The following is a 72,089-nucleotide window of genomic DNA, read 5'->3' as shown; positions in this document are numbered from 1 at the left end:
GTCAAGCTACTAGTCCATACCCCCTTAATAGTACGGCCAAAGGAAAAACAAAGTTCTAAACTACTCTAAGTGTCTCTTCAACACCAACCAACACTCAAAACTAGTCCATCCTTAACCTCGCCGTCCATCCTTTGAAAACCAAAATGATTTCCATTGTAGGGGCATAACAACCATGATTGCCCAATCAATTGCCATTACTATGACCTAACTTAATTGCCTCTGCAAAACACACGTTAGTCATAGTAATCTCGTATTGTTATTAATCACCAAAACCCAACTAGGGGCCTAGATGCTTTCAATATGCAATGCATTTATGTCTTAATGCTTCATGATTATGCATGATGATGAATATGATCAATGTTTTAATTGCTTTTTAACATCTAGGATGTTACAGTAGGCCCAGCAACCCGCTACCCCATGCCAACGCGATTACAACACCGCACAAACAGCAAGCCACCGGATCGAGGGCCTGGTCACCTTGGCCTGTGCCCCATGGTTCTCTAGAGTCCTTCCACCCTCGAAGAAGCAGTCGCCTGGCGGACAACACCAAGCTCACTCGAAGGGAAGCGTCGCACTTCATCGCCACCGCCATCACCGCTGAAGAAGATGGATCTAAGGAAGTAGAAGAGAGGGGGCCAGAGGAAGGGATTGAAGACGCCATGTCCCCTAGGGGCCCCATTTATAGTTAAAGGCAGTGCGCTGTGAGCGGCTTCGGGCCCTTCGAATAGCCATCAGCGGCTACAAAGGACCCTGGGGAACCGGCTAGGTGTCCCTTCAATCCCCGCAGCATGCCTCCGAGTGGTTGCGTGATGACGGCTGTGCAATAAAGGTGGAGTTAGGGAACCGCTGGCAACAAGTCTAGTCCTGGCTCCACTTTCCCCTGCGCACGCCGCACACTCCACGCACGCCACCTTGGAGGACTTAGGGGGATCCGCCTACCCTAGGCCCACCGGCTATCATCGACGGCTTGGATCCATGTGCACCAAGTGTCACGGCTCCTCCTCCACTAGATATGCTCCACATGGCCCTAACGTCCCATCTCCTAGATGAGACAGGATGGCATGGGGGCATGCACGCGCGTCATAACCCATCCACCAGGCACGATGGCCTAGACACCATCAATCGCCTGCGCAAGGCTTCAGCGGGCGGGACGTGCCTAGAAGCTGCCCCTTCGCTGGCAAGGAGGCACCATAGTGCCCTCGGGGGCTGCACTGGCTCCCCAGACAGAGCAGCCCGACGCCCTGATCAATGGGTGCTCAGGTGACGCATCCCCCAAAAAACTAATCGACTCCCTGGAGTTGGGTCAGGAGCCGCTGAGCTGTGGGCCCAACGAGGGCCTCCGTCCAAGCCTTGGCACGCTCCCACTTCCCTGATCTATGGCTGTAGAGGGCCGGCCCTAGAAGGCTGGCTTGAGAGGACTAGGACCTATTATCATAGCCCTCAGAAGGGCGTGGAGATCCAGATGATCAGATGGTCTCTAACCAGAGCCCAGCGCTCTTGATCACCCGGCCCACAGCAAGCTTCGATCAGAAAGGAGGGGGCCTTGGGCCTATAGTTGGTGACTCCTAGACGAGTCCACTGAGCTCTCGCTCAAGTCAAAGACCCATGCGACATAGATTCATGAAGAGATTGACATCATCTTCACTCAGCCTCGACAGTCGAGCACCATCCATCACACCGGAGAAGAAGGCCCCAAGCTAGGCACATCACTCTCGCCAGCGGAAGCCATCCTCCCCAAGGAGGGTTCGGTCACTAGAAGATCGAATTTAGCCCTGCATCACCATCACGCCAGGTGAGGCCACAAAGGGCTCGAGGGCTCCTAATGAGATCCTAACCTTACTGATGTTGACCGGACGCTGGCACCCAGAGTTCGGTCACTTTGTTGTTCAGCATCCGGTCAGTAACTGGAACCTTACCAGCGTCCGGTCAGCCCTGACCGGACGCGTTCGATCAGGATTCTCCCTCTCTAGAACCTTACTAGAGTTGACCAGAGTCTGGCACCCAGCGTCCGGTCACATTTCACTCAACGTTTGGTCGCAACCAGACAACTTCTGCTTGATCAAATGAACTGATCGGTCTCTACTGCCAGCGCCTGGTCACAACCGGATCAGCGTCCGGTCAACATTTGACCCTCCATTCACTTCCAACTCAAAATCATATGTGAATGAAGTTTGCTCCAATTGATCTTAGGGCTACTTCGGAGCAACCTAGTGCTAGATTTGACAAGTGTGCACCACACCTAACCCACTAGACTCACCTAGGTCAAGCTACTAGGCCATACCCCCCTTAATAGTATGGCCAAAGGAAAAACAAAGTCCTAAACTACTCTAAGTGTCTCTTCAACACCAAACAACACTCAAAACTAGTCCATCCTTAACCTTGTCGTCCATCCTTTGAAAACTGAAACGATTTCCATCGTAGGGGCATGACAACCATGATTGCCCAATCAATTACCATTGCTATGACCTAACTTAATTGCCTCTGCAAAACACACGTTAGTCATAGTAATATCGTATTATCATTAATCACCGAAACCCAACTAGGGGCCTAGATGCTTCAATCTCCCCCTTTTTGGTGATTGATGACAATACAACCTCGAGTATGTGAAAGATATGAGGTTTTCAACATGCTTGGTTCATATAAGCTTTTAACAATAAGAGCAAAGAAGTTAGACAAGCTTATATGATCCAAGCCAACATGACGTACTCAATAGATATGAAATAAGCATGAGTATAAGAAATAAAGCTCATTTAAATCGGAGTAAAATGCGAAAGCAAACCAAATGAGCATAATGAAGTGACATGACATATATAAAGATCAAAGTAGAGAGCACACATGTCACATATCACATAAGTATCACACATATCACATAAATATCACAATCACACGTATGTACTTCAATGCATGAAAGTAAACATGAATATGAATGCATAGTAATGTATCACACATATAAAAAGCCAAATATAACAAATATGCTCCCCCTAGATATAACACTCCACGTAGATCTAACATACTCGATCCCTCTCCCCCTTTGGCGTCAAGCACCAAAACCTAAGGGTCTATCAGTGGGGCAGGAGCAGACGAGTCAGGCGCTGAGGTGCGGTGAGCGATCTAAAACTACGTAGCATCATCCTCTGATCTGAAGCTCTGAGCTGTCTGACCCTCTGTCGCTGGAAGTGAAGCTAAAGCGGTTTGGGTCAGATCTGGGAGTGGTGCGGCCTGTGACTCTGTAGGTATCACTGAAACAGGCAGCTCTGATGATGCAACAGATGATGGGAGCATCTATGTAGTCCCAGTGACTGGAGCAACAGTGGTAGGTACAGGGACATGTAGCTCTAGTGGTGTAGGTTGCCCTGTAAGCTCACGGAATGTCACACCAAGGCTCCTAGAAACTAGGGTATCAGTCACAAGCACTGAGGAGCTCTGAGCTAGTGTGAAGCCTGTAACAATAGGTGTGAAGTGCAGGGCTATCACTGGCAAAGCAAACCACTAGGACACCTGCTCTGTCGGTGCAGCAAACTATGTAGCTGGCTATCCCTGACTCTAAAGCCCACTAGGCTATAAAGCTAGAGTCACTGAAGTGGTGATAGGCTGGCTGAGCTGAGGTGTAGACGGTGGCGGTGCAACCCCAATAGTAGTGACAACATGCTGCATAAATCCAAGTAACTACTGCTGCATGAGGAGCAGCTGCTGCTGCATGGCCTACTACTGCTGCTGTATAGCCTGCTGCTGTCTCTAAACTCATCCTATCTGGCCTGAACCTATGCAAGGGCAGTTGCGGTCTCCTAGGCCCGGCGAGCCTGATCCTGCCTCATCCGCTCAAGAATAGTAAGAAGAGTGGGGTCTGTCTGTGGTGGCTAGGGTGGAGCTGAGCTAGAGCCATCGGCCTCACTATCATGTCATGGAGAAGGCATCTGAGGGATATCCTGGTAGTCATCATTAGAACTGTCACTAGGGTTGCTCTCGACCATACCCTCCTGCTGAGCATCTAGCTCCTCCTCCTCTATCGCTGCAACGCCCCTGATGATCTCATCTTGCTGGGTTGTAGTCTCTGGCACCTCTGGGCGATGACGTGGCTGACTAGGTGTCCTTGCACTGCTGTGACAAAGCATCTAGGTCATGTTGTATAGAGGAAACTTAGTAGTAGCACCAGTATACTCTGCCATAGTCTCTGGGGACTTCACTGTAACTGCCTTGCGAATCAAGAATGTGATCCAATGAGCATAGGGCTGTTGTCTATGACCTCTGAACCCCTCTACAAGAGTGTCCTCCATCTCTGATAGAATGACATCCTAGATATCAAAAGCTGTCTGTTGGATCAGAGAGTTCACCAACCATAACTAAATGCGAGTCAATCCCTTGTGATAGCCCATCCTCGGAAGCAGGGTCCTCCTCATGATAGCATCAAGCAGCCTAGCTGTAGGAGTAAGATCCCTAGGTGTCCTGCTTGACCCCTCACCAAAAGGCTCTATGAAGCAGGGTCTGACCAAGTCTGTGGGTGGCACAAGACCACTGTGAGGGTGTCTAGGAGGCTCTGTCTGACCATAGCAAACCTTATGCTGGCAAATGGGTGCCTCTAGAATCCTAAGAATCTCTCTGACCCTGTAGCTCATCAACCTATAGTCACAGCCTCTGAATGCAAAGTGAATGAATCTATAGCCTGGGTCAATCCAAAGTGAAGCGTAGAACTCATGGACCCATGATGGAACATAACGGCCAGTCCATCCAAGTAAGTTTGTCAGCCCTGGTAGATAAGATAGGTCAGGGTGGATCTGCTCTCCTGTTGCTGCAATAACTGACTCAATGGAGCGAACTTGCTGATATCTAAATGCAACCCCATTGTTAAGATATGCATTATAAAAATCCTCCTACAGTGGTGTATAGAATCCCTCTGAAGCACGCTCATCCAGCCTCGGTGGAAACTAGTCCTCGAACTACACGAACCTAAGCTGCTACACCTGCTTGGCTGTGGCTGCCCTCAAGTCAAGGTGAGTCACTGGAGGTAGACCCTGTGGTCTGGGAGGCAGACAAGAACCCCTCTGCTATGTCTCTGGCCTCGGTGTCACCTGAGCACGAGTACGACTAGAGCATCATAACTATGGCTGAGGTGCCTGCTCTATCTCCTTGGTCTGCTCTGCCTCCTGAGTCTACTCTATCTACTGGGTGCCCTCTGACTACTCTGCTGGCTATATATGTTGTTGTGGCTCCCCCTAAGGCTGACTCTCCTCTAAAGTGACCCATCGTCCTTCAAGCATGACAGTCCCAGCTAGACTATCATGACGACGCTCAACCTGCTTGATGGCGGCCCTTTGAGCTAGTGAAAGCTGGTCTGCAATGCGAACACCACTCTGAGCTCCTCCTCTCTCTACACGCTCTACGGTGGCTGCAACTGCTACTGCTCTCTCAGTGTCAGCATATGCAAACTTGCGCTTCTTTGTCGTAAGCTTCTTCGCCTTGCCTTTCACCTCAGCAGACAGGCGAGGTGGAGGCCTCAGATCCTCATCACCAGGACCACCTTTGGCATTCTTGACATGTGCCATTACTGGAGCTAAGACGAACTGCTATCATGGACAAGAATCAACTACCTCTGACACTCATGAGGCTTGGCCTCGATCCATCCTCATAGGCTTGGCCCCGAGTTGACTAACAACTGACAAAGTGACCTCAAAGACACCAACTCGCTGCACAATAGAATAGATCGGATATATGAATAATTACAATATATATCTAGAGATACGAAACCCTAAGAAGAAAGCAGTAGATATGAAATTAGAATCGAGGGCTTGCTACCTGATGAACCGGCGAACCAAAGAGAAGAGGAATGAATCACGGGGAACCACTGGATTGGCAATTGGACGTCTAGGGTTAGGGTTGCGATGCGATGGCCGATCAATGCAAGGTAGGCGTGGTGGATTGGAGATTGGTGTGTGGGCGTGGCAGAATCATGGTGGAGGAGGCACAGGTGGCGGCGCTGGTATGCTACGGCTCGGGTGCGGTCAGGCGGCGCTGCTGCGGTGCTTAGCGGCGCTGCTACAGTGCGGGCATGATGGCACGGGGTGCGGTGGTGTGGCGGCGTGATGGCGCGGTGGCACGGCGGAGCACTGCTGCACGACTAGGGCATGGGTGCAAGGCGAGCGCAAGCGGCTGAGGTGTGGTGACTTGGGTGAGCGGCGGCGAAGTCGACGTGGGTTGATGCGGGATTAGGTCAAAGTCGCGGCGCGGTTATATGGTGGCCCCCAACATGACGGATAAGGAAAGGAGAAAGAGTTCTAGATCCACACGATTTCAACTGACCAGACGCTCCGATGGCAACGACCGAACGCTGTCACCCAGAGTCTGGTCAACTACAGAGAGGTCCAAATCCCCTCGAGTCACGACCAAATGCGTCTGGTTAACCCTGACCGGACGCAGCCAGAGTCCAGTCAATCCTATATTCATCTCCTTTGCTTGACTGGACGTAGGACCATAGTTTGACCAGACATAGGATGAACCCTGTTTCAGCGTCTAGTCACTCCTTTGCACTTCTGTTCACATCCTATGAACTGTCCGGACGCTGGAATCCAGAGTCTGGTGCAGCGTCCGATCGCCCTTTTTCAGCAAATCTTCAACGTTCCTTCGCGCTGCCTATTTCCAATCATGTCCCAACTTTAATAAGATCCAAATAAACACCAATTGGGACTAATGTGAGTGACCTCTCTCAAACCCTCAAAATTTTCAAAATATTTTGCCTTAGGCTATACTTCTTTTTAAGAAAATAGGCAATAAAAGGGTAATCGAAAGGAAATAACAAAACAACACTCATGCATATGCAATGCAATACTTGAAATTAATTCTAGTTGCTTGTCAAGTTTGATCCAAGGTTAAGCTTCTTCACACGCTTTTCGGCTATTATCTTAACCATGTTAGACAAGCTCTAAATGCATTACCAAAATTAAACATGTTGTATATTACAATGCAATGCAAGGGACAACACAAGCTCATTTTCTAGTGAAGTTACTAAAATCAAGCACATTGAGCTCATTCCTCAACCGACAAAATGTAGCCTCATCTAGCGGTTTAGTGAAGATATCCGCCAATTGATCCTTGGTGCTTACACCTTCTAATGAAATATCATTTTTAGCAACATGATCTCTAAGAAAGTGATGGCGGATATCTATGTGCTTGGTGCGAGAGTGTTGAACCGGATTGTTAGCAAGCTTTACCGCACTCATTGTCACACAAAAGAGGTATCTTTTCTAGAACTACACCATAGTCTAGCAAAGTTTGCTTTATGTAAAGTATTTGTGCACAACAAGCACCCGCGGCAATGTATTCCGCTTCGGCGGTGGACAAAGCCACACTATTTTGCTTCTTGGAGGACCAAGACACAAGTGATCTACCTAGCAAATGGTACCCTCCGGATGTGCTTTTCCTATCAACTTTGCAACCAGCATAATTTGAATCGGAATAGCCAACTAATTCAAATCAAGCTCCTCTGGGATACCAAAGGCCAATGCTTGGTGTGTGCTTAAGGTACCTAAGGATTCTTTTAACGGCAATCAAATGAGCTTCCTTAGGATTAGCTTGAAATCTAGCACACATACACACACTAAACATGATGTCAGGCCTAGATGCAGTTAAATATAACAAGCTACCAATCATAGAGCGGTAGAGAGTTTGATCAACCATTTTACCTCCCTCATCTAGGTCGAGATGTCCATTAGATGGCATTGGTGTCTTGATTGGATTACATTCATCCATGTTTAACTTCTTGAGAAGATCCTTGGTATACTTTTCTTGAGAGATGAAAATCCCTTCTCTCATTTGCTTGACTTGAAAACCAAGAAAGAATGTAAGCTCTCCAATCATTGACATCTCGAACTCCTTCGGCATCAATTCACCAAACTCTTTGCAATAATCTTCATTTGATGATCCAAAGATGATATCATCAACATATACTTGACAAATGAAGATTTCTCCATCAAGCTTCTTGGTGAATAGTGTGGTGTCGACCTTCCCAATGGTGAAGCCCTTCTCAATGAGGAAGTCTCGAAGGCACTCATACCATGCTCTTGGGGCTTGCTTAAGCCCATATAGCACCTTAGACAACCTATAAACATGATTAGGATATCTAGGGTCTTTAAACCTAGGAGGTTGATCAACATAGACTTTTTCATTTATGAAGCCATTTAAAAATGCACTTTTAACATCCATTTGATATAATTTCATTTCATGATGCGATACATATGCAAGGAGGATACGAATGGCTTCAAGTCTTGCAACCGGTGCAAAGGTCTCTCCAAAATCCAACCCTTCAACTTGAGAGAACCCCTTTGCTACTAGTCTTGCCTTGTTCCTCACTACAATGCCTTGATTATCTTGCTTGTTGCGGAACACCCACTTTGTCTCTAATGACTCTTGCACCTTGTGGTCGCTCTTCAAGAGTCCAAACTTCATTGCGAGTGAAGTTATTCAACTCTTCATGCATGCATTTATCCAACCCGAATCTTGAAGAGCTTCTTCCACATTCTTAGGTTCAACACAAGAGACAAAAGAGTGATGTTTAATAAATGAAGTAAGTTTTTGAGAGCGAGTCATTACACCCTTTGAAGGACTCCCTATGATGAGATCTTGTGGATGAGCTTGTAGTAGAGGTGAATTTCTTCTATCAACCACTTGAGGGGGAGGTTGTGGAGCATCAACATCTGAGCTTGTGCCATCATTTGATCATGGGAGATATGAGCATCTTCATTTTCTACTATCCCATATTTATCACCATCTTGTGGCACATTTGATGAAGAAGGTGAATCAATCACTTGTATATCATCTTCATCATCTTTAGGCTTGATGTCTCCAACCAGAATGTTCTTCATGACCTCCCTCAATGGTTCATCACCCACATCATCAAGATTCTCATGTGCTCCTTGGGAGCCATTAGATTCATCAAATTCCACATCATATGTTTCTTCAACCAAGTTGGTGGCATGATTAAATACTCGATATGCTTTGGTCTTTGATGAGTAATCAACAAGAAAGCCAATATCACAACGTCTTTGAAACTTCCCTAGGTGTTGCCGCTTCTTATAGATGTAGTATTTACAATCAAACACCCAAAAGAATGAGACGTCCGGCTTCTTCCCATTGATCAACACATAAGGTGTCTTGCCAAGAAACTTTTGAAGGAATAGGTGGTTGGATGCATAGCATGCGGTGTTGATAGCTTCCGCCCATAGAGCTTTGGGTGTGTTATACTCATCAAGCATTGTTCTTGCTAGAGTGATAAGTGTCCGGTTCTTTCTCTCAACTACACCATTTTGTTGAGAAGTGTATGTTGTGGAGACCTCATGCTCGATCCCAACTTCATCACAATAAGCTTCAATATTTATGTTGTCAAACTCTTTTCCATTATCACTTCTTATCTTCTTGAGCTTCACTTTAAACTCATTTTGTGCTCTCTTGGCAAACTTCTTGAAACATGATGCAACTTCGGTCTTGTCATGAAGGAATAACACCCATGTATATCTAGAGTAGTCATCAACAATCATAAGACAATAAAGATTTCCTTCCAAACTCTTGTAAGTTGTTGGTCCAAATAAGTCCATGTGAAGGAGCTCTAGCACTCTTGTTGTTGACATGAAAGCTTTTGTAGGATGAGTGTTTGCAACTTGTTTGTTGGCTTGACATGCACAACAAAGCTTGTCCTTCTCAAATTTCACATCCTTCAACCCTCTCACCAATTCATTCTTCATAAGCTTATTGAGTGAACTCATCCCAACATGAGCAAGTCTTCTATGCCATAGCCACCCAAGTGATGTTTTGGTGAATAGGCATGTCTTCAAGTTAGCATCTTTGGAAGTGAAATCTACTAGATATAGGTTGTTGTATCTAAATACCTTGAATATAACTTGATCATCATCTTTCTTAGATACAACCACTTCCTTCTTGGTAAACAAGCATTGGAAGTCAAGATCGCACAATTGTCCAATGGATAGCAAGTTGAAGCTCAATGAAGCAACATATATGACATTTGAGATTGAATGATCATTTGATATTGCCACTTTGCCCAATCCTTTGACTTTGCCCTTTGAGTTATCACCAAATGTTATCCTTTCTTGGCCATCAACTTCTTCATCTAGTGAGGTGAACATACGAGGATCACCGATCATATGTTGAGTGCAACCACTATCAATTACCCAATGACTTCCACCGGTCTTGTAGTTCACCTATACACAAGAGATCAAGCTTGTTTAGGGACCCAAACTTGTTGAGGGCCCTTGACTTTCTCAACAAGTGACTTTGCAACCCAAATTTTCTTAGGCCTATTCTTGTTGGGAGGTCCTAAGAACATGACTTTCATTTTACCACTAGAATCTTTTCTAAGCATGTAATGAGCATTGAACGCAAAGGGTCTAGCATGCTTGGGCAAGGGTTGTGGTGGTGGAGTTTGACACTCATGGGCAAAGTGACCTTCTTGTCCACACTCAAAACACCTCTTTGGCTTTGGCTTTGACTTGTGTTATTGTTGGTGTTGAGCTTTAGCCTTCTTCTCTTGATGTGACAAGTATCCAATTCCACTTCTATCCATCTTCATGATGGTGTTCATGAGTAGCTCACTTTGAAGATGTTGACCTCTTGTGAATTTGCTCAACCCGGTCTTGAGATGTTCTTTTTCTAGCTTGAGCTTCTTGTTCTCTTCTTTGAGCTCATCATGATTTTTCTCCTTCTTGAGTCTCCTGTTCTCTTCTTTGAGCTTCTCATTCTCAAGAATTAGATCACTATCATGGTCAAGGTTCTCTATCACAATAGTGTTGGTGGTTGATAGCTTTTCAAGATCTTTCTTAAGCTTCTCATTCTCATTCTTGATCTTGACATACTCATCATAGTTGTCAGACTCAACCACTTGCTTGCCTTTGCTACTAGAACCTTGCTCAATGCTCTCAATGATCAAATCATCACATGATGTAGCTATATCAATCTTAACAACATGGTTAGTAGCATCATGTGGCTCATTGGATAATAGCTCATTAGAGACAACACGATTATCATGATTGATCTTGAGATTTGTATATTCTTCTTTTAGCATGTTGTAGCTAGTGATGAGCTCTTTATGCACCCCCTCAAGTTTATCATGTTTTTCTTTAAGCTCTTTCTTAGAAGATTTGAGCTCCTTGAGTTTGGATGACATAGCATCATTTGCTTCTCTAAGCTCAACACTAGCTTTTTCCGCTATGTCACATTTAGCTAAAAGAGAGTCATTCTTAAGTTCTAGCTTTTCATTCTTAGCTCTTGACTTTATAATGATCTTAGTGTATTGATTTAGCAATTTAACAAGATCATCATATGAAGGTGATTCAAATTCATCATCATCACTATCACTATCATCATTGCTAGCATGTTCATCACCACTACTTTCATCATCATTTGATACCTTTCGTTCACCTTTGGCTATAAGGCATAGGTGTGTAGAGGATGATGGCGGTGGTGTCGGTGAAGATGATGAGGAGTCAATCACAATAGCGGACACCTTCTCATTCTCACTATCATCATCGGATGAGCAACTTGATGAATCAATATCCGTGAGCCAATCACCGACGATGTATGCCTTGCCATTTTTCTTCTTCTTATGGAAATCCTTCTTCTTGCCATCCTTCTTCTTGTATGGCTTGTTTTTCTTCTTCTCATCATTATCTTCATCACTTCAGTCATCTTTCTTGCCCTTGTACTTCTTTTTGTACTAGTTTTTCTTGGGCTTGGGGCATTGATGAGCTAGATGATTAAGTTCTCCACAATTGTAGCAATCCATCTCTGAGATTGGCTTCCTTCTATTGCTAGTGAAGAACTTATTTTTCTTGCCATCAAACTTGACACCATTCTTGTTGAGCTTCTTTAGCATCTTGACGGTTCTTCTCACCATGAGAGCAAGACTTGCATCATCAATTTCATCATCACTTGAGCCCTCATACTCAACTCTTGCTTTGCCCTTCTCTTGGCTAGCCTTGAATGTCAAGTCTTTGTCTTTCTTCTTGGTAGAAGAAGAGCCATCTTGTGGTGTGATGTGCATATACATCTCATGAGCATTGATCTTTCCCAAGATTTGAGTTGGTGTAGTGGTGGAAAGATCATCTTTATGTAGCACGGTCACAATGTGTCCATATTTGTCAATGGGGAGGACACTCAAGATCTTTCTTACAACATTGGATGGTTGCATTTGTGTAAGTCCGAGCCCATTGACTTCCTCTACAAGAACATTTAAGCGTGAGTACATCTCATTAGCACTTTCTTTAGGAAGCATCTCAAAAGAATTAAGCTTTTTCATGATGAGATGATAGCATTCCTCATGCTCACTCTTTGTTCCCTCATGGAGCGCACAAATGTCTGACCATAGTGCATGGGCATCCTTGTGGTTCCGCACAAGGTTAAACACATCTTTGCAAAGGCCTCTAAAGATGGCATTTCTAACCTTTGCACTCCATTTCTCATAATTGACCTCATCGCCTTGAAGATGTGCGGGATCCCTAGGTTTTGGGAAGCCTTGAGAGGCGGCTCTAAGAATTCCAACATCTAGAACTTCTAAGTAAGCCTCCATGTGGATTTTCCAATAAGAAAAATCATCTTCCTCAAAGATAGGAGGAGGTCCATCCCCATGGGATATCTTTCTCTAGGCGGTTAAGCCTAAATATGTGAGCACGAGGCTCTGATACCAATTGAAAGGATCAAGATGCCCAAGAGGGGGGGGTGAATTGGGCTAATTCTAAAATTCTTTGCAATAATTAAACCCTACACTTAGCCCACTTTACCCCTTGTGCCTAGAATATGATTCTAATGATCTACCGCATAAAAGGTTAGCACCCTAAGTTCCAATCCTACTTTAGCATGGCAATTCTAAGAATGAAAAGACAAGAATTGAATAGCTCAAAAGTAAATGCTCAAAGTAAAGAGAGGAGAAGGAATGCGGCGATGTTTTGTCGAGGTATCGGAGAGTCGCCACTCCCCACTAGTCCTCGTTGGAGCACCCGCACAAGGGTGTGGCTCCCCCTTGATCCGCGCAAGGATCAAGTGCTCTCTATGGGTTGATTCTTCGACACTCCATCGCGGTGAATCACCCACAACTGCTCACAACTTGAGTTGGGTCATCCACAAGCTCCGCCGGATGATCACCAAACTCCCAATCACCACCAAGCCGTCTAGGTGATGGCGATCACCAAGAGTAACAAGCACAAACTCTCACTTGACGACAACAAGCCTAATGAGAAGGGTGGATGCACACTTGCTACTCTCTTTGCACTAATGAGGCCTTAATCTTGGATTCTCAAATCTCAATCACCCACTAGGCTCTTGCTCTCCAAAGCACTCTCAAGGGTGTTTCTCAGCTGATAAAATGGGCAAGAGACCTCTCTTGGATGAATAGAGGAAGTATTTATACCCCCTCATTCAAAACGAACCGTTAGGAGGTTGCGTCAGCATTCTGCGGGGTGATCGGACGCTCTGGTCAAGGTGACTGGATGCTTCGATCAGTTATCCCTGCCATAGAGACGTTAAGTTGTGACCAGACTCTAACCTATGTCCGACTGTCTAGTCAGCACTGATCGGACATGTTCGGTCACGAAAACTGCTCTCTAGAACCTTACTGATATTGACCAAACGCTAGCACCCAGAGTCCGATCACTTTGTTGTTCAGCATCCGGTCAGTAATCGGAACCTGACCAGTGTCCGGTCAGCACTGACTAGACGCGTCTGGTCAGGATTCTCCCTCTCTAGAACCTTACTAGAGTTGACCGAACTCTGGCACCCAGCGTCCGGTCACATTTCACTCAGTGTCTGGTCACAACCAGATGACTTCTGCTTGATCAAATGAATTGATCGGACTCTACTACCAGCGTCCAGTCAGCATTTGACCCTCCATTCACTTCCAACTCAAAATTATATGTGAATGAAGTTTGCTCCAATTGATCTTAGGGCTACTTCGGAGCAACCTAGTGCTAGATTTGACAAGTGTGCACCACACCTAACCCACTAGACTCACCTAGGTCAAGCTACTAGTCCATACCCCCCTTAATAGTATGACCAAACAAAAAACAAAGTCCTAAACTACTCTAAGTGTCTCTTCAACACCAAACAACACTTAAAACTAGTCCATCCTTAATCTCATCGTCCATCCTTTGAAAACCAAAACGATTTCCATCGTAGGGGCATGACAACCATGATTGCCCAATCAATTGCCATTACTATGACCTAACTTAATTGTCTCTGCAAAACACACGTTAGTCATAGTAATCTCGTATTGTCATTAATCACCGAAACCTAACTAGGGGCCTAGATGCTTTCAATATGCAATGCATTTATGTCTTAATGCTTCATGATTATGCATGATGATGAATATGATCAAGGTTTTAATTGCTTTTTAACATCTAGGATGTTACAGTAGGCCCAGTAGCCCGCTACCCCATGCCGACATGGTTACAACGCCACACAAACAGCAAGCCACCGGATTGAGGGCGTGGTCGCCTTGGTCTATGCCCCATGGTTCTCTGGAGTCCTTCCACCCTCGAAGAAGCAGTCGCTCGGTGGACAACACCAAGCTCACTCGGAGGGAAGCGTCGCACTTCATCGCCACCGCCATCACCGCTGAAGAAGATGGATCTAAGGAAGAAGAAGAGAGGGGGCTAGAGGAAGGGATTGAAGATGCCGTGTCCCCAAGGGGCCCCCTTTATAGCCAAAGGCGGTGCGTTGTGAGCGGCTTCGGGCCCTCTGAACAGCCATCAGCGGCTACAAAGGACCCTGGGGAACCGGCTAGGCGTCCCTTTAATCCCCACAGCATGCCTTCGGGTGGTTGCGTGATGATGGCTGTGCAGTAAAGGTGGAGTTAGGGAACCGCTGGCAACAAGTCTAGTCCTGGCTCCACTTTCCCCTACGTGCGCCACCCACTCCACGCACGCCACCTCATAGGACTTGGGGGGATCCGCCTACCCTAGGCCCACCGGCTATCATCGACGGCTTGGATCCACGTGCACCAAGTGTCGCGGCTCCTCCTCCACTTGATCTGCTCCACGTGGCCCTAACATCCCATCTCCTAGATGAGACGGTATGGCACGGGGGCATGCACGCGCGCGACATAACCCATCCACCAGGCACGACGGCCTAGACACCATCAACCGCTTGTGCAAGGCTTTAGCGGGCGGGACGTGCCCAGAAGCTGCCCCCTTCGCCGACAAGGAGGCACCACAATGGCCTTGGGGGCTGCACTGGCTCCCCAGACCGAGTAGCCCAACCGCCCGATCAATGGGTGCTCGGGTGACGCATCCCCAAAAAAACCAACTAACTCCCCGGAGTTGGGTCAGGAGCCGCTGAGTAGTGGGCCCACAGCAAGCTATAGAGGGTTAGCCCTAGAAGGCTGGCTTGAGAGGACCGGGACCTGTTATCGTAGCCCTCTGAAGGGCATGGAGATCCAGATGATCATATGGTCTCTAACCAGAGCCCAGCGCTCTTGATCACCCAGCCCACAGCAAGCTTCGATCAGAAAGGAGGGGGCCCTGGGCCTATAGTCGGTGACTCCCAGACGAGTCTGCTGAGCTCTCGCTCAAGTCAAAGACCCATGCGACATAGATTCACGAAGGGATTGACATCATCTTTACTCAACCTCAATAGCCGAGCACCATCCATCACACCGAAGAAGAAGGCCCCAAGCTAGGCACAGCACTCTCGCCAGCGGAAGCCATCCTCGCCAAGGAGGGTTCGGTCACCAGAAGATCGAATTCAGCCCTACATCACCATCACGCCAGGTGAGGCCACGAAGGGCTCGGGGGCTCCTGATGAGATCCTAACATATAGGTATGTTAAGCCTCAGGTCCAATGGTTCCCAAACAAAGAAGACCCTCCGATCGACCCCTTCAGGATCGCCTAGGGGCTCGAGGGCTATGTCTATCGGGCATGCTCGCGCGCACCCTTTGGCAAAGAGACATGGCCAAGCCTGACTCGACCGCAGCTTCTGCCTAGGTCTCAGGGCTTCCCCGAGCCTTGGGCTCTTGATCTACGACATCTCTAGGCTCGGCCCTTGGCTCCTGCTCGGCTAACGATGCCAACCAAGGCCTGGGCACAAGAAGACAAGCCCTAGGCTATCGATGCCTAGGGGCTCCCTAGCACTGCTCCCTAGGCATGCCCCTGCCAACTGCTCCTCCGATAGGGTCACATCCGGGCGTGACATAAGAAGACAAAGCTTCTGGCGGCCTTCGGGGGCTCAGGGACTTCTAGGCCCGCACATCAGCCCCTAGAGCTGACCTCCTTTGCCACCAAGAAGACTCCAGAAGGTCTCACCCAAGGGAGGCCGGTCGAAGCTGACACCCTCTAACACGTAGAGTGTCAGAACAGAGTAGCCAGATGATGCCCATGCTTCTTCAGCTCCAAGACACCTCGACGGTCCACGACGCACCACTGCAAGCCCCTCCTGGACTCCGACGCACGTAGACCAAAGACTAGAACCCTCAAATTGCCTTGTACCTGACCTATCTCATTATACAAGGGATAAGGTCGGATCTATAGGGGAGAGGATCCTAATTCGATCACCAGACACTCCATTACATTCCATCTATCTCTGCTCTACACCAAGAGCAAGGCAACCCAGAGAGGGGCACCGAGAGCCCCTCCTCCACCGCATCCCACCGTCCCCTTCCTCTCCAACGAGGGGGAGACTCCACCAGTGGTGAGGCAATCTTAGGATTAGCACCGAGCTAACCCACTACCCTAGACCAGTTTTTTCCCCACGGTGCGGAGCACTCCCCTCGGCTCTGAACCTCCCGTCATGGACGCTAGACCTTCCCTCGCGTGCACAGCAACCCGAGGCGGAAGAAGGCTGTACTGTCAGGGATGTCCTGTGGACCCTAGAACCAAACCGGCGCCCCCGAAAAGCAAGATTGGCGCGCTCCAATCTTGGGCATGGCCCACGTGTAAGAGAGAGTGAGCGAAAAGAAGGGCGCAGGGTCGCGCGGGTGGGAGGCGCATGTAGCTCGCGAGGCTAGAAAAAATCTCCCCATCCTTATCCTGTCAACTGCTCACCTCCCAGATTCGTCTCCCCATTCTCCTTCCCTTTCTCTCTCTCCCTCTCAGATCTCGGCAGCCGGCGGCGGAGCACGGCCAAACACAGGTAAGGCCGCCACCATTAGGCGTCCCTGTGATAAGCTGAGTTGAGGTTCCCTCTCTCTTCTCATAGCTTCTCCCTCTCGTTCCTTCTCAGGGCCATGGTGTCACGGCACCTCCGAGGACCGCACCGACAATCGGCAACGGCACGGGCACGGCGTCGACATGCTGCCGCTTCTCTCTATTCTCCATGGCCTCGTGCCATGCCTCGACGGCACTTGGGCGGATGCGAGGGCCCCAAGCCCCTTGCGGTGGCGTTTGAGATCCAGCAACGGCGACAGTGCTTGGGCCACCCGAGTCCCCTAGCGCCAGGCACCTATGAGCACCCCCAGTGCCGGCAGCATCAGCTCCCCCAAGCGGTGGCATGAGATCCACCAAGCGGCGGCGCGAGATCCCCGGCAGCAGTGCTAGCTCCCCCAAGCAGCGACACAAGATCGGGAGTATGAGATCCCCCTTAGCACGAGCTCCCCTGGCGGTATGGTTATTGTTTAAGGTAAGCACCCTTTCTCCGGCCTTCCTGCTGTGCGAAGCCAAGCACCGGACGAACCCTAGATTATTCTATTTGGCAATCTGTATTTCGATCTGATCTAATCACAACTTCACAAACGTATGCACCACGGCCAGGGCGCCAGGCCGGCAGCCATCCTCCCAGTTGTGCAATCTTCTTCCCCTTTTCCCCTCCCTATTCTAATTCGCTCACATGTCACCAGGGCACCAGGATCTAAATGTTCTATGTTTGATAAAGTATACAAGGGCATTCCAGATATTTAATTTATAAAGCATATACAAGGGCTCCATGATTTTGCATTGCTCACCACAACGTCTCTACCCAATGATGTTTTGACCTTTTCTTTGCAGGTTGGGTGCATCATTGCAAACTCAAAGATCTAGTTATGCATAGATCCGGCTTCAGCACTGAATTTTTTAGGTGGCCCTTCTACAGAGTGCTAGAGCACTGAGCAATAGACATTGAATATTATGATTTGACTTATTAAAATGTTTGTTTGCAAATAAACGACTCTGTAGAGGTGCTAGAACCCTGAATTTATATTGTTTTAGGTAATTTATATTGTTTTAGGCAATTTATACCCATCTATAGAGGTGCTAGAACACTAAATTTGAACAATAGGCACTGAATTTGTATTGGGCAGCTACATTTTCACTGATTTGCTGTACAGACATGCAGTCCATTTGTCCTCAATGAGCTGTGCCTTATTACCTAGATATAGGTTAATAATTTGTGTTAACATTTGCTTGCACTTTTGTCAATTTGCATTTGGCAACTACTTGCAGGTGAAAAAGATCAAACTGTTCTATAGGACAAGACACTTTTCAACTAGATTAGGTAAAAAATGTTTATCAACTATCATATGCCTACATTACCTTTCCTCACTTAATAGAAGCATGCCATTTAACATTGACCGAATAATTTCCAAGAGTTAGTATGTCCACTTAGAAAAAGAATGATTTCCAAAAACATTGACAATATTATCTATTCACTCACAGAGGACATTACTTGAGATGATCGATTTCCAAGATTTAGTCTGTTTGCAATTATAAAGGTCCAAGAAGCATCCATCACGTTGATACAAATTTTTTGCAGGTCATTGCTGACAATAAAAAACAAATAGAGATACTGCCTGTCATGCTTAAGGAAGAAGAAAGTAAACATGGTAAGATTACCGGCTCACATTATTTTTGCTCTTAGTTGACCTATTTAGGAACTGATGCTATGCAAACACAAGATCTGACTGTAGTGTTATCCAAAAAAAGATTTGACTGTTCTATGATTCATATAGATTTTCTGTCCTTGCATCACTAGTGGAATAATATACTCAAGGGCAGTCCTGAATTTAATTGATAATAAAGCATACACAAAGCTAGTGAGTTTCATTCACTTGCCATCTTCCCTGCTTCTATCTGTCCCAGGTCTTCCCCTACCTCTGTAACACAATGGTGAGATCCCTGACTGCATTGGCTCTTACTGTATGGTACAAAATTATTTTTGGTCTGGTGCAACTATTGTTATTTACATGCATTGGACCGAGGTGCTAGATACATGTTTTATTAGGACTGTTCTAGTGTTTCAGACAACACTACAAGACTGTTTTAGCATTTCAAACCACACTGCACAAAGTGCACGTAAGCTTTAGTGTTTTAGTGCTCTATTTGTATCTGAACTGCAATTAGAAGATTCTACTTACACTTGCTGTGAGTATAATCTCATGGCTACATCCATGACATATGATGATCTCATGAATGGTTCTATATATCTTGTTTTGATTGTAGAGAGGGACCAGACATGTGCAGTAGCTGCTGCATTGCCATCACAAGGCCTGTTAGGATAGTTACTTGACTTCTATTTCTTACATATGTAGCACTGCAGCTTCGCTCTTCTGAGTTTATTTTGCAAGACAACTAGAATGTAGCTTAAGATTGATTTGTTGAACATTGTACTATCTGATCTATGTACAATGTTAAGATATGGTTATATGTACCAAGACTACTGAGTGTAACATTTACCGCTTGTGTGGATGCATGATTAAATGATGAGTATTTGATTATATGTACCAAGACTACCTAGTGTGACATTTAGGATGCATGATTAAATGAGCTATGAATCACTGATTTGAATGGTTAAATGATGGTTTATGGAGCCCTGACGGTTGGCAACCGACAAGGAAGATCCTATGTTCTCCTGACGGGTTGTAGCCGACGGGAAAGATTTAGATTTTCCCTAACGGTTTCAAGACGACAGGAAAGATTTGGATTTTGCCTGATGGTAGGTGACCGACGGGGAAAGTTTCCGTGACGGCAGATGAAAAACTGACACCGAAGATCTTCCCTGACGGCTCTAACCGTCAGGAATCAATCGCTGACGGATTTCCATCAGGGAAAGTGGACTTTCCCTGTCAGTTCATTCTTGACGGCTTATCCTTGACGGTTACCGTCACAGATCACTTTCCCTGACGGTATTAGCCACTTTCCCTGACGGTGTCGGCCATCAGGAAAGAAATTTCCTGGGGTAGTGACCCCCCTACCAAACTTTCTTCCTTTACACTCTATTGTAACCCCCAAGATTTTAGGTGCTCTTGAGTATAAGGATCATCAGCTGCTGGATGTAGGGACCGAATTCGCCCGAACTAGGATAAACCATTACGTCTTCTCTGCGTGATTCTTGTGTTCCTGAGTCCACCCGAGCCACCGGAGACCCCATACTCTGACACTGACTCAAACAACATGCTTGCCGTGGTTTCGACCCCGCGACACCGAGCACCCAACCCTAACTGATATGGTGATTATTTTCATTTGTAGTTAACTGATATGGGATAGCTACCATGTTTGCAGTTTCTTTTGCATGGCTACACGTTCAAAAATGTATGCTTTATATTTTTTATTAGCAGGAGAAGATGCTTATCACAATTGATTCTAGACCTGTTGAAAAATGGTGACACACCAATGCTGGTGAATGTATATATTTTTGGATGGAACTAGGATATCTTCAAATGAAAATTCACCCATAAAAAAAACATTACAGATGACATAGATGGGTAACTAACTCAGAGTCATTGTTGCTTGCAATAATAATAATACCTACAATTTAACTATTTCTATATATTGCTGATGATGAATCTTGCCATAGACACTCAAGTAGACACCTTATTCTACATTATATGTCTGCTTGGAATATTCTACATTATATGTCTGCTTGGAATAGATCTAAACCACACATATTTATACGATGACTATAACATCCTTTGTTTTAAGGTTTTGTGAGATATTTTTCAAGACATGCAGTATTACCCATGTGACATGCACTAATATTTACAAATATACTTGAACATGTGTACAAGATGGTATGGAGATGCGGCAAAACTTATTCGTGGATTTATTAGCGCACGAAAGAAATGGATATCGGAGATTTCTTCCTGTTGATAGAAAACATTATCTTAGCCATGTCACGGAAAGGTCTATACAGTAGAGTTTGTGAGCCTGTGATGCCGCGCTCTCCGTGACTGTGTTAATTTCATAAACTTTGCATTTTGGATTAAATGTCACTTTAATATCGGTATTTAATTTCACAGTATTGTTATCTTATCGTGCGATCCGTGTGTTTTTAGTACAAAAGTTTAGCTGTCCTGTAGCAACGCATGGGCATGAAGCTAGTAAAATTTTAAAGGCAAGCCTTTTAAGAAGGTCACCTCTCTAAAAAATGTATACCGTATTTTTAAAGGCAAACCTCATAAGGTCTCATCTAGAGAAAGAAAAGGTCTAGGGCCATTTACATGGTAACCCTTTCTCTCCTATATCTCATCCATCGACCACTGCACTCTCCCACCAATTCTCTCTCACCGCTACACATCAAGCTCATCACTGCCAGTTTAAAAACCCTTAGCACCACTTGTTTCACCCTTAGTTGGTAAAAGTCAGCGGTGATAATCGATGATCATTGACGGCTCGTGTTACCAACGGACAGTGATAATGGGCTTTGAAATTTAAAGAAAAAAGTCTGATGAGCCATAGAGACAACCCACCAAGCCCATCGAAGAAGCCTATCTATCCTCCCCCCTCCCTTATTGATGATGGCGTCCGCCATCGAGCCCACAGCTTTGCCTGCTGGCAGCTGGCGCGGGGGCAACACCCTCTTGTCACTCAAATGCTAGAAAGGGAGATAGGGTGATGGATATTTAGAGAGGAGAGGGAGAGAAGACCTTACCTCCATGGTCAATATATGCACCGCCCACCACTTTGCCCCGGTCAACCAGTTTATCACACCCTGCATCGCCACCTAACTCGTTTGTGTTGCCCTAGGTCACGCCACCACCTCCCCTTTAAAGCCCTAGTCTAGGGCGTCAGCATGGAGCCATGAGGCCCTTGGCATCCTTGGTTGCACTAGATCTCAGCTAGTCGCGTTGTGCAGAGAGATGCGAGTGGAGGAGGAGGCCAACCGCGTCATGCGAAGAGAGTCTAGTGGAGAAGGGGCTAAAGCAGGGAGGATGGCGGCTAGAAAGGGTGACCAAGGGGAGAGAGAAATGAAATAATAGTCAGGTGGGGAGGGAGAGAGAAGGGAGATCAATGGTGATGGCTGGACAAGGGAGAGATAAGGGGCTAGCGGGAATCTCCATTCTATTGCACAAGCAATCTTTGGAGCGTTGAAACACATAATTAAGGGCGATCGTGGAAACAGGACTATGTCTTGTTGAAAGGTCCTAAATGGCTAGAGGGGGTCACTGCTCTCTAAGTTAGTGAGCTCTTAAAGACAAACTAAAGAGCCTCACTAACCAAACTAACAAGCTCTCAAGACTAGATACACTAAAGAGCTTGACTAGGCAAGAAAGTAAACAACGTAAATACAAGAGAGTGAATAGGGTGATTATACCACCGCAGCAAGAGATGATGAACTAATCAAAGGATACCAATTGAGTCACCGGGAGAAATCCAATCACAATTGACACAAGAATTTTCTCCCGAGGTTCACATGCTTTAGTCCCTGTTGTGTCGACCAACACTTGGTGGTTTGGCGGCTAATAGGTATCACACACCTAGCCCAACACTTGGGCGTCACAAGAACCTACCCACAAGTGAGGTAACTCAATGACACGAGAAATCCACTAGAGTTACCTTTTGGCGCTCTGCTAGGGAAGGCACAAGACCCCTCACAATCACCGGGAGATGGCCACGAACAATCACCAACTTGTGTCAATGCTCCTCCACTGCTCTAAGCCATCTAGGTGGCGGCAACCACCAAGAGTAACAAGAAATCCACAGCCGCAATGATCCCCAAGTGCCACTGGATACAATCACTCAAGCAAATGCACTATGAATCAGTCTCAATCTCACTATGATGATGAATTAATAATGGAGATGAGTGGGAGGTGTTTGCTTAGGCTCACAAGTATGTCAAGTATGTCAAAGTGCCAAGTAGATGAGCCCCAAGCGGGCCAAGCTCTATTTATAAAGCCCCCTAGCTTAAAGAGCCGTTGGCTATCCTAGGCATGACCAGATGCGGTTGATTGGATGCTGCCCTATGTCCGGTCAGGTGAGTCTGGTCGCCCGATAGCTGCCACATGTCCCTCCTTCAAATGCTGCGCGTCAGATCTCAATGGTCGAAACGTCAGCGCGAACAGCTAAGTGATGATCGGACGCAGCAGAGCAGGACCGGATGCGGGCGCCCGGTGTCCGCTCATGCACGCCCCAGCATCCACGCGCCACCGATCGGACTCACTGTCAAGATGACTAGACGCTCCCCAACGTGGAGTCCGGTCACTTCTAGTAAGCATCCAGAGAGAGGAAAAACACGATCGGACGAGTCCGTTCAGGGGTGACCGGACTCGCCTTGCGTTCAGTCCTCTCTGGCCTTCGGCCCGCGTGCCACGTCATGCTACGTCACCTGCGACCGGACGTACCCCCTGCTGAAAGTTCTAGTTTGGTTTTGGTTAATTGATGAAACCCTAAGTGCTAACCTAGTTTATCAAAGTGATTATGAGATAGGTAGCACTACTCCAAGTGATGAAGCAATGGTGAAGATCATGATGATGGTGATGGCATGGTGATGATCAAATGCTTAAACTTGGAAAAGAAGAAAGAGAAAAACAAAAGGCTCAAGGCAAAGGTAAAAATTGTAGGAGCCATTTTGTTTTAGTGATCGAGACACTTAGCGAGTATGATCACATTTAGGTTAGATAGCCGTACTATTAAGAGTGGTGAAACTCATATTGAAATGCGGTTATTAAAGTGCCACTAGATGCTCTAACTCATTGCATATGCATTTAGGATCTAGTGGAGTGCTAACACCCTTGAAAATGTTTGTGAAAATAAGCTAACACATGTGCACAAGGTGATACACTTGGTGGTTAGCACATTTGAGCAAGGGTAGAAAACTTTACCGGCGGGGTGTCCGCCCGTAGAGTGCGGACAGTCTGACGGTGCCACCGGCGTCCTAGACAGAGAAGATGAAGGTCACTGTATATGACCGGACGCTGGTCTCGGTTGGACCAGAGCATCCGGTCAGTGGCAGCAGAGGGCGCGTGTTTTGGTCTTCGACTGGACGCTAGCGCTAAAAGTGACCGGACACTGGCAGGGTGCGTCCGGCCAGTGCTGACGTACGCTGACGTGAGGCACACAGAGGAAACATTGAGTGACCGGACACTGGGTGTGTCCGGTCGTGAAATGTCACGTTTGGAACCTTACTGGAAATGATCGGACGCTAAGATCCAGCGTCCGGTCACTTTCGAACTGACGCGTTCGGTCATCACTTGACCGTTGAAATCGGGCGATCGGCGTTTGAGGCGGACGACACGTGGCGCACATCACACGACCGGACGCTGAGGTCCAGCGTCCGGTCAATATGATCGGAGCATCCGGTCGGCCCGTGTTCAGTGCAGTGAGGAGCCCAACGGCTCTATTTCGTGGGGGCTTCTATTTAATCCTCATGGCCGGCTCAAGCTCACTCTCTTGGCCATTTGCATTGACATAGCAACCTTGTGAGCTTAGCCAAAGTCCTCCCACTCATCTCCATCATTGATCCATCATCTTTGTGAGATTGGGAGAGAATCCAAGTGCATTGCTTGAGTGATGCATCTAGAGGCACTTGGTATTCGTGTTTCGCTGTGGGATTCGCTTGTTGCTCTTGGTGGTTGCCACCACCTAGACGGCTTGGAGCAGCGAGGATCATTGAGCGGAGGTTGGTGATTGTCTCTGGCTTCGATCGTGGTGATTGTGAGGGGTCTTGTTCCTTCCCCGGCGGAGCACCGAAAGGTAACTCTAGTGGATTGCTCATGTCATTGAGTTACCTCACTTGTGGGTAGGTTCTTGCGGTGCTCGACGTGCGGGCTTGGCGGGTGATGCCAATTAGCTACCGAACCACCAAGTGAGCGGTTGACACAACGGGGACTAGCGTGTTGGCAAGCACGTGAACCTCGGGAGAAAAATCATCGTGTTAACCTTGTTCTTCCCATTGGTTTGCATCCTCATTACACAAGCTTGTAATTACTTTCATATACATTGTGCTTATGTAGTTGCTCTTGTAATTAGTTAGCTTGTGTAGCTTACTAGTTACCTTCTTGCTTGTGTAGCATAGAAGTAGCTCCCTTGCGTGGCTAATTTGGTTTGTGTAACCTTGTTAGTCACATTGCTTAGTTTGTGTAGCTAAGTAATTGTGCTCTCTAATTTGGCATTGGTTGCCTTGGTATTGAGCATTGCTAGTGAGCTTTGGTGGCTTTGTGCTTTTGCTTACTAGCTTGTGTAGGAGCTCCCTTGTTGCTTGAAGTACTAGTGGCATAGGTTTATGTGACCTTACTTCTAGAATTGGTTAGGTGAGCTCTAGCGAGCCCAGCACCTTTGTTGCTTAATTAGTATCTTTGGAAGGTGCTAGAGAACATAGATAGAGGGGTGTAGTCTTGGCTAGACCGATAGTTTTAATTCTGCACTTGTTTCGGTTAGCCGACGCGATTAATTTTAGAAAGGACTATTCACCCCCCCTCTAGCCCACCATCTCGACCTTACAAGTGGTATCAGAGCTTAGCTACTTCCTTGGTCTTCAAATCAAGCAAATGAAGAATGGCACATTTGTGAGTCAAGGCAAGTATATCAAGGACATGCTCAAGAAGTTTGAAATGGATGATGCTAAAGCTATTAGTACACCAATGGGGACAAGTGGAAGCTTGGATAGTGATGCTAGTGGCAACATGGTGGATCAAAAGATATATCGGTCTATGATTGGAAGCCTACTTTATATGACCGCATCAAGGCCAGATGTGATGTTTAGTGTATGCATGTGTGCTAGATTCCAAGCCTCACCAAGAGAAAGTCATTCAAAAGCAACAAAGAGAATATTAAGGTACTTGAAGCATACATAAAATATTGGATTGTGGTATCCCAAAGGAGCAAGATTTGAGTTGATTGGATATTCAAACTCTGATTATGCGGGATGTAAAGTTGAGAGAAAGAGCACATCGGGCACATGTCAACTATTGAGAAGATCACTTGTGTCTTGGTCATCAAAGAAACAAAATAGTGTAGCACTTTCAACCGCCGAAGCGGAGTACATTTTGGCCGATAGTTGTTGTGCTCAATTACTTTGGATGAAGGCTAGTTTTAGTGACTTTGGAATCAAATTCAAGCAAGTGCCATTGCTATGTGACAATGAGAGTGCCGTAAAGCTTACCAACAACTCGGTTCAACATTCAAGAACAAAGCATATTGATGTTCGCCATCATTTCATAAGAGATCACCAATAAAAAGGGGACATTTGCATTGAGAGTGTGGGCACCGAAGATCAACTTGCCGATATCTTCACCAAGCCACTTGATGAGAAGAGGTTTTGCAAGCTAAGGAATGAATTGAACATACTTGACTTCTCCAATATGTGTTGATGCATCCCCAATTATATGACATGCCTCTCCTTTGAGCAATCCAAGGTAAAAGTTGATTGGCATGGCATACATCCTTGCTAAGGGCATGATTAGTGCAACTAGATATATTTGACATTTGAATAGGCTCATTCATAAAAATCAAATGAATTTGATGCTTGTATGGTACCACTATTGCTTGTATGTTTGAAATGATCTAGTGGTAGCATATGACATGTTTGTGGGCTTGTAAACCTAGTGTTTGATCTATAAAATGAGCTATAAGTGTTTAACTCAACATGGTACAAGATAACCCTTATTTGAAGGTGTGAAGAAGCTTGTCCTTGGATTTAAATAACTTTTGCAAGTAATCTAGATTGAACCAATTTGGCAAAATGATTCTCATTTCACATGGTTTCACCCTAACCTATCTATAATTTGAGCTCACCTTTTGTGCTAATTGTTGACAAAGGGGGAGAGAAATTCACAAAGATAGTAAGATAGATAGGGGGAGCAAACAAATGAAATGGCATTGTAAGGGTATCAATCAAAATTGCACACAAGTAGGGGGAGCAAGCTCATAAACTTGTATGATGCATTTGAATGTGCATTTCATATGTTTGCTTGCATGGCACAAGTTTTAAATCTTAATATCCATATTTGTGTGGTGTATGCTAGTTATATGCTTGAATGATGAAATGAAAAACTAGCATGCATAGGTAATCTAGTGGTTTTATTTCCAAGTGGTATCGAGCTAAAGTAACTAGACTTATGTTCATTTTATGGAAATTAGACCGTTGCTTGTAATGTTGATCTCATGGGGTATTCTAGTTTTTATGTATGTCTAGTTACTAATGGTGCTAAGGAAGGTATATTGGTGCACTCCGATTGGTATCACGCTTCAAAGGTCCATCTCTTATACCTTAGCATCATTTGGTAGACATTGTCTCCTATATTTCCTATCTAAACATATGTGCAAGCTACAATCCAAACTCTTAGCACATATATAGGGGGAGCAATTGCTACCATTTGGGATTCATAAAACTTGTCCATATCCTTTACACATGGTAAATATGCTTGGGCAAGCAACATGGATTCAATTAAATTACAATTCATATCTTTGTGAAAGGGTTGTCATCAATTACCAAAAAGGGGGAGATTGAAAGCTCTAGTTTGGTTTTGGTTAGTTGATGAAACCCTAAGTGCTAACCTAGTTTATCAAAGTGATTATGAGATAGGTAGCACTACTCCAAGTGATGAAGCAATGGCGGAGATCATGACGATGGTGATGGCATGGTGATGATCAAATGCTTAAACTTGGAAAAGAAGAAAGCGAAAAACAAAAGGCTCAAGGCAAAGGTAAAAATTGTAGGAGCCATTTTGTTTTAGTGATCGAGACACTTAGCGAGTATGATCACATTTAGGTTAGATAGCCGTACTATTAAGAGGGGTGAAACTCGTATTGAAATACGGTTATCAAAGTGCCACTAGATGCTCTAACTCATTGCATATGCATTTAGGATCTAGTAGAGTGCTAACACCCTTGAAAATGTTTGTGAAAATAAGCTAACATATGTGCACAAGGTGATACACTTGGTGGTTAGCACATTTGAGCATGGGTAGAAAACTTCACCGGCAGAGTGTCCGCCCATAGAGTGCGGACAGTCTGACGGTGCCACCGGCGCCCTAGACAGAGAAGACGAAGGTCACTGTATATGACCGGATGCTGGTCTCGGTTGGACCGGAGTGTCCGGTCAGTGGCAGCAGAGGGCGCGTGTTTCGGTCTTCGACCGGACGCTGGCGCTAAAAGTGACCGAACGCTGGCAGGGTGCGTCCGGTCAGTGCTGACATACGCTGACGTGAGGCACACAGAGAAAACGTTGAGTGACCCGACGCAGGGTGTGTCCGGTCATGAAATGTCGTGTTTGGAACCTTACTGGAAACGATCGGACGCTGAGATCCAGCGTCCGGTCACTTTCTAACTGACACGTCCGGTCATCACTTGACCGTTGAAATCGGGCGATCGGCGTTTGAGGCCGACGACACGTGGCGCACATCGCACGACTGGACGCTGAGGTCCAGTGTCTGGTCAATATGACCGGAGCGTCTGGTCGGCCCGTGCTCAGTGCAGTGAGGAGCCCAATGGCTCTATTTCGTGGGGGCTTCTATTTAAGCCCCATGGCCGGCTCAAGCTCACTCTCTTGGCCATTTGCATTGACATAGCAACCTTGTGAGCTTAGCCAAAGTCCTCCCACTCATCTCCATCATTGATCCATCATCTTTGTGAGATTAGGAGAGAATCCAAGTGCATTGCTTGAGTGATTGCATCTAGAGGCACTTGGTATTCGTGTTTCGCTGCGGGATTCGCTTGTTGCTCTTGGTGGTTGCCGCCACCTAGACAGCTTGGAGCAGTGAGGATCGTTGAGCGAAGGTTGGTGATTGTCTCCGGCTTTGATCGTGGTGATTGTGAGGGGTCTTGTGCCTTCCCCGGCGGAGCGCCGAAAGGTAACTCTAGTGGATTGCTCGTGTCATTGAGTTACCTCACTTGTGGGTAGGTTCTTGCGGCGCCCGACGTGCGGGCTTGGCGGGTGATGCCAATTAGCCGCCGAACCACCAAGTGAGCGGTCGACACAACGGGGACTAGCGTGTTGGCAAGCACGTGAATCTCGGGAGAAAAATCATCGTGTTAACCTTGTTCTTCCCGTTGGTTTGCATCCTCATTACACAAGCTTGTAATTACTTTCATATACATTGTGCTTATGTAGTTGCTCTTGTAATTAGTTAGCTTGTGTAGCTTATTAGTTACCTTCTTGCTTGTGTAGCATAGAAGTAGCTCCCTTGCGTGGCTAATTTGGTTTGTGTAACTTTGTTAGTCATATTGCTTAGTTTGTGTAGCTAAGTAATTGTACTCTCTAATTTGACATTGGTTGCCTTGTTATTGAGCATTGCTAGTAAGCTTAGGTGGCTTTGTGCTTTTGCTTACTAGCTTGTGTAGGAGCTCCCTTATTGCTTGAAGTACTAGTGGCATAGGTTTGTGTGACCTTGCTTCTAGAATTGGTTAGGTGAGCTCTAGCGAGCCCGGCACCTTTGTTGCTTAATTAGTATCATTGGAAAGTGCTAGAGAACATAGATAGATGGGTGTAGTCTTGGCTAGACCGATAGTTTTAATTCCGCACTTGTTTCGGTTAGCCGACGCGGTTAATTTTAGAAAGAACTATTCACCCCCCCCTCTAGTCCGCCATCTCGACCTTACACCTGCGTGTCCGGTCTCGCTTCACCAGCAGAGTCCGGTTGAGGACCCAAGGCAGCGCCTCTCTGCGCTAACTGACCAGACGTGCCTGGGGAGAGTCCGGTCTCCCCGAGACCAGAGTCCGGTCGAGTACCTTCGCCTACTTTTCTTTTTCTATCTCCTCAAACACTTCACCCTTGCTTCCAAGTTGCTAACCACAAAGTGTGTAACTTGTGTGCCCATGTGTTAGCATTTTTCCAAGCATTTTCAAGGGTTAAATGTTAGCACACTAGGTCCGTAATGCATATGCAATAATCATGTCACCTAGTGGCACTCGATAACCGCTTAGCCAAAGATTTCCCCTCTTTATAGTACGGCTACCGATCCTAAATACACTCACACCCTTTATGGTGTCTTGAGTGCCAAACAAAAACCTATTTGATACCTTTGTCTTCATCAACACTTAGTTTTTGTTTTTCTCTTTCTTCTTTTCTAAGTTGGAGCTTGATCACCATCATCACATGTCCATCCTCACCTCCATAGACTTCATCACCATGCTCCATCACTTGACATGTACCAACCTTGCTCATATAACACTCATGACAAAGGTTAGTACTTAGGTTTTATCAATTAGTCAAAACCAAACCAGGGCTTTCACTTGTAGAGATCGATCATTTGTAGGAGTGGTGTCGCAACTGCCCTTAATACCTTTTTTCCCCTAAAAATTAGATTTTCCTAGATGATTGACATAAAGACAATTGTCTCAGTTTAAGAGAACCGTCTCTGGAAATAGTTTTAAATTTTAAAATTTCCCATCAACTCCTAGCTATTTGTTTTCCACCAAATTTCATATCTTAAGGATATGGAGTACCATATACTAATTTAAAGACGTTATTTAACAGATAAAGCAACGATCTAACTTGACTCTGAATTATCGTTATCATTATTGTTTGATATGTCATCAATATTAATTACACAGGACTTAACACATAGTTGTCTACTGAAGTTACAGGTCAAATGCCACCGACGAAGAAAGCGGTATTAATCAAGTTTGGCATAGTCATGATCCTTTTATCAAAGAATCAACCCCTTCAGTTTCGTGGCAAACCTCGTGAAGGATGAACCGGCAGAAGCAGACTGAATACACATGCATGTTCCTTGTCGCCAAGATTAGTTGCGTATGTATATGCTATGTAGGGATCGGAAGCATCTGAAATCTGAAAAAACATGGTGAAAAGACTAGAAATATTTAATTGATATGTACACTGGTGCATCATAATGATGATGAATCCGATCCTTGAGTCAGTTTGACTGCAGTTTTATTGGAACTGAACATGGGTAGGGTGTGCATGCATCATCGTGCGTGCATGCATGCCACCGTACCAGATCTCTCTAGCACATACCACGTACTACATACGTATGCATGCATAGCGGTCAGTTTAATCCGTCTGAATTCTGATCCATCTGCGCCTCTCTGTCTCGATCGGTAATATATGATGCAGCTAGGTAGGCTATAGCACGTGGTGGATTCTGGATCGCACACTCCATTGTATTGATCGGCTGATGATGCAGACAAAGAAAACACATGCATGCATCACGCGCTTACAACATAGTACTACCCCCTCTGTCCTCCCCCTGTCCTATAGAGAATATCATTTTTACTTTTGAGAAGTTAAATAACTTTAACTTTAACTAAATATATAAAAATATTAATATCTATAATGCATAATTTAGTATCACTAGATAAATCAACGAATATATTTTTTATAATAAACTTATTTAGAGATATAAATATTGCAAATCTAGTTAAATTTAATGAAATTTGATCGACCATCACAAAAAATAGCAACACCTTTTTTAGGACAGAACGAGTAGTTCATCGCAAAAGGGGAAAAAGAATACCTAAATAGGCAATAGAAAATAAAGGTACGTGGAGTGGTCAACGATATTTATTTTGTCATATATCTATCTTATCCTCCAGGACATAAACACACCTATATCATGTCGATCAGGAATATAATGGAAAATGCATAGTACGAAAGAACATGCATATATGTATGGGATTAGGAATTTGGGATGGATGGAACATCCGGTGAGGCTTGTTTGGATGCATGTGTATCCACCTCAATCCATATGTGTTGGAATGAATTGAAATGAAATTTATGTGGATTGAGATGAATACATGCGCATCTAAACATGGCCTAAATAAAGTTATTGGATTTGGAGTTGAATTTGACAACGTTTCATAAATGAACATGTGTCCATGCATCAACCTAGTTAGCTAACGGATCCGTATATATAGATCAGGACATAATAAATGGCCGGTCGAGTTATAAGGTACACGCGTACATATCGATCAGGGAATGAAATTGTTGAAGTCTCTCGAGCTAGCCGGTGAGGCACCACATCGTAAAGCTATTTGGTTGGAAATGGGCAGCTAGTGTTGAGCTTCCAGGTGATGGTGATATATATGGTGATGTGATCGCTACCTACCTGCCCAAGCCCAAGCAAACGTGTGGCTCTCGGGACGGTAGCCACAACACCACGTAGCTAGCGGCCAAGCCAAACACCTATTTTTTTTCTCGAATACATAAAAGATTTATATATCATTGTAATTAAGAAAAAAAATTTAACCATACAAACGACACGTTTCTGAAGCCACACCCATTTGATGCGCAACGTTCCCCACCCAATTTATTTTCTTTTTCTGTTGCTACTACCCGCAAAAAATTGCGGAGACCTCCTCTTGTTTTCTTCTTTTTTCAGGAAAATAGATTGAGTGAATAGTGCACTCATAGACGTGTGTGTGTGATTCTCTGTGTAGTATTCAGTTCCTCAAGAGGAATTGAGGAAAGATCTAGTAACAAACATATTGTTTTATTTATCTAGTGCACACATATATATAGTCCATAAAAGATAGGATAATTCATGGCGCGTACATAATTACTTATTAGATCTAGTTTATATCCATTAGCTGCTAATAGCTAGCTAGCTATAGCTCATATATAGCAACTATTAGTTGCTATTAGCTGTTTTGGTGCAACTAGTAAAATTGTTTTTAGTTTACCTACCTCCGTTCCAAATTATAAGATGTTCTGGTTTTTTTCTAGATTCATTGCTTTTACCATGTATATAGACATATTATATATCTAGGTGCATATCAAAAGCTAGGTATTTAGAAAACCAAATTAATGTCTTATAATTCTAGGCTCATATTTCCTATTGTTTACGGTACGTGTATATTCTTGTGCTCAACAGATGATAGTCATAAATTATGGTAAATTTTGTTTAGGTCTATAATTTTTAGAAAAATTAATTCTTCACGTTTAAGTCTCTAAAAAATTTGACAAAATGTCAGCCGAATTTTCATGAGTTTGATCATTTCAAAAGTGGACGAAAAACTTTTAACATCGAAATTGAAAAGCCCGGACAGAAGAGGGTTGACGTAGGTGTTTCATAGGAGAGGAAAGAAGAGTTGGATTCCCTCCCTCTAGAACCACAAACCCGCGTGGCCGCAGCTGTCTCTAGTACACGTAGCCGTTACGGTGCCCACGCGCAGGCAATGACAGGTGGGCCCTCGTGCGCGGCGCACGCAACGCGGCCACCCGGGGCTGGCCGACCCAGCGCTGACTCAGCCCCCGCACCGCAGGTATGAAGCCGCCGCCGCCCGCCGCTGCGGCGCCCTCGCCATCACCATCCATCGTGCTCGAGTTTTACCCCACCCTGCAGAAAAATCCAGTATTTAAGCTCCGCCGCGCGGAACAATCGTCGAGGTTATATAATTTTCTTGTTGAGAGGAGGAGGAGAGGACAGAGGACCACCACCCGACCGGACCGGACACGGACGGGACCCGCGAAGAGAGGGAGGTGAGAGAGAGAGAGAGAGAGAGAGAGAGAGAGAGAGAGAGAGAGAGAGAGAGAGAGGGAGGGAGGGAGGGAGGGAGGGACAGAGGCGTAGGATCCGGAATCTCGCCGGCGTCCGGCGTGGTGATGCCGGTGGGGGAGGTGGCGGCGCGCCCAGGAGGAGGAGGGGCAGGGGGGATGGTGCTGGGCGGCGGGATGGGTATGGCGGCGGCCGCCGTGGGAGGGGACGACGCCGTCGTCATGCAGCTGACCGCCGCCGAGGGCGAGGAGACCGTCATCACCGTCAACTGCCCCGACCAGGCCGGCCTCGGCTGCGACCTCTGCCACACCATCCTTGAGTTCGGCCTCCGCATCGCCCGCGGCGGTACGTCCCGTTCCCGTTCCCCCTGGCTTCTTCCTCCCTCTCTGCGATGAAATTCAGTTCAATCAATCGAGGCACGCGGCCATCTCTGCACGAAAATCGATTCCTTGTCTCGCCTGCGATTCAGAGTCCGGGTAGCTGGAGTGCTGGACTACAATTTCGATTTCGTTTTCACCTTCCGTTTGATTGTTTCTGACTGCTCGTTGTGGAGTTGCGTCGACAAAGATTTTATTTTTTTCTTCCATTTTTCTCCTCCTTTCCAGATTTCTGTTTCAGTGATTTGATTTGGGTGTACAGCTCACCGGCGACATCTTTTTTATGTTTCATCGTTACCTGTCTGCTCTTTTTTAGTTTCTAGAACGGAAACCTGTTAACATTCTGTGGACCGACTAGAGTAGATCTAGGCGGATGAACTCATAGATCCATGAAACACATGCACATTTAGACCTAGAACACTACACCGAGAGGGAGATAGGGGAGAGAGGGGCTGGTGATGAACCTGAGCCTCCAGATGATGTCGCGGTTGTGCTGGCCATCGCGGGTTCGGTGATGGAGGCAGCACACGGGCAGCGACGGGTGGAGTAGAGGTTGCACGGACGTCGATGCAGTGCGGTCGGGCGTAGCAGTGACGACGGCGAGGATCAGCGGAGCTTCCCGTCGCTGGCTGCGCGCCCTCTCGAGATCGGTCTAGGGTTTGTCGGTGGGGTTTGCGGCTCACGGCGAACCTTGTACCTTGAGCCGCCGGCCCCCACCTCTCTATATAGCGCAGTGCGACGGGGGTCCACCAACCATGTAGAGTTGGGCGCCCTCGATCAGGGCGCGAGACCAAGGCCCAATCTAACATTCTCCCCCTTGATCTCACTATTACTTTTATCTTTAAACTTTAAACTTCAATCCTTTAAACCTTACTCATTTCTTCACAGATGATGCATAGAGCATGTTTCATCGTCTCGGTCAATCGCCGATAGATTTGACAGCTACAATGCACGTCTCTGATCTGAAACAGTTACTTTAACTTTTGGGCCCTTTATGGTCCAGGAATCATAGGCTTTCCCTTAAACCCATGCCGGCTACATGTTCTCTGAACACGTTGGGTGGTAAGCCTTTTGTAAGCGGATCCGCGAGCATCTTTTCGGTACTTATATGCTCAAGACTTATCATCTGATCTCGGACTTTATCCTTCACAACATAATACTTTATGTCAATGTGTTTGGCAGCACCACTTGACCTATTGTTGTGAGCATACTGTACTGCTGGATTATTATCGCAGTATAATTTCAGTGGTCTATTGATGTCGTCAACCACCTTCAAACCGGGTATGAACTTCTTTAGCCAGTTCACCTGCCCCGTTGCCTCATAACACGCTACAAACTCGGCATACATTGTGGACGATGTAGTGACGGTTTGTTTTGAACTTTTCCATGAAATAGCTCCCCCTACGAGAGTAAACACATATCCAGACGTGGATTTTCTATTATCTCCCGCATAATCAGAATCTGAATATCCCACTATATTGAGTGAATCAGATCTTCTATACGTCATTATGAGGCCTTTCGTTCCTTGTAAATAACGCAAGACTTTCTTTACCAATTTCCAGTGTTCTATTCCAGGATTGCTCTGGAATCTGCCAAGTAACCCGGTAACAAATGCCAAGTCAGGGCGCGTACATACTTGAGCATATTGCAAGCTTCCGACAGCTGAAGCATATGGAACCACTTTCATTTGATCGATCTCATATTGGTTCCTGGGGCATTGAAAATCCCCATATCTGTCGCCCTTGACTATGGGAGCAGGTGAGGGACTACATTTGTGCATACTAAATTTCTTTAAGACTTTTTCTATGTATGCCTTTTGTGACAGTCCTAATACCCCTTTACTTCTATCTCGGTGAATCTCGATCCCTAGAACGAACGAAGCTTCACCAAGATCTTTCATATCAAATTTTGAGGACAAAAACTTCTTTGTTTCCAGTAGTAGACTGACATCACTACTAGCAAGTAAGATATCATCCACATACAGGACAAGGAAGATAAACTTCTCATTCTTAAACTTTGCGTAGACACAATTGTCCTCAACATTATCTTTAAACCCAAAATTCTTTATTGTCTGATCAAACTTCAAGTACCACTGTCTTGAAGCTTGTTTTAATCCATAAATAGATTTCTTTAGGCGGCATCCCAAACGTTCTTTTCCTTCCATGACAAAACCTTTCGGTTGTGCCATGTAAACATTTTCCTCTAAGTCTCCGTTGAGAAATGCCGTCTTTACATCCATCTGATGTAATTCCAAATTGTAATGTGCCACTAATGCCATTATGATTCTGAAGGAATCCTTACATGAGACTGGAGAAAAGGTCTCATTGTAATCAATCCCTTCTCTTTGTGTAAAGCCTTTTGCCACAAGTCGGGCTTTATATCTCTCTATATTCCCTTGAAAGTCAAGTTTTGTTTTGTAGACCCATTTACAGCCTACTGTTTTGGCTCCTTTAGGAATTATTTCCAAATCCCAAACTTTATTTGCATTCATTGATCTCATCTCATCTTCCATGGCCTCAAGCCACTTTGATGAATGGTCACTTTTCATGGCTTCTTCAAATGAGGTGGGATCATCCTCTATTTGAAATTCTTCAGTGTTGTACACTTCATAATCAGCAGGAATGACTGATTTTCTAACTCTTTGAGACCTTCTAGGGGCCTCCTCAATTGGCACATTTTCTGTTTGAGGCTGTTGTTGCTCCCCCTCATGTGTGGCAATAGGTTCTATAGGATCCTGAGCCACAGGTTCCTCATCATCATTCATTATTGCCACAGGCGGGATAACAACAGGTGCTGGCACCACAGTGTCTTGTACTGTTGGTGCAGCAACAGCAGGTAGTGAGAAAAATGGCTCATGAATGATCGGAGTGGGTGCATACACCCGCTTCTCTTCAAGATCAATTTCTCGAGCTACCATGCTTTCCCTAATCATTTCATCCTCTAGGAAGACAGCGTGTCTCGTTTCCACAAACTTTGTATGTCTGTTAGGACAGTAGAAACGAAAACCTTTTGACTTTTCTGGGTAGCCAATGAAATGGCAACTCACTGTTTTGGGATCTAGCTTTCCAATGTTTGGGTTAAAAACTTTAGCCTCAGCAGGGCTCCCCCACACACGCAAGTGGTTAAGTGAGGGTACTCTACCTGTCCACAACTCATACGGTGTTTTGGGCACCGACTTACTTGGTACTCTATTGAGAATATGAATGGCGGTTTTTAACGCCTCCATCCACAGACTCGTGGGTAAAGTGGAGTAATTTATCATACTACGCACCATATCCATCAGGGTACGGTTACGCCTTTCAGCTACTCCATTCTGCTGAGGTTCGTCCGGTGTTGAATACTGGGCGACTATACCATTCTCCTGTAAGAACCTTGCAAAAGGTCCAGGAACTTGTCCATATGGGGTATGCCGACCGTAGTACTCTCCTCCACGGTCAGACCTGACTATCTTAATCTTTAAATCATGCTGATTTTTAACTTCTGCTTTAAATATTTTAAATTTATCCAACGCTTCTGTTCTTTCTTTAATTGGATAAATGTAGCCAAAACGAGAGTAATCGTCTGTGAATGTTATGAATGAATCATAACCATCCACACTTTTCACAGGAAAAGGACCACATATGTCTGTGTGAATAATCTGTAGAATTCCTGCGCTTCGTTTGGCATCTTTCTTAATTTTCTTTACATACTTTCCTTTTATGCAATATCTACATTGTTCTAACTCTGAGAGCTCTAATGGAGGAAGAATATCATTCTTAACTAGTCTTTCTATTCTCCCCCTCGAAATATGGCCTAAACGACAGTGCCATAATTTCGACAACACATCTTGAGCTCTCTTTCGTTTTCTGTTTCCATTGTTCGATGAGAATACATTTTCATTCACATCACATACGGAATTAACATTTTCACGAAGTGATAACAAATAAAGCTCGTCTTGTCGGAAGGCAAGACCAATACATTTATTATTAAACAATATCTGACATTTGCCATTTCCAAAATGGCAATCATAACCATCATGGTCCAACTTTGAAACACTAATCAAATTTCTTTGCAAAGAAGGTACATAAAGAACATCTCTAAGAATAATTATGAAGCCATCAGCAAGCTCTAACGGAAGATCACCAACGGCTTCAACATCTGCTTGTTCTCCATTTGCTACTTTAATGAAACTTTCGCTTCTTTGCAAAGTTCTCATCGAACGGAATCCCTGTAATGAATTAGCAACATGAATAGTTGCACATGAATCAATCCACCAAGTAGATTTTGAAAACTTTACATACAAGGATTCATTTACGAACGTAATAATGTTCTCACCTTTATTCTTCATAATCATCTTTAAGAAATCAGGACAATTCTTTTTATAATGTTCTGTCTTCTTGCAGTGGAGACACTGGTCTTTAGCCACTGGGAATTGCTGGTTCTGAGACTGTTGCATGGGACCTTTTCCAGATGATTTGGAGGAAGAACTGTTATTATAGTTCTTTTTCTTATCTTTTAGGTAGTTGACAGAACCACCTTGTGAAACTTTTATTCTTTCCTCCTCCTACACACACATGGCTATGAGCTTTTCCAAATCCCATTTTTCAGGCTGTATGTTGTAATTAACAACAAATGTGTCAAATTCTTTGGGCAAAGAAGCAAAAATCAAATGAATAAGAAACTCATCCTTGAGTGCCAAATCCATTGGTTTGAGCTTAGATGCCAGATTGCTCATTCTCAGTATGTGCTCTCTAATGCCACTGCCGCCACCAGAGTACCTTTCTGTGACCAGCTGCTTGACCAGCTGGGTTGCATATGTCTTTGAAGAGCCAGTGAACTGACTCTTTATTCTGTCTAGGTACTCTGTGACCGTGTCACAGTCTGGAATTGAGCCCACTATAGCAGGCTCAATCGTGTTCTTTATCACTGCCAGACACTTCTTGTTGGCAGTGACCTATTTCCTATGCTCAAGGTCATAGGACATCTTTACGGGAGCAAAATTCCGCTCTCTGTTCTGCCATGCAGTATCAGTCTCATCTGTTTCCCTCACCGGTGCCTCAGGTTCTTTAGGGCACGGTGTGGTGACAACCCAGTCCACCTCAGCGAGGATAAAGGCCAGGTCTATCTTTTTCTTCCACTCAATATAGTTATCACCTTTTAGAGTGGGGATTTCTTTGATACAACTCATCAAGTTGTATCCTCCTGAAAACATAATTCAAATAGGGTGAGAACAGAAATAACAACAATAATTGCATGCCTTAGTTTAACGTTGGTCAAAATTAAAACATACAATTATTTTCTACACTAATTCTACATCACCGTTGGGCAGAAATAGAATTAATGTATAACAAAAAACATTATAATATTGTCATTAATCAACGTTGGTCAGAATAACAACAACATTATAATCAATTTAAAACATATCCATTTTCAAAATTAAATTCTCCCGTTGGTTCGAATTTAATAATGAAAATTACATCTTTAAATACGCAGCGGAAACTTTAGCATTTAATAATCTTTTTCCTATTTTCCAGAAGCAAATTTACTATTTACTGAACAAAAAATATCGTTGGATAAATTTTGTACAGAAAATTATCATAAAAAATCAATTCAAATTGATCAAACTGTTTTCTGGAAAATAAGAAAAACAAAAACTGTGACTTTTCTATTCAGTTTACCATTTCGGCCCAGCCAGCACATGCGCGGCCCACGGCCTGCCCACGCGCGCGCGCGCCAGCGAAAACGGCCCAGCAGCCGCGGCCCATCCGCGCGCTCAGCGCACCCCCGCGCCCAGCCGCGCGGCGCTTTCTCCCCCGCGCCCAGGCCGCAACCTGGGCCTGGGCCAGGATTTCGTTTGCCCGCCTGGGCCTAAAGCTGGTCCAGCAAATCCTGTTCGCTGGATCGGATCGGACGGCTGTCCGGCCGTTTCGCCCGAACAAAACCACCCGGCCAGCCCCTCTCCCTGAACCCTAGGTTCATTTCACTTCCTCTCCTTCTCTCTCACCCCGCAGCGCAGCTCTGAGAGACCCGCAGCAGCAGCCGTCCTCAGTGGCCGAGGGGGAAGAAGGGCGGCACCGTCTAGCGCCCTCTCGCCGGCGTGCGTGCTCGCCCGAGGCTGAGCACGCCGCCGTCGAGGGGCCGCAGGGTGGTGCCCTGTTGCCGTGACCGCTTGGCGAGGTGCAGTGCGGATCTCGGCCCTGTCCCGCGCGCCGTTCGGGAGCGACGCCGCGGTCTCCTATCCGCGCGGTGGCGATGCTGCCGGCGGTGGGTAGAAGCCCAGGTAGGCTTCCTTTTTAGGGTTAGGGTTTGGTTTTCCGATTTGAAATCGGTTCCTTTCCTTTCCTTTTCCCCCGCGCGCCGGCGTGCTCGACGGCGAGGTGACCGAGCCACCCTCTTCCCCTTTCTTTGATTCATTTGTTCGGATTTTAGCCCGATTTGACGATTAGGGTTAGGGTTAGGGTTGAGACGGCCACTGTTTTCTTTTCCCCGAATCACTTTCGGGTTTTAGGGTTCGTTCTTTGCATGAAAACCGAGCCCTTCTTCTTTTCTCAGATCCGACGGATCGAGTTAGGGTTCAACCGAACGTCGGGTGACCCCTTTTCTGCTTAGATCCACACTGGATCTAATCAACTTTTCCTTTCTAATCGGTACCCGTTCTAGATCTACGTGCTAGTAGGCTCTGGTACCATTGTTAACATTCTGTGGACTGACTAGAGTAGATCTAGGCGGATGAACTCATAGATCCATGAAACACATGCACATTTAGACCTAGAACACTACACCGAGAGGGAGATAGGGGAGAGAGGGGCTGGTGATGAACCTGAGCCTCCAGATGATGTCGCGGTTGTGCTGGCCATCGCGGGTTCGGTGATGGAGGCAGCACACGGGCAGCGACGGGTGGAGTAGAGGTTGCACGGACGTCGATGCAGTGCGGTCGGGCGTAGCAGTGACGACGGCGAGGATCAGCGGAGCTTCCCGTCGCTGGCTGCGCGCCCTCTCGAGATCGGTCTAGGGTTTGTCGGTGGGGTTTGCGGCTCACGGCGAACCTCGTACCTTGAGCCGCCGGCCCCCACCTCTCTATATAGCGCAGTGCGACGGGGGCCCACCAACCATGTAGGGTTGGGCGCCCCCGATCAGGGCGCGAGACCAAGGCGGTCAGGAGATCAATCTAACAAAACCTTCCATTTCCCATCCCTTTCTTTATACTGCCAAGTTGCCACCAATCTTGCTACAGTTCATGTCGTCTCCTTAATCATTACAGCTCATTACTTGCTATCTATGTTGACCGTGCCGTACATGCCGACAATTTGCAGCTCTTCACTTGTGATAATAGTACATGCTTGTCCTTCGGTCCTTGTTGCAGTTCAGAATTCTGCGAACCTGCCTGCAACTCTTTTGTTGCTGTCGTCTAAAATTCTATTCCTTTTTGTGTGTGATTCTAGCAGACGTGTCTACGGACGGCCACTGGTGCTTCGTGGTGTTCTGGGTGGTGCCCCGCTCCTCGTCCATCAAAATCCGGTGGGCGAGCCTCAAGAACCGGCTCATGTCCGTGTGTCCTTCCTCCTACTCCATCCCGTTCTACCCGGACATCAGCCAGCCAGGCCCCTTGCAGTTCTACCTCCTCAAGCTCTTGTCGCCGGACCGCAAAGGATTGCTGCATGGTAACTATGACCACCTATCTATCTGTCTCTTCATGCCTCAAGTGTTAAAAGGCTTTTAATGTCAGCTCTGTGAATGAAATTGGAATAGTACTGACTGTGCCGTGTCATCTGCAGATGTGACGCACATACTATCAGACTTAGAACTTATAATCCACAGAGTGAAGGTGTCGACCACACCAGACGGAAGAGTTGTGGACCTCTTCTTTATCACCGACGGCATGTAAGGGCGCAACCGTTTTGTATCTATTGTTGCCTGAGGGATTAGCTTCAGTTTTATGGCACTGCTTATCGCAGCATCACGCAGTAATTCAGAAATATGACTGGTCATGTTTTCTCTCTGAAGGGAACTGCTGCACAAAAAGGGAAGGCAAGAGGAGACTTGCTCGACGCTAATTGCTACCTTGGGTCCTTCCATAAGCTGCGAGGTTCTATCAGCAGAAGGGTTCCAGCAGGGATTCTCTTCTCTTCCACCGAAAATTGCTGAGGAACTGTTCAGGGTGGAACTAGCTGACAGCGAGATCTGCTCGAGTTCGCTTAGCGCAGAGTTGAAGAAGGTTCAGACCGCCACTATCAACTTTGACAATTCCCTGAGCCCTGCACACACGCTAGTTCAAATTATCTGCGCTGATCAGAAGGGGCTCATTTATGACATATTGAGGACGATGAAGGACTGCAACATTCAGGTATTTGGAGCTCTATGCATGAATGTACTTGTATAAAGTTCAAATGCCTTGTGCGTATTATCTTATACTACGTTTTTTGGTACTCTGTTTCAGATATTGTACGGGCGGTTCAGATCAGACAAGAAAGGGTCAGTCAGTAAAGGTTGCCGAGAGGTTGATCTTTTCGTTAAACAAGTAGATGGCAAAAAGGTTGTTGATCCTGAGAAACAGGATGCTCTGCGGTCACGCCTGAGATCTGAGATGCTCCATCCTCTTAGGGTTATGATTGTCAGTCGTGGACCTGACACAGAACTCCTTGTTGCCAACCCGGTTGAGCTCTCTGGGAAGGGACGGCCACGCGTATTCTATGATGCCACTCTTGCTTTGAAAGCACTCGGGATCTGCATCTTCTCTGTAAGAATTCTCGGATCTAACTGAACCTAGAAGAAAGCAAGCCAGTTCGTTCGTTGTGAGTTAGTATTTACTTTTTTTTTGTCATGTCAGGCTGAAATTGGGAGACAAGCAGCATCCGAGCGTCAATGGGAGGTCTACAGATTCCTCCTGGATGACAGCAAAGAGTTCCCCTTGGCAAACAGCCTCGCTAACAGGAACCGTGTTGTCGATAGGGTAAGGAAGACACTGATGGGATGTTACAACTAAGACTCGGTGTCGATCTGTCTGCCAAGAATCCAAAGCTTGAAGGCAACTGTCAGCTCCATCCAATGTACCCTGTAAATTATAGAAGGGCGTACTCAGTGTAGAGAGCTCTCGCTCTGTGCGGGGTCTGGGGAAGGGTGTTAGTGGCAAGCCTTACCCTCGCCTGTGCAATGCGAGGAGACCGTGACTCGAACCCGGGACCTTCCGGTCACAGGCGGTAAGACTCTACCGCTTACACCAGGCCCGCCCTTCGTACCCTGTAAATTATGTACCCCCAAATTATGGCCACTCCAGAATTCTAAATACAGTGGGCAATCTCAATGACTATCTTGCTGGCCAAACTGGTTTGTCTAGATTCTGCTGTCACTTCCCACAGTTGCCTGCTCCGTCAAGGTAAATAAATCGTAGGATTTCAGAGCTACCACGATCTATAACAAAGCAGTGCAAGACTTTCCACAGATGCTGCTGCCTGGAGTGTGCATGGCCACGGGGATGGTTGAAATCCGAGTTTGCACAGACTGGAATGAATCTTCCCGCCATGGATCCGTTGTCTACATGTTGAGAAAGAGGAGAGAGAAAAAGAGAGCATGTTTGGTGGGAGGTGCAAATCGCGAGAGCAGTGATTGAGCTTAGGTAAATAAATCGTAGGATTTCAGAGCTAGCACGATCTATAACAAAGCAGTGCAAGACTTTCCACAGATGCTGCTGCCTGGAGTGTGCATGGCCACGGGGATGGTTGAAATCCGAGTTTGCACAGACTGGAATGAATCTTCCCGCCATGGATCCGTTGTCTACATGTTGAGAAAGAGGAGAGAGAAAAAGAGAGCATGTTTGGTGGGAGGTGCAAATCGCGAGAGCAGTGATTGAGCTTTTGTTTGGTTCAGGGGGATTACTGGATGCTGACACAGATACATGAATGAGCCGGTCTGTTGTAACTTATTTTGGTGGAAATGTCGTCTTCTCCCACATCTGCTTCACCAGTCACCACCTCCTTGCCTTGTTGTTTTCCTGCCTCCTTCCTACCTTCCCTGTATGATTGCCCCGCTAGTACTTTCTCTCATCTCAAATAGAAAAAGAGTAATGTAAGGTTGTCCCCTGTCTCCTCATGTAAGCACAATTTGTACTTGTTTGTAAGGATGCATATTTGTATGTACTCCATTTATTTAACTGTTAGTAGGTGTTTAAGTTGGAAAGTAATCTGATGATGGATGCTGTTGTACCTGACGACACCACTACTACTCCAGTCCCTAGTGAGGTACTATTGTGGAACAACTTGGTTCAGAAATTTTGTTCTTTAATGATTTAAAAGAAGACAATAATGCTGGGACGGGATAAGCACCTGCATTATTGGTGTTTAATCATGGTCATTGAGAGCGTGCACAACACCCTGTCTCTGTGGTTTTCCATTCTCCACGTCCCAGTGTTCCTTTTATTCCTTTTGTTCATCTTGCTTGCATTGCACATGGATGGCCATCCAGACACATCTTGAACAGTAGGGCTCATGGTTCTTCTCATCAATGGGTTTCTATCAGCTAAGCTCCTGCTGGACCTACACCCAAGCCGGCTTGTGCCTAACTTGCTACACTAGTAGTTTCAGTTGTCAAGGGCAGAGAAGCATCTATGTAAAGATTATACAGGAGATGATGTATATATGTTTGTATGTATGTATGTATGATTGCAAGCTGAAGTTGCGCTAACGTCAGATCGGGGGGTCATATTTATTCAGGGAATTTCAGAGAGCCAAAGGGTGGGAGGAGCAAGGAGGATATATATGATGATGGCCATGCATCCAGGAGGTGGAGGCCCAATTCGGGAAAGCGACTTGTGCGGCTGCCAGCTTGATGGTTTTCAGGAATCAGGGAGATGGAATGGAGTAGCCATCGTTGCGTTGGTTGGTCGTCGCTTTTCTTGCCTCCAAGACCAAAAGCCCAGGGGCAACTTGCCCAACTTGCAAAAATATAGATTGCCATGGAAGCAGCCAGCGCCGGTCCTACGATTTTAAGGGCCCTCTGGCAATCTTATCGTAACGGTCCCTCTTGACTATATATAAAATCTTATAATATATAGGCACTAATTTTATTTACAAAATAAAAGCAAATTTAATAACATATTTTTAATTTAACATGTCTGATAATTATCGAGAAACAATGTAGATTAAGCAATATATTTGTAGATGTATGATAATTATCGAGGAACAATGTAGATTAAAAAACAATATATTCGTTTTCTTTTCTCACTCATAACAAATGTTTCTTAGGTAACATTCTAAAATTCTAACACCTAAATTAGAAGAAAAATATGACTATATGGGTACAAAGTATTAGAAGTCTGAAATACTATATAAATAATTAATTTAGATTAAAAATAAAAAGAAAAAAAATACCTTAGGCCTAAACAATTGATCAGTGATCGTAATTCGTAAGAAGCCAAGAATCAAGATGTCGTCGTCGTGGAGCCATGCCTGGTCGCCGTCCTCGTGCGCCATGTCCGTGTCTCCGGTAGTATAGCTCTTCGCGGTGGCACGGCTCGCCAGCTCCGCGTGTGTAAGGCGCATGTCGTGAACTCACGATCAAAGTGTGCTGTGTGCAGCGTGACTCCTCGTCTCCTCTTTATCCGAGGGCCGTGGGGAAAGAAAACTAGGAAATAAATGTTGATGTTGTCTTTTTGACCGTCTGGCCAGTTCTATGTCACTCTTTTTATTAGTTTGCTAATGTCTAATAGACTATATGACCTGTGGATTTATATACCTGGACTTGGACCCCTCCTCCGCTTGAGCCCTCGGCCATCACACCTCCTGGCCTACCCCAGGGCCTGCCATGGATGATCCATGGAGGTCATGGATCGGCGCCGCGTACCTTTCGACCTCGAGGTCGCTAGCAAGCTAGGGCGGCGATACTATATCACTACATGCATTGCTACCTGCTGTGAGCCTGTGACTGACTGACTGTCATACTACTAGTACTAGTATTATCTTAAGCGGGATTAGGAGCATGATTATTCGTGTAAAGAAGAGAATTAATTGATTACGAATCATGATTACACGGTGCCATGAGCATGCATTATGAGTGTAACATATAACTTATATATAAGCGTCGTTGTCTTGCATTGGTTTAATTACAAAGGTCTGCTCTGCGCAGCGAGCAAGCTGACATAGTTGATCAAACTAGCAGTCATACTAAAAGTGATCAGTAACTAATGTATTCATGCATTATAAAAAAAAACCTAGTTTATCGATGTATGCTTGGCTCATCTGAAACTTTGTTTTTTCTTGCGCGAGACATGCTCTCGGAAATATTGTTGTGTACGTCATCGATGTTTTTTTTTTTGAGCAAACGTCATCGATGGATGGAGACACTGTAGTGAGTCTGTGACTGTGTGCTGGATACATGGGCCGGGCCCATGTTATACTTTCTGCAAGTCTGAAAGGCCGATGTGTGCAAAAGCAGGTACTGCTGCTCAGGAAAGCATTTCTCTGCTTCTAGAAATGCTACCTTTAGAGGTGGTTGTCTTAAGCGAATAAGTTCATATTTTATTTTGAATTCGGAATAAGGTAAACTTTATATCCCAATCACGGATCTCAATGAGATATTAACAGGCATTTTATAATTTAGGAACCCCAATATTAATCATAACCTCGGATGCAGACATACACTATATCAAAGTTGTAATGCATGGTCCATGAGATATACAACTTTGAAGAAGACAACTTTTTTATTCAAGGTGGTTTATAGAGTGCCAAATATAGAATACAATGTTAGGAGAGGTGAACACAACGTCATGAGATATACAGTAACTCATACCAGCGTCTACCCCAACCATTGGCGACTTCTGAAAAGGATATTTTAGTAATATTTCCTAGAAGAGTTGTTTAGTAACTTCTAGAAAATAAAAAGCAACATTGTTTACTTATTTCTGAAAATTATTTGGATAGCGTCTCTAAAATATGGGACTTGCTAAAATCCAGGTGCCTGAATTTTAGTTTTTGTTTCAGACGACGATTATTGCATATATTTTATATTAAAATTGCTGTTTTAGTTCGTTGCCATCTCTACAGGCACAATATGCATTTTTCGGTTCTAAGAATAAAAACCCCTTAGACAAAACCAGAAATTTGACAGAATATGATTTGTGTTGGCACAAAGACAACTAAAATTTACAATTGTTTCTATAGTCAAACAAGGACAAAAAATTTAACATGTTATGACACAAAGAAAAATAAGAATTTATTGAAATTAACATAACTCGTCTCTTGTTTTTTTTAGTGGAACTCGTCTCTTGGTTGATCTTGTGCATCTTGATTCTTGAGCGAACTAGCAAGCCCATAGCAATTTCCCCTCATGAATGGGCTCCAAAACGGAGCAATGCAGCCTGGTCCAACATTCTCGAGGCCCAATTCAAATTAATAATGTCCACGGGCTCTATCTATTATATATAGGCCCCTGGACTAGGAGCAAACATGAGCAACATATGGTCTTTTGAAAGGAACCACTTTAATTTGTTGATGAAGATACGCACTTACGGTCTGAAACAGTTTGTTTGTTCTTCGTTCACGTGCACGTACATGATACATGTGAGTCGTGGACGTTGCTACTTGGATGGTGTAGTCCACCATCTTCTTAATACTCCGTGAGTTTTTACGGGCACCTTTGGTTCATGACTCTAAGAAGCCAACCCAAAATTTTGTTCATATAGGTATAGCCAAATTATGGTCAAATAAGAGATACTGTATATGCTTAAATTAGAGTTAGCAAAACCAAAGTTTGGCCAACACTCATAAATAGATGTGCTTGGATAATGAGAAAGCCAAAGTTTGCTAGAAGCTGTAAGTATGACATCTAGACCCTAAAATGTCACTAACAAGATTTTATCCAATATAAAACAGTGTGGATAAAGTCAAAGAATTACTATTTGACCTGAGCATTGATAGAACACCGAATTTCTACTTTATTCTATATTTTAAAACTATAAGTGGGTTTTACAGTTTAGATCACCAATGTATTCCTCTCCAAGAGGCATTTTAGTTGTTGTTATCGATATTTATGATTACAATAGAAAGTATTTATGATTATATCACAGGATGAGATTTATGGGTCCAGGATGGTTGAGGTGATGTAGCTTCATTTTTACGGTTGTGGGATGAGCTTTATAGTTGCGGATTGGGTTTATAAGAGCATCTCCAATAGTTCTTAAAAAATCAGTTGGTAAATCAACGAGTTTTCCAAGTGGCTAAAAAAGTTGAACGGTTTTCAAAATCTCACTCCTAAAGTATAGAAGTCAATTTTGTATTAAGAATTCCGGACTATTTTCAAATCACATACTTTTATACTTTCTTTGTCTCATATATTTACATTAGGAACCTTGCCCTTCTCTGTATTTCTCTCCATATCCTTCCACCATACGCATGCGTATATTTTCGTGCGGTAGGGTGGACTTTTTCCAAGTGTGAAAAGATTGTGATTTGAGATATGGAGTTGTTAGTGAGAATTTTTTTTTTGTCACGGGGGTGGTTGAATGGGTGTAACCTGATTTTACGGTGTGAAATGAGCTTTACTATTACTATTGTAGAATGATTTCTATGGTTACGAGGTTGGGAGGATTGAACTGTTAAATATTTTTCATGAATGGGGGCCTCTCGGTCTCGTGTTTCATTAAAAAGAGATTAGAGTTTGTCATACAAAGCATACCGTTCGGTCTTCCCTAAGAACAACGATTGTTGCACAGTAGAGAAGCTGAACGTTTCATGCCCACAAGATGGCACATTTTTTTTTTGAGAAAAACAGGAGGGGTTTGCACCCCTACTGCAAATTAAATAAATAAAACCAGAGAAAATGTACAAGGTAAATAATTCGAGGGGTACAGGGGAAAAGATTAAGGCACCCAGAAAGAAAGAAAGAAGAGCAAAAAAAAATAGAGGGGGAGGGGAAATTTAGGCTAGACTCTCTAACCATTCTTGAATCCTTGGGAAATATTTTTTCTTCGCCTGCCAAAGTAGCGAAGTAAACTCATGTTTGAAAATTGCCTTGCACTCCTGGATCGATGCCGGAGTGTTGTTGAAAATCAAGTTGTTTCTGCACATCCAGATTGCCCAACTTATTAAGACTATAATTTCCATGAAGAACAACTCATTGATTTGTTGCTTTAGATGCTCCAGTATCTGAAATGGTTCCAGCTGAATTTGTAGATTTAACTGAAGTATTCTCCAGCAGTCTGTTGCGAATCTGCAGCCAATGAACAGATGGAAAACTGTTTCCTCAGTGTCACAGTCACAGAGGACGCAATTATAGTTGGGCAACTCTATATTTCTTCTCTTCAGCAATCCTCTTGTGCTTAACCTGTCTCTCAGTAAGAGCCAGAAAAAGAATCTGTGTTTATTTTGGCATGAATTTTTCCAGAGCCAACCAAAGATTGGGTGTTCAGGCATATGGCCTCTCAGATGTTTGTAAACCTTTCTTGAAGAAAAGTGATTAGAACCCCAAATGTATCTCCAAATGTCTTTGGAGTCAGTTGTCGCTAGGTTGTTCAGGTTGTCCAATTAATAGGTTTTCATATTGTGCAAATGCTTCCTCTGATAATGGTAGATGGAAAATTGTGTGAAGATGGTTTAGTTCTTTTGCTTCCTGGACAGTGATGCTTTTCTTCTTTGTAAAGGAGTAGAGTTCAGGGAATTGCAGTTTTGGTACCCCCTCCATTCCATAAATCATCCCAAAGTAAACAGGTTTTACCATCTTTGATTTCTATCATGGAGAAGCCTTTGTACTTATCAGTCAGCTTTGAAAGCTCTAGTTTGGCTTTGGTGAATTGATGAAACCCTAAAATGCTAACCTAGTTTATCAAGTGATCATGAGATAGGTAGCACATTCCATGCGGTGAAGCAAATGAAAATCATGATGATGGTGATACCATGGTGATGATCAAGCGCTTGGACTTGAAAAGAAGAAAGAGAAAAATAAAAGGCTCAAGGCAAAGGTATAAATGGTATGAGCCATTTTGTTTTGGTGATCGAGACACTTAGTGAGTGTGATCACATTTAGGATCGATAGCCGTACTATTAAGAGGGGTGAAACTCGTATTGAAATACGGTTATCAAAGTGCCACTAGATGCTCTAACTCATTGCATATGCATTTAGGATCTAGTGGAGTGTTAACACCCTTGAAAATGTTTGTGAAAATATGCTAACACATGTGCACAAGGTGATAAACTTGGTGGTTGGCACATTTGAGCAAGGGTTATGTGACAGAACCGCCCAATTTATACAAGATCAAGTACGGCTGTCCCCGCTAACACGTTGACACGCGCATACTTTCACTCATATAAACCCGGTAGTCCGTCGAGTGTCCCGAAAGACCTCGGTAAATCAACATCACAACCAAGATCGTGTGATTAAGCAAATACACATCACATACACAGGGTTGCAGCGGAAATAATATTACAAATGGGTTCACAAATAATAGTACAAGTTTGGGTTTCAAAACCGCTTAGTGAAAACAACATAGCTTTCAAATGATTACAATAATATAAGTTCCAAATATATTGCTAGCATAAGTGACATCATCCGACAAAAGCATATAGACAAGAAGTAACTATAGAATCATCGAGCCCACCGGCGGTTATCCACCATCCGCAGTAGGCCGAGAACTTCACCTGCAACAAGGTGGGATAAACCCTGAGTACTCGAATATACTCAGCCAGACTTACCCGTCGGAAACCAAAACAAATGACTCCAAGGATCATACATAGCTTAATTTAGTGGATCAGGCTGGACAACCTTTTTGCATAAAAGCTGGAGTAACCATTAGCATTATTCACCTGTACTAGCAGTGACTTTTAGCCATTACCTACCATCTATATTAGCACCTGTACTAATCAATCACTTGATTAAGTTGCAAGCAATAATAACCATATCAGGTATTTCATGGCTCATTGTCATTATCATCATCATCATTTAACCATATCTTTAAATTTAGTGAATCTACGTTGCCGCTGCTCAGTCAAGTTCTCACTATCCGGGAGAGACGGCGATTCGAATCGATTCCTATCCAGCTGGAGGGGTATTCCTAAACACCAACCCTGCTTCCCCCGTCAGGGTCGCAAACAAGTCACCGTTGGTACAATTCAGGAGTTGCGAGTCCGAACAGTGCCGCAAAATCAGAGAACCACTCTGCCATGAGTGCTCGATGACTTAACCCGCCCTTGGGCTTACGTCAATAGCTCCCTGCACATCCTTACTTCCATCCAGATTGCGGACCCCTGCTCGCGTCCCCGGCCTGAATCGAGCTACTATGCTTCGCGGTCGGAACGACTTATCCGGCCAGCTAAGTGTTAGGCTGCATTCAACATGACATGAGGACGTACAGCGTATCGGTCCTTAAACGACACAGACGGGGATGGATTCACACCCAAGACCTCCATGCCTTGTTGCTGCACTACCACCATCCCGTCCAATCTCATTTCATTATTAACACATGGTTCTTTTTCATGATAGCAAATATAGCCAACCATGACCAGAGCTCATCCTACATCTCGCAGGTGACAGGAAATCACCTGACTTCTACCGGTCTAAGCATAGCTAAGCATCATTCGATCCTACACTTAATTAGGATTCATAGGATTTTATCTGGACAAGGTAAGGATATAATGCAATAATTGGTTCCAACCAATTCCTATACTTAATGCACCATCAACAATAAAAGATACTCAAGATATTTATAAAAACATGGGAGACTTAGAATGCTCCGGGGCTTGCCTGGAATCCGATACAAGTCAGTTCAGTTAGCTTGCACCGTCTTGGTGACATCTCCGGTCCTGGCACTTGTTTAGTCCTTCCATCTTCAGGATATATCCACCAAACCAAATCTTCGGGTTTGGCTCCAACATCGCATCCTTCACGTGGTGCATCTAGCATACCTAGATGAGATGCAATATACAAGTGCATAAATATGAAGAATAGTACCATGAGACGCATCACAAAATAGCAAGCAAGACAAGCATAGTTTACACTAACACACTTAAGTACTTTGCGATGCTTAACTTAAACATCACACAATCTATCATGCTAAGATGGCAAAGAAGACGACAACACCAAGCAAGACACAAGTTTCCCAAGATCTCAGGTGCTCTAACTCAGTCATCATTCAAGGCATAAGTCACACTTAACAATATACAAGCAAACACTATAATTAGAATCTGCCAATTTCTGGACATGCAAACAGCAGCTACAAGATTTAGCTATAACTAGAGTTACACAAATCAAAATGACTTGCAAGAAGACATTTTGGAAATCTTATGAAATTATCTACATTTCATATATAACCATCACAGCATGATTCCCAAGTTAAGTAGGTCAAAATTATACCTTTACAGAAACTGGTTCATACAAAACAGAGAGCAACAAATCCTGTATTCTAACTTTAAACAGTTGTAACTCCAACACTACTCAGCCAAATGATACCAAATTTTAACAGCAGCTAGATACATAAATTATCTACAACTTTTGTATAAACAAGTTTCACAATAAAGCACATTATCATGAAGAACTTTGCTAGGTTCCCAGATCTATCCATAAACCACATTTGCAAGAAAATAAATATTAACTTATCTTGCAAACACATAATTAGGCAAAACCAACTTTACCAACATGTCACACATGACTAAAGAACACCAGAAAACCTAGTTTTCATGACCAAATAAATTCTTTTAATGCATTTCTTAATTTATTTTAGATAACAAGGTGACTTAATGAACATATACCAAAATTATATAATAAATTCTACAAAAATTACAGTAGCTCACATATCCTCTCAATAGTCTACTGTACAAATTTCACTCCATTTGAATATGTATAGCAACCTCTATGAAAAAGACAAGTTGCTAAAGCAAGAAATCATATGAGAGCAAGATAAACCAATAACTCACCCATACTTTATCCAATACTCATGAAATTTTTATCACACGTCAACTATCACATGAGTAGCATGCCACAAAAATTTCACTTCATTTGGAGCCCTAGATCTACAGTTATGGAAAATAACAACTTCAACTAGCATTACAACCTTACTGCACAAATCTATTTTTACCGCAAAATATTGAAACTAAAACATGCCATATTATAGATCTAATGCATAGAGAATTTCATAAGGATTCCAAAAAGTCCTCATTTGCTATTTTATGAATTTCCTATGAATTACTATGAATTTCCAAAGATTCAGCAAATTTACTACAAATGGGTCCTTATCGGCACTATTCATTTGAGTCACAGACTTCGCAGTTAGACCCCTCCCTTTCATCAAATTCTGGCGTGAGGTCCCTGGTCGCAGTTGAGAACAGAGGAGGCCAGCGGGCCGGCTGGTGGCCGATTTGGCCGGCTGGAGAGGGGCGTCGGCGGCCATAGAGGGGCGGTGCTGGGGCTGCGCGGCGGCGAGGCTCACCTATGGACACCCACAGCGTGGCCCGCGACAGCCCGTGGCCCTCTGGCCACGCAAGCTAGGGCGCACGGTGGTGGCTTTGCCGCAGCGGTAGCACTGAGGCACGGCCCGGTGACCGAGTGGCAGTGGCGTGAACGGCCCGGGCCTGCACGTGACCTAGGAAGGTGGCTTGAGCGAGGAGGATGCACGGAGGAGTAGGGCATCGGTAGCAACGAGCCCTGCCTGGCCATTCATGGCGACGGGCGGCCATGACGACTGGCCACGTAAGCAAGGGTGAGGAAGAGGCAGAGAGGGTGCGAGTGAGAGAGGGAACAAGCTCGGCATCCACGTCTGGAGGGCGCATCGGTGCAAGGACGTGCATCGCACGTGGTAGCGAGCAGGGCATGCGGTAGCAATGGCGGGCACGCTCTGTGCATGGCGGCCACGCCCTGGACACACGCTGCCCATTGGGGTGTTTTACCGAGCACGTGGCGGGCAGCAAAGCGATCAGCGTGGGGCACGATTCTAGGCTGTTTGCAGGCCAAATTTGGACATGGGCCCAAAAGCAAAGTTGTAGCCCACATAATGCTCTACAATTTCTATTTAAGGTGCACTGCCATAAGGGCTATGGATTAGCGATTAACTGTGCTCCAAAGTGATAGTGTCAGCGCATTAACAGCGATGAACAAAAGTCCAAAATTGATGGTCAAAATGAAGTCCAACGAGTGCCATCTTTTTATATGCTCTTCTCCACGAACTTAGCTCCAACCTTTATTTTGGGGTCAAGTCGAGTTGCTTAACGAAAACATGAGAACGCGACATGCCAACGTCGACGATGATGAATTCTAGACTTAGAAAAATTCTAAGTACCAAAAACAGCTGATGATTCAATCTTCGAGCCTCTGTTTGACTTAGTTCCAAGTTGATCTGGCTCTTGTTCCAAAAACAAAGTTTGTTCTACTCTACTCAATCTTCAACTTTTATTTAAGGTGCAACTCCATGAAAGCACTGTAAGTGGTTGGTCAACATAGGTTAAAGTATCATCACTGTAAAGCTTAAATTAGAGTTATTGACCGATTGAGGCATTTTCTTGACTTCTGCTCAACATGAACCTTTCATGACTTTTATTGTAGAGTTCATCTAGAGTCATTTGGGCAAGGTTGCAAGGTTTGATTGATGACCTACATTTCCATTCACTTAATAGTGCAATTCAAGCACTCAGTAAAATCATTCCAATAAGGATATAACTTATCATTTCATATGACTTTTTGATTCCAAACTTCATAAAACTTTTCCAGTGATCAATATAGATGGATATTGATGTGAGACACATGAAGATATTCCAATAACACCAGCCAAGCATATATCCTGAAAAGGGCCTATATGTAAAGCAAGGGTGCAATATCCGAGTTTAGGTTGGGGCTCATTTCCAAAGGTTTGACCTTGACATCTTCATCGTCACTCAATCTGTCATGTTTGAGCTCAAACCCACTGCTTAACTGGTGATAAACACCTGGGGTGTTATAGGTTAGAAACTTCACCGGCGCCCTAGACAGAAAAAATAGAGGTCACTGTAAGTGACCGGACGCTGGTCTCTGAAGGACCGGGGCATCTGATTAGTAGCAGCAGAAAAAGCGCAGCGTCGGTCATCGACCGGACGCTAGCGCTGAAACGACCAGACGCTAGTTGGCTGCGTCCAATCACACTAACATGGTCACGCACAGAGGAGTCGTCGAGTGACCGGACGCTGGGCGAGTCTGGTCGAGCATGACCGGACGCATCTGGTCGTGAAAAGTCGTCTCTGGATGCTTACTAGAAACAACCGGACGCTAGGGTTCAACGTCCGGTCACTTTGAGCTGCTGCGTCCGATCGTCACTGGACCATTGAGATTAGGCGATCAATATTTGAAGAGAGGGGACACGTGGCACGCATCGCATGACCGGACGCTGAGGTCAAGCGTCCGGTCAATATGACCAGAGCGTCCGGTCACCCCGTGTTGTGCCCAGTGAAGGGGTACAACGGCTCTATTTCGTGGGGGCTTTTATTTAAGCCCCATGGCCGGCTCAATCTCACTCTCTTGGCCATTTGCATTGACATAGCAACCTTGTGAGCTTAGCCAAAGCCCTCTCACTCATCTCCATCATTGATTCATCATCTTTATGAGATTAAAAGAGAATCCAAGTGCATTGCTTGAGTGTTTGCATCTAGAGGCACTTGGTGTTCGTGTTTCGCTACGGGATTCGCTTGTTACTCTTGGTGGTTGCCGCCACCTAGATGGCTTGGAGCAGCGAGGACCGTCGAGCGGAGGGAGGTGATTGTCTCTGGCTCTGATCATGGTGATTATGAGAGGTTCTTGACCTTTCCCCGGTAGAGAGCCAAAAGGTACTCTAGTGAATTGCTCATGGCTTGTGTGATCCTCATCTTTTATTGGTTGTGTGGCACCCTATTGAGGGTTTGGCATGTGATGCCAATTAGCACGTGAACCTCTAAGTGAGTGAATCGCCACAACGAGGAGTAGCTTGCCGGCAAGCAAGTGAACCTCGGTAAAAAATCATTGTATTCATCATTTGATTCCAAGGTGATTGGTCTTCATTGGTATTCATTCTTGTGATTAATTGGCTCCTTCCTCGACATGATAGTATAAATAAATTGCTCACTCTCATTACATTACCGCAAACTAGTTATCAAGCTCTTTAGTGTAGCTAGTTGTGAGAGCTTGTTAGTTTGGTTAGTGTGGCTCTTTAGTTAGCTTTTGAGAGCACACTAACTTAGTGTAGTGTCATAGCTATTGTGTGGATAGAAACTATATAAACTAGAATTGTGGTAGGTGGCTTGCTATTTTAGTAGGCTAGCGCAACACTTGTTTCGCCTCATAATTGTCTAACCGATTTGTTAAGTGTTGTTGTAGAAATTGTTAATAGACTATTCATCCCCCCTCTAGCCATTAGGACCTTCCAAGTGGTATCAGAGCCGAGGTCACCGTGATTTGAGGCTTAACAACCTACGGTGTAAAAATGGCTCAAATCAACAATATAAAGAAGCCACCCCAATTATGGCTCCAACTATCCCTATTGGAAGGCTAAGATGACAACTTATATCAAGTCAATCAATAGGAAGGTTTGGAAGGTGGTAGAGACAAAGATTGAGATTGAAGATGAAGAGGCTCCCACCACCGCCGAAGAAAGACTACTCCAAAATAATGACATTGCTCTTAGTGCCATCCATGATGCTTTGGATGAAAGAATATTTGAGCAAATCAAGAATATTGAGATGGCTCATGAGGCTTGGAAGAATCATTTGAGTGCACTCAAGCCATGAAGGGTGCAAAGGCATACATTCTCAAAGAGAAGTTTGCAAGCTTCAAGATGAAGGAGGATGAGAGTGTGCCGGAGATGTTCCATTGGCTTCAAGTGCTTGTCAATGATCTCAAAGCACTTGGAGAAGAGGTGAAGGACAAGGACTTCTTCCACAAGTTCTTGAGATGTTTGCCTTCAAGATTTGGCACATTGGTCACTATTCTAGTGAGGAGCGGTTTGGACACCATGACACCAAACCAAGTGTTGGGAGATATAATGACCGATGATACATATAGAGATGATGATGAGAAGGAAGAAAAGAAGGAGAAGAAAGATGAGAAGAAGGATGAAAAGAAGAAGAGCGTGGCATTCAAGGCCACATCATCCAAGGGCAAGGCTAAGCAAGAAACATCAAGTAAAGATGATGGCTCATGGGATGATGATGATGATGATGATGAGAAGATGGCTCTCTTTATCAAGAAATTTGGCAAGTTCATGATAAAGAAAGGGTACCATGCTAGAAGAAAGAAATCTTCATCCAAGAACAAGAAAGTGTCAAGAAGGTGCTTCAAATGTGGAAGCAAAGATCATCTTGTTGCTCAATGTCCATACAATAGTGACAATGATGATGACAACAAGAAGAACAAGAAGAAGGACAAGAACGAAAAGAAAGATAAGAAGGACAAGATGACCTTTAAGAAGAAGAAGGGTGGTTCATATGTGGTCACTTGGGATAGTGATGCTTCCTCAAGTGATGATGATGATGATAGTGATGATGACAAGACCACCAAGAAGAAGGCCCTTGCAAGCATTGCTATCAATGATAAGCCTTCTCTCTTCGACACTCCATCATGCTTCATGGCTAAGGCCACTAAGGTACAAACTTGTGATGATGATGGAAGTGATGATGAACATGATAATGAAAATGATAATGATAGTGATGATGATGAACCTACTAAAGATGAATTATATGACATACTAGAAGATGCTAAAGAACACTTTGATATTAAAAGAAGGGAATGCAAGAGCTTGAATAAGGAGGTAAAAGCCCTTAAGCAAGCCCTTGATGAGCTCAAAGCAACTCATGAGAGGCTAGAGGAAGCCCATGAGAAGCTTGGCAAGGCTCACAAAAAGCTTGAAAAGGCTCATTCCTCTTTGCTTGATGAACAAAATAAAAAGAAGCATGTTGAAACTTGCAATGTAGGTTTAACTTATGATATAATTAAAGAATCATTATCTATGCCTATCATTGCTGCTCCCACTAACCCTTTTTGTAGTACTTCTATTTCCACCTCATCTAGTAGTGATGGTCTCACTTGTGATGCCTCACTAATGGTTAAGAATGAGAACCTCAAGAAGGAGGTCAATAAGCTCACTCACACCTTGGCCAAGGCCTATGGTTTTGAGGACTGCTTGCTTATGTGCTTGGGTAGCCAAAGAGCTTCTCTCTACAAAGAGGGGTTGAGCTATACCCTCAAGAAAGGCAAGGAAACATTTGCTCCTCACAAGTCACAAGACTAGTTTTGTGAAGAACAATGGTTGGTTTTGCACTAGTTGCAAGCAAGTTGGTCATGTAGAGCAAAAGTGCATGAACAAGAAGTCACATGCTAATGTATCCTCCATTAAGCTTGATTTTTTCTATGTGCTTACTAAGGGTACAAATGGTGTGAATGCTAAGTTCATTGGTAAACCATGGATGGGCTCAAAGAAGAAAGTCATTTGGGCACCAAAGAGCTTAGTGACTAACCTTCAAGGACCCAAGCAAGTTTAGGTACCTAAAAAGAATTGATCTTCTTTTATAGGTCAATTACAAAGCCGGAGGAAGGCATTGGTATCGGTGCAGAAAGTGACCAACTAGTAAATATTTGTAGTTTTGTTGTACATTGTGATCGAAGGTGGCCTAGCACTCAATGACACATGATTTATACTAGTTCAGGCAACGTGCCCTACGTCCAGTCGGGGTCGGTCGGTGACTTTATTCCTGAGCCCAGGTGCTCGAAGTCTGTAGTGGGGTTACAAACGAGAAGGAGAAATGAGGGGGTATACAAGAGGTTCGGATGGCTCTGACCAGAAGGGCTGCGGTCGGAACTTGGTGGTCCTACGGTTGTAAGGGGTTGATGTCGATCTAGTGAGTCTAAGCTTTATGAAGTCGATCTCCTTTGGTTGGAGGGAGCGCATCCCCTTTTATAGACAAAGGGGATGGCTTCTACATGTGAGAGGAGAGAGTACAGATATTTCTAAGCCTTGCTGCCTACGGTGATGAAAACTGGATAATGGTTGAAGCCCCCCAATACTTTCAATGTGGTTGTAGGATATCAGATGTGCATGGGGGGTCGAGCTATCTTCTTTAGGAAGGATGGACGCCGGTACCTGCAAATACTTCTGGATGCCTAATGGCATGTGACGAGCCACGCTATGTTCACCCGGTATGGCAAATCCTAGAGCCCATACCGTGATCGATGTCTAGAGACACGCGGGGGGGGGGGGGCTTACCATATGGGAGTTTCTAGCGGCCCCTACAATACTTTGTGTCAGGGTGGCTGCAGAGCACTGTTTCGTGTAGGGTATGGTCCCTGGTACAGTGGTTTTGACTTATGATCCATGCCTTGCCTTTCTCCGCACGTCTTCTGGTTCCTTCCGAACGGGGGGGGGGGGGGGGGGGGGGCGGTTGGATGACTCTAGTCAGCTCTCGGTGCATTGGTCGGCGAAGAGCAGTGAGTAGGCTTCCTATGAGCCCTGGTCGTGGGGTCAGAGTCACAGGGTCGGAGTAGGAAGCAATGTTTTGGGCCAATCCTTCCGTTTGGAGAGACTGCTTGGAGACGGCTGGTGCCTGAAGCGAGTGCTCCGGTCGGAGAGGTGGGCCGAAGAAGTTGACGAGCAGGCGCCTGTTCTTAAGGGTAGACCTTCCGATTAACGACTGGACTTCTCTTCCGGCCCGCTGTGTTTTAGTTTTTTGGGCCGAGCCATGAAATATATGTTGTTTTCCTAGGCTGAGCCCGGGCATGGAAGACGGTCCTCAAGGGACCCTAGGTTTATGAACCTGACAATTGGGTTCTTGATAGTGGATGCACTCAACACATGACCAGTGATGCAAGAATGTTCAACTCAATCAAAACACCAATGGCAATAATGGTTATGATAGTATCACATTTGGTGATAATGGCAAAGGCAAGGTCAAAGGGCTTGGAAAGAAATCAATATCCAATGATATGAGCATTTCCAATGTGTTGCTAGTAGAGAGCTTGAACTTCAATTTGCTATCCGTGGCTCAATTGTGTGATCTTGGATTCAAATGCATATTTAGGGTAGATGATGTAGAGATCATAAGTGTAGATGGCTCTAACTTGATCTTCAAATGCTTTAGATATGAGAATCTATACTTGGTTGATTTCAATACTAGTGAAGCTAGATTATCTATATACTTGTTCACTAAGTCTAGCATGCGTTGGTTATGGCATAGAAGGCTTGGTCATGTTGGAATGAAACAATTGAATAGATTGGTTAAGCATGACTTGGTTAGAGGCTTGAAAAATGTTGTGTTTGAAAAGGATAAGCTTTGTAGCTCTTGTTAAGCTGAAAAACAAGTTGGAAACACCCATCCTAAGAAAAGCATGATGAGCACTAGTAAAGCATTTGAGTTATTGCATATGAATTTGTTTGGGCCAACATAATACACTAGCATTGGTGGTAACAAATATGGCTTTGTGATAGTGGATGATTATACTAGATACACATGGGTATTCTTTCTGGTGGACAAAAGTGATGTGTTTGCAACATTCAAATCATTTGTCAAGGGCATTCACAATGGGTGTGAAACAACCATCAAGAGAGTTAGAAGTGATAATGGTAGTGAGTTCAAGAACACTAGAATTGATGAGTTGTGTGATGAATTTGGAATTAGACATCAATTCTCGGCCAAGTACACTCCACAATCAAATAGCCTTGTTGAGAGGAAAAATAGAACACTCATTGATATGGCAAGGTCTATGCTTAGTGAGTATAATGTTAGTCAATCTTTTTGGGCCGAAGCTATCAACACGGCTTGCTATTGTAGCAACCGCCTCTATTGTCACCCATTGAAAGAGAAGACACCATATGAGCTCTTGAATGGTAGAAAGCCCAACATTGCATATTTTCGGTTCTTTGGTTGCAAATGTTATATCTTGAAAAAATGCACTAGATTGGGCAAGTTTGACAAGAAATATGATGAGTTTGGAATTTGGATAGTGGTACTCTTGAGGAAGTTCATGATGTTGAATTTGATGAAACCAAGGGTTCACAAGTAGAGAATGAGAACTTGGAAGATGTTAGAGACATTCAACTTTCAAATGCCATGAAGAACATGGATATTGGTGAATTGAGGCCTATGCAAGTGAATGATGATGAAGATGATCAAGTGCAAGTGCTCTCCAACTCAATTGTGCAAGATGATACAAATCAAGTTAGTTCAAGTGGCTCTCATGATAATGAACAAGATCAAGTGGCTAGTACATCATCTCAACCCAATGATCAAGCAAGTGCAAGCAATCAAGTTCCAATACTCCAACCAACAAATATTGCAATGGATCATCCGTTTGACACTATAATTAGAGATATTTCTAGAAGTGTGCAAACTAGATCAAGATTGGCTTCATTTTGTGAGTATTTCTCATTTGTGTCATCCATTGAACCAAAGAAGATAGATAAAGCATTGAAGGATGTTGATTGGGTGAATGCTATACATGAAGAATTGAATAACTTTATAAGAAATCAAATATGGGAATTAGTAGAGAGACCAAAAGGACACAATGTGATTGGAACCAAATGGGTCTTTAGAAACAAGCAAGATCAAGATGGGATAGTAGTAAGAAACAAAGCAAGATTGGTAGCACAAGGACATAAACAAGTTGAAGGTCTTGACTTTGAAGAAACATATGCCCCGGTTGCTAGATTGGAGGCAATTAGGATCTTGCTAGCCTATGCTTGTGCCCACAACATAAAGCTCTATCAAATAGATGTTAAGAGTGCATTTCTCAATGGTTACATCAATGAAGAAGTATATGTTGAGCAACCTCTCAGTTTTGAAGATGACAAGAAGCCCGACCATGTGTACAAGTTGAAGAAGACATTGTATGGCTTGAAGCAAGCACCTAGAGCATGGTATGGGTGATTGAGGGACTTCCTACTCTCTAAAGGGTTCATAATAGGCAAGGTTGACACCACTCTTTTTTCATCAAGAAGATTGGAAAAGATTTATTTGTGTTGCAAATCAATGTTGATGACATCATATTTGGATCAACCAATCAAGATTTTTGTGAAGATTTGGAAAGATGATGGCTAATAAGTTTGAGATGTCCATGATTGGAGAGTTAAGTTACTTCCTTGGTCTTCAAATCAAGCAATTGAAGAATGGTACTTTTGTGAGTCAAGGCAAGTATATCAAGGACATGATCAAGAAGTTTGTCATGAGTGATAGTAAAGCCATTAGTACACCAATGGGAACAAATGACAACTTAGATAGTGATGCAAGTGGCAATATGGTGGATAAAAAATTATATCGGTCTATGATTGGAAGCCTACTCTATATGACTGCATCAAGGCCGGATGTCATGTTTAGTGTATGCATGTGTGCAAGATTTTAAGCCTCACCAAGAGAAAGTCATTTGAAGGCTATAAAGAGAATATTGAGGTACTTGAAGCATACACCAAATGTTGGTTTGTGGTATCCCAAAGGAGCAAAGTTTGAGCTAGTTGGTTACTCTGACTCGGATTATGTGGGATGCAAAGTTGAAAGAAAGAGCACCTCGGGCATATGTCAATTGTTGGAAAGATCACTTGTTTCATGGTCATTAAAGAAGCAAAATAGTGTTGCATTATCAACCGCCGAAGCCGAATACATATCCGCCGGTAGTTGTTGTGCACAAGTACTTTGGATGAAGGCCACTTTGAATGACTTTGGAATCAAGTTCAAGAAAGTGCCATTGCTATGTGACAATGAGAGTGCAATCAAGTTAACCAACAATCCGGTTCAACATGCAAGAACAAAACACATTGATGTCCGTCACCATTTTATAAGAGATCATCAACAAAAAAGGACATTTGTATTGAGAGTGTAGGCACCGAAGATCAACTTGCCAATATATTCACTAAGCTATTGGATAAGAAAAGGTTTTGCAAGCTAAGGAATGAGTTGAACATATTGGATTTCTCAAATATGTGTTGATGCACCCCCCCACTCATATGTCATGCCTCTCCTTCGAGCAATCCAAGGTAAAAGTTGATTGGCATGGCATACATCCTTACTAAGAACATGTTTAGTGCATCTAGACATCTTTCACATTTAATAGGCTCATTCATGAAAATCAAATGAATTTGATGATTGTATGGTACCACTATTGCTTCTATGCTTATGATTGATCTAATGGTAGCATATGACATGTTTGTGGGCTTGTAAACCTAGTGTTTAATCTAGAAAATGAGCTCTAAGTGTTTAACTCAACATGGTACAAGATAACCCTTATTTGGAGATGTGAAGAAGCTTGTCCTTGGATCAAACCGAGTTAAATATCTTTGGTAAATGATCTAGATTGGACCAAATTTGGGAAAATAATCCTCATCCCATTGATTGACATTGATAATATCAACCTATCTATATTTTGAACATTTGTGGTCATTGATGACAAAGGGGGAGAAATAGTGTACAAAGATAGTGAAAAGACAACAAAGAGGGAGAATTTGATATAGGGGGAGAGATATGATAAAGGAAAATGATCAATTAAAATTTTGAGCACACAAGTAGGGGGAGCAAGCTCATGAACTTGTATGATACATTTGAATGTGCATTTCATATGTTTGCTTACATGGCACAAGTTTTAAATTTCAATATTCATGCTTGTGCGGTGCATGCTAGTTATAGGTTTGAATGATGAAATGAAAATCTAGCATGCATAGGTTATCTAGTGATTTCATTTCCAACTATTTCCAAGTGGTATCAAGCTAACCATGGTGCTAAGGATGGTATAATGGTGCACTCCGATTGGTATCACGCTTCAAATGTCCATCGTTTATACCTTAGCATCATTTGATAGATATTGTCTCCTATATTTCCTATCTAAGCATATGTGCAAGCTACAATCCAAACTCTTAGCACATATGTAGGGGGAGCAATTGCTACCATTTAGGGTTCATGAAACTTGTCCATATCCTTTTACATATAGTAAATATGCTTGGACACGCAACATGGATTCAATTGAATTTCAATTCATATCTTTGTGAAAGGGTTGTCATCAATTATCAAAAAGGGGGAGATTGAAAGCTCAAGTTTGGTTTTGGTGAATTGATGAAACCCTAAAGTGCTAACCTAGTTTATCAAGTGATCATGAGATAGGTAGCACATTCCATGTGGTGAAGCAAATGAAAATCATGATGATGGTGATGTCATGGTGATGATCAAGCGCTTGGACTTGAAAAGAAGAAAGAGAAAAACAAAAGGCTCAAGGCAAAGGTATAAATGGTATGAGCCATTTTGTTTTGGTGATCGAGACACTTAGTGAGTGTGATCACATTTAGGATCGATAGCCGTACTATTAAGAGAGATGAAACTTGTATTGAAATGCTGTTATCAAAGTGCCACTAGATACTCTAATTCATTGCATATGCATTTATGATCTAGTGGAGTGTTAACACCCTTGAAAATGTTTGTGAAAATATGCTAACACATGTGCACAAGGTGATATACTTGATGGTTGGCACATTTGAGCAAGGGTTAGGAACTTCACCAGTGCCCTAGATAGAAAAAAGATGGAGGTCACTGTAAGTGACCAGACGCTGGTCTCTGAAGGACCGGGGCGTCCGGTCAGTAGCAGTAGAAAAAGTGCAGCATCGATCATCGACCGGACGCTGGCGCTGAAACGACCAGACGCTAGTTGCTGCGTCCGGTCACACTGACATGGTCACGCACAGAGGAGTCGCCGAGTGACCAGACGCTGGGTGAGTCCGATCGAGCATGATCGGACACGTCCGGTCGTGAAAAGTCGTCTCTGGATACTTACTGGAAATGACCGGATGCTGGGGTTCAGCGTTCGGTCACTTTGAGCTACTGTGTCCGGTCGTCACTAGACCATTGAGATCGGGCGATCAACAATTGAAGAGAGGGGACATGTGGCACACATCGTGTGACCGGATGCTGAGGTCCAGCGTCCGGTCAACATGACCGGAGCGTCTGGTCACCCCGTGTTGTGCCTAGTGAAGGGGTACAACGGCTCTATTTCGTGGGGGCTTCTATTTAAGCCCCATGACCAGCTCAAGCTCACTCTCTTGGCCATTTGCATTGACATAGCAACCTTGTGAGCTTAGCCAAAGCCCTCCCACTCATCTCCATCATTGATTCATTCTCTTTGTGAGATTGGGAGAGAATCCAAGTGCATTGCTTGAGTGTTTGCATCTAGAGGCACTTGGTGTTCGTGTTTCACTATCGGATTTGCTTGTTACTCTTGGTGGTTGCCGCCACCTAGATGGCTTGAAGCAGCGAGGATCGTCGAGTAGAGGGAGGTGATTGTCTCCGGCTCCGATCGTGGTGATTGTGAGGGGTTCTTGACCTTTTCCCGACGGAGAGTCAAAAGGTACTCTAGTGAATTGCTTGTGGCTTATGTGATCCTCATCTTGTATTGGTTGTGTGGCACCCTATTGAGGGTTTGGCGTGTGATGCCAATTAGCACGTGAACCTCCAAGTGAGTGAATCACTACAACGAGGAGTAGCTTGCCGGCAAGCAAGTGAACCTCGGTAAAAAATCATTGTGTTCATCATTTGATTCTGAGGTGATTGGTCTTCATTGGTATTCATTCTTGTGATTCATTGGCTCCTTCCTCGACACGGTGGTATAAACAAATTGCTCACTCTCATTACATTACCGCAAACTAGTTATCAAGCTCTTTAGTGTAGCTAGTTGTGAGAGCTTGTTAGTTTGGTTAGTGTGGCTCTTTAGTTAGCTTTTGAGAGCACACTAACTTAGTGTAGTGTCATAGCTATTGTGTGGATAGAAACTATATAAATTAGAATTGTGGTAGGTGGCTTGCTATTTTAGTAGGCTAGCGCAACACTTGCTTCGCCTCATAATTGTCTAACCGGTTTGTTAAGTGTTGTTGTAGAAAATTTTAATAGGCTATTCACCCCCCTGTAGCCATTAGGACCTCCCAAGCTTTACGATGTCCCTCCACCAGAAGGAACCTTTTTTTTGTGTTGTCGTTTGCTCTGCCCTCTGAATGATAGGATTCCCATACTAAGTTCACCCATGGTAGGTCTTCTTTGTTGATAAACTTGTGGAAAAATTTTAATAGAAGAGCTTCATTGTGAGTTCTAAGGTCCAAGACACCTAGACCTCCCTCCCTTTTTGATTTCTTGACCAGATCCCAAGCTGCTTTGGCTGGCTTCTTTGAGTCCAAATGTGCACCTCTCCAAAGGTAGTGTCTTCGGCATTTGTCAATTTCGTCTAGGACCGTGTTGTGTACCTTGAAGGTACACATTGCAAAAGTTGGTAAGGCCGAGATTACTGAGTTTGTTAATTCGAGACGGCCAGTCTGGCTGAGGAAGGAGGATGCTGCCACAAGTCTTCTTTAACATTTAGATACTAAGGGTGAGAAGTCAACAATTCTGGGTTTTGTCAAACCAAGAGGGAGACGCAGATATGTGAAGGGAAGGCTCCCTTTGGTACAGTAGAAGGTTCTTGCTAAATGATCTAGCTGTTGCTCAGAGATGTTAATTGGGCACATTGAAGTTTTTGCATAGTTTACTTTCAGACCAGTTGAAGTCCCAAATGAATGCAACAAGCTCTTAAGTGTGACCATTTGAGTTGCTGAGGCTTTCATAACCAGTAAAGTGTCATCTGCATATTGAACCACCGGAAAGTCATTGGTGTGTTGTAGGGGGAGAGGTAAAGTGATTATACCAATCTCTCTGGCTTTGTTGAGGATAGATTGCAGTAGATCAGCAACAAGGACAAAAATTAGAGGTGAGAGAGGGTCCCCTTGTTTCACCCCTCTTCTGCAATGAATGATTTTTCCAGGAACCCCATTTAGGAGGACTGAAGAAGTTCCTGAATTTAAAATTAGTTTGATCCAATTTAGCCATTTGGATCTAAATCCCTTAGCTCTTAGAATTTGTAGGATAGCTTCATGCTCTAGGGTGTCAAATGCCTTTTCAAAATCTAGCTTCAAAATCACAAGTTGCCTCCTTGATTTGTGACATACATGCAAAAACTCTAGGGCCCAAGCCAAGCAATCCTGAATTGTTCTGGATTTTATAAACCCATATTAATTGTTGTGGATCAGCTTCATGATTATTTTCTACAACCTGTTAGCTAGAAGCTTGGTAATAGTCTTCATTGAGGAGTTGAGCAGAGAAATTGGCCTAAACTCTGAAACTCTTGATGCACCATCAACCTTTGGGATCAAAGTGATGTGAGACCCATTAATACTTCTTAGACAGACCTCCTCATTGAAAAAGGCTTGCACTAGCTCATAGAAATCGGGCTTTATGATTTCCCAACTTTCTTTATGAATTCATTGTTGAATCCATCTGGATCAGGGGATTTGTCATTTGGTAGATCTGAAATTATGGAGTCTATTTCTTCTATGGTGAAGGGAGCTTTAAGTTCTTCCAAGTCAGTATGGTGGATCAATAATTGGTCTAAATCAAAGGTGCACTGTTCAAACTATGAGATCCCTATTCTTGCTTTAAAAGTTTCCCATATGAGCTGAGCTTTCTGGTTATGATCTGTTAGCCTAATATCTTGGTCATTGCTCAAGGCAGAGATGGTGTTCTTTTTGTGCCTTATTGTGGCATTGGCATGAAAATACCTGGTGCCTGCATCTCCTTCTCTGATCCATCTAATCTTTCCCCTCTGTTTCCAATAGGCTCTCTATTGCTTCAGTAGAAGAATTAGTTTGTCATAGATCAAGTTCTTGAAATTCCATTCAGCCACACTTAGATCTCTTAGGAGTTCCAATGTTTCAAAAAGAGAAAGCAAAAGCTTAATATCTTTGATCTTCCTGTTTAGGGAGTAAAAGTTTGCCTACCATGTCTTGAGCTTTCCTCTGAGAGCCTTGAGCTTGGTTGTGATCTTTTTTGTAGGGTTAGTCTGGTTAGTAGGAGCTGACCAGCTTAGTTGAATGACCTCTAGAAAGTTATCATGTTCTAACCAGCCGTTCTCAAACCTGAAGATTTTTGTCTTTGGAACTTTGGAGCATATTTCAATTAAGGAGGGCCAGTGATCCAAAGTTTCCATTACCAGAGACTTGACCAATGTATTCGGATAGGAAAGGGTCCAGGAATATGAGGTAAACAACCAATCTAATCTCTCAAGCAGTGGGGAGGTTTGTTTGTTTGACCAAGTGTAGTGCCAGCCTAGCAATGGTAGTTCTACTAGCCCCAGGCTTCTAATTGCTTCATTAAAAAGGAGCATTTCTTGAATGTTTCCACCACCTCTATTTCGGTCTTCAGGTTTTCTTATGAGGTTAAAATCTCCCACTATTAACTATTGAACTGTCAGCATCTGAATGCTGCTAAACCACTGAAGAAAATTTATTTTCCCTTCTACTGTGCAGGGAGCAAAAATAGATGTCAGGACCAATGTATCTTCATTGTGCTTGGAAGTGAATTCAACTGACAATGCATATTCATTTTAAAAAATGAGTCCACCACTGAAACTGTGACCCCCTCCAGGCTATGAGGAGGCCCCCTGAAGCACCTTCTGAGGGTAAGAAAAGGAATTTGTCAAGATTTGCTGGGCAGAACTGTCTGACAAAAGTCTCATCAAGAATTTCTTTCTTTGTCTCCTGTAGGCAAAGGATGTCACAGCCACTTTCACTGATTTTATCTCTAATTGAATTCCACTTTTTGTCTGAATTCAGTCCTATGACATTCCAACATAGCACTTTCCAAAGTTTGTGTTCAGCCATTGATCACAGAACAACAGAAAAGAGGACAGACAGGGTACTGGAAATCAGTAACACCAGGCACCATATCCGAGAAGAAAGCATTTGAGAACAAAACAACAACCAGTCAAAAAGGGCCCTGCTGGACAAAAGAAGTTTTGAAGTCTTTAGGCTTAATCTTCATTTTCTTCATTTGGCTTCTTGGACTTTTCTTTAGCATCTTTGCAAAGTTTATTTCCCACTACATCTAGCTTCTTCTTCTGATACTACAGTTTTTCTTCTATGAGCTCTGAGGGATCTATCTGACAAATCTCTGTACCAAGCTTTTTCAGAATGTCTGTTGAAATGATTGGTGGGGACTGAGAGCAACCAAGGCAGTTCTTCTTATTGCAGATGCTATTTTTGAAACCATTGTTTCTTATCTTCACTCTTGTGCTTCTCCTTACTTCAGTCTCCACTAGACATTCTTTGCCAATCTGTCTCTTGTTTCTTTTTATTGGTGGTGGAGATTCTGAGCTTGTGTCCTCCAGGAGTTGATCTTCTTCCTCAGCACTCAAAGGGGTCCAAAGGCTGAGTTTGTTGCATTCCAAAGTTGAGTCAGGGGTGTGAGTTTTTGGGACGGAAAGAGTTATAATCTCTATGCCTTTTCTCAGGAGCTGAGTCGAGTTGTTGTTCAGGAGTTCCTTTGCCCAGCAAAAGTGAGAGGGAGAAAGCAACATAGCCGACAAAAAAGCAGCCCAGTCTTGTGGGACCTCTATAACCATTTTCCCTTTTGGGGGGGAAAAGTGCTTCTCCCAAATTGGAGTGTTAGGTGCTTTTGTAGCAAAAATAGAGATGTTGACATGGCTGAAATCCTGAGTCATTGCCATTCCAATCTGAAGATTATCCTGTTGGTTAACCATTTGCTCTTTCTGCTGTAGCAGCGCCGATTCAGCATCATCCATCAGTAGGCTTTCTAAAATTTCGTTGTGAAGAAAATCAACTGGTTCAGCCAGGTTGAGAGGAGGTGCTAGTTGCTCTTGGGGCTGAATAAGGGGGCTTGAATTTTTGGCTCCATCTGCTTTTGCAGAACCTAAACTTCCTGTGGGAGGAGTTCTTCTTCCACTTCATTATCTAGCTGCCAGTTTGGTTCTCCCACTGGGTGGATTATGACCTCCATTGGATCTTCCTCTACAGGTTCTTCATTGAGGTCCTACCCCAAAGCTAAAGATTGGAGGTTGATGTTTATGGCCTCATTCTGAGTTGGGACAACTAGGTTTTTTTGGATAATAGGGTGAAAGAGGACTTCCTGTAAATCTTCAGCCGGGGGGGGGGGGTCATTGAGGTCCTATTCCAAAACAGGTGAAGCTAGGTTTAGGTACTTATATACAATTATATGCCTAAGCTTTTCGACCTGTTCGCTGGTTGGTTTGTGGGCTGGTTTGGGCTGGCTGGTGCTAGTTTGTTGTGAGAGGAAGACACTGTTGGCTGGCTGGTTTGGGCTGGCTGAAACCAACAAGCGAACAGGACGTTTGTGACCAAATCATAAATAAAGCTGTCGTAATTTAGCCCATATAAGTGACCGTGCCTCCCCACGGCACCCTCGACCACGCATAGGGAACGACTCCCTCAATGCCTATCACTTGGCCGACGAAAGTGGTGATGCGAAGGCATGCTCGTAATCATTGAATGTCGAGATGTCAAGCTTGCAACTTTCAACGAGCATACCCTATCTACTTTTCTCAACAGGACATTGCGAGCTTGAATTTCAGCTTCATGACCCTCTTCTTGTTGACCGGACACCCCTACAAGAGAACAATTAATGATGCACCATCCTATCTGGAGACAGAGTCTACACTAAGCGTCAAATATTATTAAACACGCTATGCATTAATAGCATTGTCCTCTATATACTGTCGTTGGCTCTAACAGTGTGTTCCTCCTCTTAAACTTTAGTCGTTGTCTCATCGAATGTTTGGACGCATGCATGAAGTATTAAATATAGACTAATTACATAGTTTGTGACTAATTTACGAGACGAATCTTTTAAGCCTAATTAGTCTATGATTTGACAATGTGGTGCTACAGTAAACATGTGCTAATGACGGATTAATTAGGCTTAATAGATTCTTCTAATGGAGTACTGACGGATTATGTAATTTGTTTTTTTATTAGTATCCAAATACCCCATGAGACACCTTTACGTGACACCTCCTAAATTTTAGTCACTGAATTCAAACACCCCCTAAGTATCTAAGAGCAAATATAATAAGAAGGCTATAGGTGGGTTGAATATTAAGGTGTAGAAGAGAAGGACGAAGAGAGAAGAGAAAATGTAAGCTTCCTACTAGCTTATGCACAAGAATAGAAAAAACTTTGTAAGAGAGGAGAGAGAAGAGTTGGTCCTATGAGACAACTATTATATGAGTGTGTTGATGAAGAGGTGGGCCGGAGTCAGAAGCGAGGCCTTCCGGTCGGAGAGGCGGGCCGGAGTCAGAAACGAGCGTTGTTCCTCCTCGGCCAGGCCTTCCGGTCGGAGAGGCGGGCCAGAGTCAGAAGCAAGGCCTTCCGGTCGGAGAGGCGGGACGGAGTCGGAAGCGGGCGCCGTTCCTCCTGGCTAGGCCCTCTGGTCGGAGATTGGATCGCCCTTTTGGCCTGTCGTTAGGTATTTGGGCCGGCCCAGGAGTTGTGCGTTGTTCGCAACGTCGTATGCTGGGCCGAGCTTTAGCTGGGAAGCAGGTCCATGAGGGACCCCAGGTTTATGAACCCAACACAAACGCTCCCCAGCACCGCACCGAATATATTAAATAAAAGGAAGGGTACAAGACACAGAACTTACAGAGGAGTTAGCCAAGAGCTAAACAGAGAGGACTCTCTAAACAACAGCCTAGAGAAGCAGGGAGAAAAGCCTGTAAACTGTTGAGAAGGAGGACGGTCCGGACATCGTCTCCCGCGAGTGCGGGCCCTGGGGAGGTGCACCGGGTGCGACCGTCGAGGGCCTAGGAGAGCGAGGGACCCCAGCCCCTATAGTCTTAAACTCTTAATATATTAGCAAAATAATCAAATGGGAGGAAAAAACAAGAAGAAGCCTGAGCATCATACGACTGGCCCAAGAAGGCAGACGTCAGACTCCAAGCGACTCCCCATACTCCCTATGACCCAACCATAAGGCGGCTTCGGTTCGACTCCTGGTTTCCCATGACTCCGCGAGGCACCGTGGCCGACGGACCTAGACCACGACCGGAGACTGCGCGACGATCGGTGAGATTAGGGCATCAGCCATCAGGCTCGACGACGACGCCTGACGAGGCGATGACAGACCAGCAGACGCCGCCCTATTCGCTTGAACTTATCAGCCCGGCTTATCAGTCACGGTATAATATTTTTTTCTCATAACAAAACAGCATCAGCAGCAAAAAACCATCTGCCGAACACCTAGAGTCACGTATGGTCTCACCCCTCTGATCAGGCTCTATGGATCATCGGAGCCAGGTAAATTATCAAGCATGTTGTTAAATTTAAAAATATATCATTGGATTTTTTTCGCTATGAAAATGAAATTAGCGCCTATATGTTATACGTAATTTTACATATGG

The 72,089-nt window shown here is 44.4% G+C and overlaps 1 protein-coding gene across 2 annotated transcripts; it reads left to right on the top strand.

Moving 5' to 3' along the window:
- Positions 1-33,625: 33,625 nt before the first annotated feature.
- Positions 33,626-44,087, top strand: LOC136517032 (ACT domain-containing protein ACR9-like). 2 transcript variants are annotated; one of them, XM_066510542.1, is made up of 6 exons: positions 33,626-33,915; positions 41,369-41,587; positions 41,702-41,807; positions 41,931-42,270; positions 42,364-42,663; positions 42,754-44,087. In XM_066510542.1, the coding sequence occupies exons 1-6, from the start codon at positions 33,678-33,680 to the stop codon at positions 42,907-42,909; spliced, it is 1,359 nt and encodes a 452-aa protein (XP_066366639.1). In that variant the 5' UTR covers positions 33,626-33,677; the 3' UTR covers positions 42,910-44,087. The 2 variants fall into 2 exon arrangements, with proteins under 2 accessions (XP_066366639.1, XP_066366640.1); XM_066510543.1 differs by having other exon boundaries at positions 33,627-33,915; positions 41,372-41,587; positions 42,754-44,083.
- Positions 44,088-72,089: the final 28,002 nt, after the last annotated feature.

Source organism: Miscanthus floridulus, chromosome 17 (assembly GCF_019320115.1).
Source record: "Miscanthus floridulus cultivar M001 chromosome 17, ASM1932011v1, whole genome shotgun sequence".
NCBI classification, from domain to species: domain Eukaryota; kingdom Viridiplantae; phylum Streptophyta; class Magnoliopsida; order Poales; family Poaceae; genus Miscanthus; species Miscanthus floridulus.
This window is presented reverse-complemented; position numbering and strand designations above follow the sequence as displayed.

Excerpts from the sequence above, each read along its gene's own strand:
- LOC136517032 (XM_066510542.1), top strand. The coding sequence starts at position 33,678 with ATGCCGGTGGGGGAGGTGGCGGCGCGCCCAGGAGGAGGAGGGGCAGGG. Across the intron at positions 33,916-41,368 it reads CCTCCGCATCGCCCGCGGCG|CAGACGTGTCTACGGACGGC; the intron begins GTACGTCCCGTT and ends GTGTGATTCTAG. Across the intron at positions 41,588-41,701 it reads CCGCAAAGGATTGCTGCATG|ATGTGACGCACATACTATCA; the intron begins GTAACTATGACC and ends TGTCATCTGCAG.